We start from the raw sequence: 60,948 nt of genomic DNA on the forward strand, positions 1-60,948 counted from the left end.
ATACATAAATTGTATTTTGACTGTTTTATGCATGTTATACAGTATTCCTTTTATAATCCTTCAAACATTGTAAAGTTGTCATTATACACTACTTGATTGAAAGCATTAATCCCATTTTCTACCCAGATTTTAAAAGAAAAGTTTTCCAACCATTTAAAATAGGATTACTCCAGTGCATTAATTTTTCATGATAGCTGGAGTCAAATTTAATTTTCTATCCAATAGAACCCAGTGTGCCTAACACTTTTCATTTCCTGCTATAGCAAGAATGAAAAACTTGACAGAACTTTGTAGCACCAAATAATATTCTCTAATAAAGCGTGCAGAAAATCAATATCTTTTTCATGTCAAACATGTTTTAAAGTCCAGAAAATTGAAAGCATCTTCACATATGGCATCCACAGCTTTAAAAGAAAAATCCTAGCTATATTTTCCTTCCATAAAAAGTTCATCATTAACTTGTCATTGCATTGCATTTCACTGCCTTGCAAGGTATTAACATTGGAGGTACCCTCAAAATGTCAGCATGTCAAACTTTTTTCCCCAGTAAAAAATGAATGAGCAATGACCCTCTTTAGTCATTTCTACAGGGACATTCCAGCTTTGACTTTTTAAATTTATCTACCTTTTAAATCCAGTGGCTTTTGCCTAGTTGAATGGTTTTTATCCAGGGGTGTTATCTGAATTAGATCAAGCCATAAGTTCCAATAGCAACAACTAGTTCTTATCTTTGCTTAACCTTCACCTCCAGATTAGCTGGCCCACAGCTGGCCTCTTAGCCTGAACCTTGACTAGCAGTGAACTGTCCCAGACTTGTTCTGGAGCTGTACAAGATCACATTGATGTGCAGGGGTCATGGCTAAGGAGAAAGCAACCAGCAGGGTCACATACAGCAATTGTGTAAAGGTGACCTGTCCAATCCTTTTTACAAGTTTCAAAATGTTATTTCTATGTTGAACTCCCATTAAGAAGGAAGAAAAATACCTCCAAATTCTTTCCTTATCTCTGAAATAAGGAAGTATATATTTCAGATATAAATAATTAGTAAAAGAATTTTATTTTTGCAAAATATGTTCTCAATGTAAGGAAGGTGTGTGCAGCTGACCATTACAATTTTCAAAAATCAGCCATTTTATCATATAGTACCTAAATTTTATTCAAGCAGGTGACATTTTGGTAGAACTTTTGTTTAATGAAAATGCATCTATCTGCCTGCCTGTCTATCTATCTATCTTCTATCTATCATCTGTAATCTTTTTATTCTTTTTATTCTTGCCCATCTGTAACTTCCTCTTAAGAAAAACATGGCTATAATTTAAAAAAAAGTTTTAAAATGTGATAGCTGATTTGTTGGCATAGTTTCTTGAAATATTATCATTTTTTATTCTTCGGTTCTTCTTCAATATCAATTAAAAGACTATGGAACACTGCAACATTTGTACACTACATCCCCTTTCAATAATATTCATTTTCAAAACTTTCTGGAGTCGAAACAAACTCAGAAACTATGTATTTTGTTATAGTCACTGCTTAAGTATTTACTGCTGAGAATAAGGCTCAATTGGAGTTTAAAAGCAAGGAGAAAAGAAAAGGGAGTACGTTGTATATTTTGAACATGTTGTGGTTGGGCGAATATATAAAAGAATTCAAGGAACATAAAACTGCTTATTGTAGTATATGTAACTTGTTGTAAGTCTTGTCTGTGTTTGGCCCAGTTTACAAAAATATATTTATTGTGACCCTCTCCCTTCCCAGATTGGGCCTCAGTTCCTCAAGAAATAATGGAATCCCATCTAGACCTGGCATATCATTCAAATTTTGAATTCTGTCCTGTCCAAAATTCAGATCAAGCTTGCTTTTAAAATGTGTAATTCTGACTTGCAAGAAAAGAAAAGCATAACTGGGCATCACTTTGGTAACAAAATCCACCGAAAAAGAGGTTGCACATTCTCTTTTGAGAGAGGCCATCCATCAGACAACCAGTTGATCTATTATAAGATGTCTTCTTTGTGTGGGTGTATTGGAGCCTGATCTAACATTCAATGGGAATAGTATCAAAACAGTGATTCCTTAATGTGACTCTCAATAAATAGAAAAAAGCAGAAATAGCCACTATTATGGCTAACTGGCCCAGCCTCCTTATGCAGATTGGTCTGTTCCCATTTCACTCCGCTACTATATTAATTTCACTGTAAGATGCACAAAAATAGATATCAGACCACTGATGAAATCCTGTAGCAGTAGGAATAAGGGAATGAAATATATATTTAAAAATGTGATAGCTGGAAGGATTCTATCCTGCAGAATTGTAGAAAATGATAGGGAATGTCTGATAAAAGACTGCTCTTGCCTGCCATGGTAAGATTTTATGAACAAGCAAGACTCCCTAAGATCATAGTTTTGTGAGAATGCCAATATGATGTGGAAATTCTGAATGTGAGCCTCACTGTCTGCCCTTGCAACAGATAATACAGGACTTTAGTGCCCAATTGATAGCACATTTCCTAGATCAATGCATGCCAATAGTCCAGTAAAAATGTAATCATTATCTAAATATACTTTGTGCATAGCATTAAGAAACTTAAAAAAAACTGCATGCAAATTACTATGTCAGAGGTTTTCAGAAAATAGTTAGTTAAATGTTTTAAGTGCCCTTTCTCACATTTAATATAGTTTATGAAGATTTTTAAGAATCTTCTGTTCAATAAGATACCTGCCCCAGTAAGGCTCCCTCCACTCACTTTATAACATTTTGTTCTCAAATCCTTCAATTTCTAGCTAAAGTTCTCTCCTGGATTGGCTTGAAGCTGATCAATTTTAAATTAACTGCCTTTCAGCAGTTAGTTGTTGATTTGTTTTTGTTTCAATATTGCCACTAATCAAAATTATTTCTGTAGAAGAAATGTGGTTTTAAAGCTTATGTTCTGTCCATAATAAAAGCAAGGAGTTTCCAGGAAAGTGTTAACTGATGTGCTATTGTAGGGTGAGGGGAAGTTTAACAATGATGTTGACAGACTCTTCTGAACTATATAAAGCTATGAGATCAGACTTCACAAAACTCCACCTCACAATCTTGAGCCACAAGCACATCTTTTAGGAGGGAATCCTATCCTACAATGAACTGACCTCAAAAAGCTTTAGTTAATAGGAAGAAACACTGAAGCCTTCAAAACACATCAGAGAAACTAAATCTGAGGGGAGCTCTGAGAATCATTCAGTTGTTAGTCCTAGACACTGCTTCTGTACTGGGAATGATGCTAGTGTGGAGTTTTATGATCCTGAAAGAGAGGCAACTCCTCTGGGCAATCTTCTATGTTTTGTGCCTGTTGGGTGAGTATTTGAAAAGAAAGTACAACCTCTGAAACTCTTATGCACAAAAGTGAAAGAATGAAATTATGAGTCTGTTTGCCATAGTTTATGAAATATTATTAGAAGTATGTACTTTTAATGTAATGTCAGTCCCTTTGAGGTTCAAATGGCAGACAAAAGTAGCAAAAGATTGCAGTATGGAATCTTCCAAATTGGTGATTTATAGACAGAAATCATTACAGATGCGTAGCTTCCATTTGTGAGGAAATGCTATACCAAAGCATACAGACAATAGATGCAGGTGTTCATTGCTTTGCAACTGTATGATCTTTTCCACATGTCATCAAGAATGCTTAGTTATCCTAGTATGTATATTAATCATTTTTATCATTTATTCTTAACCCAAAGTACCTAACTAAAAAACAAAATACTGTTAAAAAGTTTTTAAAAAAATTCTTCGCTTGTAATCCTCAAATGTCTATGCTATATAGTGTATTGTTTTAATATCTTAGAGGAGTGTATTCATTTAAGCTTGCTCTTTAAAATGTATACTTCCTTACTGTCCAATGTTTAGTTTCAAAAACAGTTGTCAATTCCATTGCAAATACATTATCTTTCTGTAAATGCTTAAAAATACAGCAGGATAAAAAAATTTGGTGTGTGTGTGTGTGTGTTCGTGTGCACCCTTGTGTACACAAGGCTTTCAGTCAGTGTTCTTCCTGATGGCCACCTGGACAAGTCCCTGAAGTTTTAGTGGCAAACTTTTATTAGCTAAGAATGAGTGGCCCAAGATACTTAGTTGGTTTTGTGTCTGCAGTGAGACTAGAAAATGTTTTTTTTTTTATTTGAACATGTCATGTACTGCAAATATCCAGACTCTTTAAATAAATATTTTTAGTGAAAAGCATGCATTAATACAATCAAAACCAATACTAATACAATACTAAGTAGCAAAAGTAGCAAACAGAAAAACAGAGTTTATCAGATGAATATATTCACTAGTTAATACTGCATTTTACAATTTTGCCATTCAAAAAGTTCTTCCATTCTGAGCAATGGGAAGTTGGTGATGTGCCATTGCATTGTCTTTTTTAGTTTGTTTTTATAGTTAATAAAGCTCATCTGCAAGTGAACATGTTGTCATGATGATAATCACATAACTACTCTTAGTTAGATAAAAATGGCCCACAACTGATTGGTTCATAGACCAACTGAAATGTTCTGTCCAAAAAGAAAAGTAGTCAACTTATTTTATTTTTCTTTTAGCATATCATTAGATGCTACATCCTATTAAATGGTATACAATTCTTTTTCTGAATGTTTTATATCCATTGTACTGAGAAGCACTCCCCAAAGGATCCTCAATTGCTCTCAGTTGACATGTTTGATTCTGTTTGCTTCTCCAAATGCCTAGAAATATGTATTAGACACCTGCTGGGAACCTGCACATTGTCCACATTCCCTAATAACCAACCATCTGGAGACAAGTGCCTATTATTAGATATGATAAAATGCACTCTATATATATTGGTAGATGTTATCTATCATATAAAGAATTTACAAACTTATCCTGCAGTGGTAGACATACTGTATAAATGAAATTCTTTATAAAAAAAATTCCAGCTGTGCATTGCTATGTTAGTGGATGCAGATAATTAGCCTCTTAGTCAATATTCATAACATATTGGGGATGGTAAGGACAATATCTGGTCTGTAAATAACCTTGGAACAAGTAGACTGTATTATTTTGAGCCATCCAACTTTGTGCCCTGATTTGAAACTGTAAAAACCTGATCATGTTTGCAAAGAATGGGAAACCTGAATGTGACATTCAAATAATAGCTTGAATGCTTTTTTAGTATCACATATGAAAACTGCCTCATAATTAACTCTTAGATAATCACGGTAATCATGGTCTCTGTGCGTGTGTCTGTGTGTGATTCTATTTCTTTATTCTAAGCAGTATCTTCAAGTACTTTATTAGCAGTTTTGAAAGTTCTCATATTACTGGAAGAGCAACTTCCCAGCTGTCTAAGTCCAAGTTTCAATCCATAGAGAGGGCCTTAACCAGAAATTAGAAAAACATGGAATTGGTTTTGCAAATATGGAGCCAATATGCAGGAAAATGACTATATGGATGTATATTTTAATCTGTCTCATAATTTTTATTCATGTTCTACTAAAAGATTGGGATGCATCTTGAAAAATGTATCCAAGGTCATTGGCTATGTGTAACTGAGCATTGACTTGAGTCCAAGAGAGGAAAGGCTTTCAAAAAGTGGCAGTGACTGTTTACCATTTCAGAGATGCATGATGAGTTTTGGTTTTGGAATTTGTTTATACTTGGCAATCATTTTAAGGAGATTATTGTGCACTTGTGGATTCTTGAATTATTTCCCACTATCTTTATAATACTATTCTCTCTCTCCCTCCCTCCCTCCCCTCCTCTCTCTTTCTCTCTCTGTCACAGTAAATTCAGTACTTTACTAGTTTGGGGTAAACCAAATCTCATCAATGCATTCCAAGAATGTGGCAAAAAGCAAAATAAGTAATTGTCTAGAAGACTTCATTTAAATTGTCATGGTACTATTGCTTGGAGTTTACTACAAGCTTAAGATCCTTATTTCTTAAGAAAAAGCAGGAAAGAACGATCTCTAAGCAAAAGGAAAAATCCAGAGGGTAATTTCTCAGAAATATTTGGTTGTATCCATCTTTTCTTTTTCTTTTTTAAATAAATGTCTATTCATACTGAAAAAACCTGGATGATTTAAATACACAGATATACAAATAACAGATAGCACCTGGTATGTGGGAACGCATTTTATTTTGATAATCTTACAGAATCCATAATCAAGAAGAGTTAAACAGCTAAACAGTTAAAGAGACCTGACCTGCTGAAGCAACTTTAGATAGGAAACATGATTTAATTTACATGTGGCTGAAAAGATAAACATTTATTTGTACAACAGTCCCATTTAATGTTTCATTTCAACTTTCCCTTATCATCTTTCAGACTCAATTTTCTTGACCATGGTCACACTGACAATTTGCTGGGTTAAATCTAAAGGACAGAAGAGAATTGTGCACTTCTACATTTTGCACTGGGAACTGTTCCCCAAAATATTTAATAAAAAATTATTCTTTATTTATTTGCTTGTTTTGATCATCTAACAAGACAGATATTTATTACTGCATATTTTTCTTTTACCTTGTTTTCCACAGCAAACAGAAAAACCTTGATAATTTTTAAATGTTTCTTCATAGAAAGTAGATGACTTATATCTTGGGATTTATTTAGTCATTTGTTTCTCCTGCTCCCTTGCTTTTTTATCAAGTCATCAAATGATACTTTGCTTTGTATCTACAAAGATCTAGGAGACTACTACTGTAAAAAATTAAGATTATCACTTCACACTGGCGAAGTACATTGCTGAGAATCACATCTATATGAGTACATAGCCTCCCTTTTCATCAAGAGTGCATATACTGTGAAAGCAATTGAAGCTGTTATTGCAAACTGTGATGCTGTATATAACATATTGCTAAAAGATCAAATTGATATATGTATATTTCTTTAATAGTTACTTCACATATGATATGTTAACTTTCTATTTTTTTCCATTTGCATTGTAAAAATCTAAAGGAGGAAACCAAACATATGCATCCAATGTATTATCTTTTATTTTTGCCATGGAACTAAAAGTGCCTATAATCTATATAATCACTACCTAGAAATTAATACATTTGCCAAATATTGCATTCAATAAGTATTTTAATATAACAAACAAATCTTCTTACATGGTAATAATGGTAACAAAAAAGAAAAGAAAAGAAAACTGTGAGCATAGAATGTTGTAAAATAGTATCACAGACAAAAACACTAGTTTTTGAAGATTCAACTGAACTTCATAGTACAAATTGACAGTGCCAATTATTATGTTTGGGGAATGAAAATATTGCACTAAGAGCAAGTATTGTTAATTAAATTATTTGGAAAATGATATTATTGAAGGTGATTATTTATAGGGAGTTGTGATATTCTTATGAGATTATCTTGGGCCTCAAAAATAATACTTAACATAAATTACAAATAAAAAGGTATTTCACAAAGTTTTCAAGTGGACTAATAGAATGGGAATAATCTGAAATCTCCAGAGATTATACTATAGCAATGTTAAATTTAATTTTAGCACTTTTATGTTCATTTTGTTTCCAGTATATACAACCTGCATTGGTGTAAAAACTTGGAAAAGGCTATACCATTATAATAGGAATTATATCTAGTTTAATTCAAATCTTAATGACATTTTAAAATCAAATTACTTGAGCTGAACTAAAATAGAATATTAAGCAATAATATCCTAAAATTATATGATCAATTGTGGTGTGAGGTTTTTAAAATTGGTTTCTGAAGTTGGAAAAATGACAAAACTCAGATGTTCGTATCATATACAATCCATTAAAAAAAAACATTGATGTTGCAGGCACTTTAGCTATTGCATTTGGGTAGAATCGATGAGCAAGAAGTTGGCTTAACCAGGTGTTGTAATATTTTAAGTTGTCAACTTCTCTTCTCACATTGTCCTCAGTCTTTTCTTTGTGTCATTCATGAGTGTAAAGCCCACACCCATATCCCGTCTAGGGCCTTGTGGAAAAGGAAAAAGCATCTGGAGGAGGGAATGGGTAGAATTTTATCAGATACTTCCAGAGGGAAGGGGACTCCACCCTTCTGAATTCCTGCCACATGGCTGCAGAAGAGCAAAACTAAAGATTCATGACTAATGTTGCTCAGAATGTCCAAAGGTGGTACTTATTATAATTATTGGCAGAATAAATCACAAATACTAAAATCTTGGCTTATCCAGTTTGATTTTGCATGTCCTCCAGCAAATGAAATTCTGAACCTCATTTTTAGTCACATAGCAGAGTGATATTAATTTTGGCAGTCTGAGGCTAAGTGCTAACTTTTATGCTTCACATTTACCTTCAATCTGAACTATTTGAGCCTCGGTGGCTCAGTGGTTAAAGTGCAGTACTGCAAACTACTTCTGCTGCAATTTGGCAGATCGAATCCTACCATGCTCAAGCTTTACTCAGCCCTTCATCCTTCCGAGGTGGGTAAAATGAGGACCCAAATTATTGGGGGCAATATGCTGACTCTGTAAACAGCTTAGAGGGGGCTGTAAAGCACTATAATGCGGTATATAAATCTAAGTGCTATTGCTATTGCTAAGTGCTAAGAATCATTAGAATTCTCAGTTATAATCAGTTGGTCAAATAAGAGGATATACAGTTATAGAACATAATTTGTAGAACAAGGCTATCAAACTCCCAGCCAGTGGACCAGGTGCATTACGTGCTGGCCATACCCACACCCGGTTTAGCAAAGAGGAAAAAAGTCTCAATAGGTCACATGACACTGCCATGATGACGTAAGTTTGATGCCCCTGTTGTAGAGCATAAAGGATACAGAGGCCATTCTTACATTGCTTTAAAATTTTGCAAGAGCATTGCTTGGAAGGCATGAAAATGCATACTGAGGATTTCCATGCTAATGGAAATTTACAGAAAATCCAGCCATTGTTGTAGTGATGTATTACTAATAAAGACAGGTTTTAGATTGCTACAGCTCAGTGGTATTATAGATTGCTAGTATGGAAGATTTCACACTGAAATAATATAAGACTTGTATGTTGTAGACAATTGTTTTTGAGCAAACACCTATACACAACAAGATTTAACAATTGACTCCAGAGTTTTTGGACTTTCTCAAAGACAAACAGATATACAAACTTGTACACATGTACATGCATATAGAATTTCCTACATGTATATATTATCTTAGGTTTAATTCTATTTCCCAAGACTATATGGTTGCATTAGATAGTAAGCTGTAGTTAAGGTGAGCATATGGAGGCAAGGAGGATTTACAACTCTGCTTAACTCATTGGCTTGCTTGCACATAGTTTGAACATGCAAAACAAAAGCAAGGTTACAATGTAATTTATTCCATTTAACAGCTTTTACAATACAATAAACAATAGTGTATACTTATTCCTCTCTATTCCTAGGAAGATGTACATCTTGTAATTATTTCATCAAAGATATATCTATCACAGTCACAAAATGATTCACTAAGAAACGGGTATGGGTGGTTTAAAGAAACATAGATCTTCCTTAAAAAGAGAAAAGGATCATTTTGCAATTCATCATTTTTCTCTTTTACTTGCTTTTTCTTAAAATGCAGCTCTAACAAACATATGTAGTTTGATATAATTCTGTTAAGTGTTCCATTTTAAGAACAGAAAAAAGGCAAATGCACAACACAGCTTCCTCTGCATTTAATATAGCCAGTGTCTTCTGCATGTAATACAGATGACTGATTTGAAGCATTCACCTAAGCAAGGGCAAACAAATTTTCAGGTTCCAAAGCTAGGTATGAAGAAATCAGTCATAGTTCAAAAAGCCATGGCAAGTAAAGACAGATTTTTCATCTGATTTATTTCTTTCCTTCCTTAGAAGGAGTTTTATGTTGTAAATAAAAGGATGCAAAGGATCCAGACAAATGCTGCAGGTGTGATGATTCTATAGCCACACTCAAAAGAATAGAACCAAATTGAAATATAGTGGTTAATACACTAGATGCAGCAAACCCAAAGTTCATGGATTCAAATTCAGCCAGGCAAAGGAATGTTGCATCTGAAACTGATACTCTGGTGGAGTGGTTGAGGAACAATTACACAGAATGTTTCTGACTATTGTGGAATCTCCATCAAATTGAAAACTCTGATTGAGAATGAAGAAGACTTCTGAAGGCTTGATGTCTTTTGTCCTTTGTAAGGCAAATTCTACAATGACCAGAGCAGAGATTGGCTGCCCTAGATAAAATGAAAAAGAGGAGGGTGTAATTGTATTAGAGCAAGGATTTTGATGCTAAAATAGGATTTCTAAGTTGAGACTTGAATGTAAATACAATATTTTGCCTCATACATCCTGGACTTCCTCTTTAACTGACAACCTCTTCCTTTCCTCAATAATTATAATACCCCTATGGTTTCTCTTGCCCCTTTTAAGAAAAGCAGAGAAAAATCCTTCTTGACATATAGATTGATGAAAGATTAACATGTTTTTCACCCACCTTAGTTACTCTTCATAAGGTTGTCTTTAAAGGTAAAATGTTTATAGTAATCACATTTATTACAGTTATGGTTAAGGTTATAGGAAGCATTTTTATATTGCTTTTATATTTTTATAAGTAACTCAAGGTGGTGAACATAGTAATAATATTCCATTTTTCCTCACTACAACCATCTTGTGAGGTGGATTAGGCTAAGTAAGAAGATTGCCCAAAGTCATCCAACCAGCCTTCAAGCCTAAGGTGGGACAGAATTCAGTTTCCTGGTTTCTAGCCTAGTGCCTTAACCGGTTTATTTCTGTTTGTAGAAATTTGATATTAAATTAAATTAAGTTCATCTTATGGAGTAATTCAGATTCTCAAACAATAAGTTTTTCTTTTCAAGGATCCATGGAATTCTAACCATTAAGGAATTATTTGCAGTACAATATAGGTTCTAAGTTTTCATTTTGCCACATGTCTGTATATTTGAATAATGTATACTCCGTTGAATTCTGGCTACAAAGCTGATTTGTTCTTTCCATGATATCACCCATCTGAGAAGGTTTACAAAGAACCAGATCTTTAAGAGTTAGCAGATAGTTCATGCTCTCCCCTAGAGAACTATTCTTCATGTGTCTTCTCTGGAGTGGAAACATAAGCAGAATAGATGAGCAAGGAGCTGGCAAAGGAGTTGCTTCAAACAGTATTCTCCTGGGAGAGAGCCCTGCACAGGAAAGAGGGGGAAAAAAGCCCTCTGGAAGAATGGTTGACATCAGAACTTCCTGAAGTCTGCTATCTTGATGTCATTTGTTTTTTTTTAGGGAAGTGTGATGGATAGGTGAGACTGAATATGATCCAAAGTCTAGATACATTTCTAATATTTTTTTTATTTTTTAGGTGGAATAATTATAGACTTACTCAAGGATGTATTTTCATAGCTTTGGTGCCATAACAGAAAAGACTCTTTTTCACACTCTACCTCTAAAGGTTGTAGGGCATATAATCTATTGCCATCTATATTCAGTGATTCAGGCTCTTCACTTACAAGTGACTCAATGGAACTTGAGTAGATATTCTTTTAGATGAGTAGGCTTAATTTTCCCATCTATTTTGTTCAACAGCTTGGGTGCTGCTAATAGTGATGAACCTGATTTTTTTTTTTTTTTTGCATGAGTTTATGACTGTTGTGGGTGTGGAAATTCTTGTATTTGTGGTTGCTGTAATCTATATTCAGGGCTTTCCTGTGGGAGGCACAGGGACAGAATGTTTATTTGAGCATATTATATACATACAGTGAGAGAGCTTGCTCATGTTAATCTATTATTCTCCATTGTTTTGTCCATAGGAGCTTTATATAAACCAAAGTGTTTGTGGGAATCTGAAGTACTAAAATAACCATTAGTGTTATATTTTAACTGATTCATTTTGCTGCCTTGAAAGATATCGATCCATTATTTGAAATACTGAATTATACCCAAATGTGAGACCCAATATAATTGCTCCCATCCTATTGAAAAGGCATTGCTGTTCTCAATCTCCTCTGAAATAATAATCATACAATTGAGGAGGCCATTGAAGCATCTGAGCACTGTATTTCATACCACAATCACACATAAACTACATGTGGGTCATGTAATTCATAATTATCTGCCGCAGTTCTTCAAATATTCTTTTAAACTAAAGGGATATCATATGCTCTAGTGAATTCAGTTCAGCGGAATTATTGTTTGGTGCTCAAATAAGTCCCTACAATTATTTTATCCTTATAGAAAGAGTATAGACTATGTTTCTCAGGATTTTATTTCAAATCCCATTTTGTGTCTCAAATGTGATCATATATTATGAGAGTGGCATTAGTAAGACTGAATCCAATGCCTCAACACACATTTTTATATACTGTATACAACTCTTTCTTTTCTACTAGGCCTGGATCATTTCAATAAATTTGTTTCCTTTTGAGCCATGGTGATACTTTAAAAACTGGAAATTCTAGGTTTTTTATTAACTCAAATATACATGTAACCTTGAACAAATAGGAACAATCAGAGCAATGCCTCAAGGACAATGATATTCATTTCAAATAGACCTGATGTCCCTCTTTAAAGAAGTATAACCAGATAACTTAAGAGTTCTCAAACTAGGTAGGGCCTTAACCCTGGCTTGGTTCAACACACTTTCATTAATAGTCTTGGAAGGGAAACACAAAGGCATCCATTTAAATTACCCATGTGGAGTCGCCAAATGTATGCTGTGAGCTGCTATTCCTGGTTACCCTGAACAGTATTATCTAAAACTTTTGCTTTCAGATTCAACGGATTCCATTTTGTCAAGATTTTGACAACTTATATATAAGATATATAGCAATTTGTCTGACTGATCTGTTTAAATAACTGATTAATCAATATCAGTTTTATGTATATAAAGTGTTTTATGAATTGGTTATTGCAATAAAGATTCTCCTCTTCCTCATCCTGTAAACAAGTTTAACAGAAAATACTTTTCCTACTATGTAAGAAAAAATAGATAAGATACTAGCTCTTTGTTACATTAGATGTAAATGTATAGCCCTTGTTTTAGCTGCTCCTGAGTTTTCTCTGCAGCTAAAGTCTTGTGCTTCAAGCAAACTTATTTGCATTTGAATTACCAACAAAAACTATTTTAAAGACTTTTTTCTGATTAGTTTAGAATTATTTTATATTTAAGATAAACAGAATTTCCAAGATACTATTTTAAGTCTCAGCCTAAACATTATGTGGAGTTGCAGTTCAAGTCCCAATTTGACACCATTAAAAACTATGGCATTTTGATCATGCATTCACTTCCTGAATAATGATTTTTATTTTGAAATGTATCTTTTAAGTTTATCCTTCCATGTCACCTGTAAAGGGTTAAATGTAGTAGTGCAATTCCTATTTTCTTGGGTTCACAAACTATAAGATTTGACCCAAGGCTTTCATTTGCAGTTTACTAGCAAAAGTAGACTGAATGTTCAGTGAACTGAAGGATAATGTGCTCCTCTAGGTAAGATGCCCAATGTAGATTTAAGCTGATCTAGAGCCACAAGTATGCTAGCTTACTTCATGGCACAAACTGTCCATTTTCAGAGCCTTACTATCTCTAGATGAAGTCATTGTTTCCTAAAGAAACATGGCAATGGTTTTTGGATATTTTTGCTGGAAGAAAGCCTTCTGAGGAAGGATAACTACTCTTTTGAGTAAGTTTATTTGTTGTTAAACAAGTCACCATGTCTTGTATTATTTTAAAGGGTGCAACCAGATGAAATAGTATGTGATCCATGGCTGAATCACTCTGTTTTCGACAAATGCAGCTATGACTGAACCTGAGTCAGATTAGAGCACTATACATCAGAAGAGCTTTAGACTTTTCCTGTTGAGGCTTTCCCCAATTTTATTTCATTCTCACTGACAAGCACAAACTTATTTTGTCAAAAATAGAATGGAAACATTTGATTCTGTAAACAGAACACATAAAGAGAATAAGGTCCCTTTTTAAGTGCTATGTTCCTAATTTAACTAGAGGGCCCACAACTGTTTTTTAAACAAAGGAACTGAGATCTTGGAGTTCTTTCCTATCACCTCACAGATGTGCGAACACGCCACTAATGACACCTCTCAATTTTATTATAATATTGAACACAAAGCACTGCACTCTTGTTCCCTCTTATGTGACAGCATCACCTCAATGTTGCTGAATGGGTCAGAATGTTCTGCATTTTCACTCTCATGGTTGAAGCACTTCTAAACTTGTTTGATTTACAGCTATTACTAAACCTCAGCTTAAACATGTGAGGATCCAGCATTTAGGCTTCCCCCTCTAGAAAAAGACAAGTTCCCTTTTCCAAGATATTTCTTTTCTTGCCTTAAAAAATCAGGCAAGCATGCATACCCAGGAGGCAGACAAAAATGATCAAATTTATATACATTCCCAATTTAGCACCTTTATTTAAGCAGAGAAGGGGTCAGGAATATTTAAAGCAGTTTAAAATGAAATTTAACCACAAAATTTACTATTCAAAATTTAAGGGATTTACCTACTTAAATTCATTAGGAACCTTAAACTCACAGAACAATTCCTTTGATTTCTATAACGTATCTAATCATTAGTCATTTCCACACTCTTGAAAATGCAGGTTTCTAGTGGGTGGGAAGAAGGAAAATTCCATCACATGTATAATCTGATATCCTGTCTTCAAGGCAATTCCTACAATACTTGTTTTTCATAAGTGACAGAAAAATCCTGTGGGTTCATGCAGATTTGAGAATGCCTGAACACATTCTTTGTCTTCAGGTATAGTCTATCAAACAGAGAGGGGAGTCAGAATCTGCTCCAATGTGCTAGTTTCATTTTATCTGTTTCTTTCTAGTTTCTCTTTGTGACAGAGACAGAACAAATATTGTTACTGAAGAGTGAGAGAGGGATCATGATTACGAAGTAGTAAAACAATGGAAAAACATAGGTATTTTGTTTTGTTTATCACAAGTTATGATTATGTGCTGTTAGGTCATTTTTTACTCTTTTCATCCATGTAAATATATTTTCTCCATGACAATCTATCCCTAACTTGTTCTTTCAGATCTTCTAATGATGCACTCATCACCACTGTAACACAGTCCATCCACCTTGTTACTGGTCATCCTCTTTTCTTTCCTTCCACTTTCCCAATATTAGAGCCTTTTCTAGAGAGCTAGGTCTTTGCATAATGTGTCTAAAGTGTGTCTGAGCCTAGTCACTTGAACTCAAGGAAGAATTTTGTTGTGATTTCTTTGATTATTCACTGGTTTGTTTTCTTAGCTGTCCATGTATTCTCAGCAGTCTTTTCAACACTAAAGTTCAAAGGTGTCAATACTCTGCCTATCATGCTTTTTTCCAAATTTCATTTGCATAGGGTGTCATAGGGAATACCACGGTTTGCATAATTCTTATCTTTGTAGGTGTAGATACATACCTTTGAATGTTCTCTGAGGCCTTCATGGCTTCTCAATCAAGTGCTAGTCTTTGGCATATTTTTTGACTTTTTGTCCCTTTACCATAGATGATTGATCCTAAAAGGCAGAAGTTAACTAGTAGCATTTTAATTTTATTCATGTTATATTTTATAGTATACACTATCTTCGGAGGTGGGATGCTACCAGTTCTGCCTGGCTCTATAGAACCGGTAGCTCTGAAGAGCAGCAGACACAGAGCCAATTCTGTGTCTGCTGCTGTTTGACCCACCCGCCTGCCCGGGCTGTTGCCTGACCTTTATTTCCTGCTTTTTCAACCACAGCTGCTTTGCGTGACACAGCTGAAGTTGAAAAAGCAGTAAAAAAGCAGTTTTTCAAACACTGCACACCTGCGTGCAGCGCTTATCAGCTGTCCAGGCAGCACAGCTGAAGTTGTAGTACATGTGCACGCAAAACGTAATCACCGAAGCGGTTGTAACACCAATTGAATCCCACCCCTGGACTATCTTCTATTTTGTTTTAAGTTGCCATCAAGAAGCAGGATTATAAATTTAATACTAAATCAAATGAAGACTATAAATCTAATTTTTTTCCAGTATGTAAGTAGGTTATATTAAGAAGATTTATAATGTCTGTAAATTCAGCAGTTCAAATATAAATCAAACACTTAGTGAATGTGTATACAAATGAGCATGCAACTGTCACATGTCTACAATTTGGATACAAATACATGCATGTTAGTTCTTTTGCAAACTGGAATTTGTATACAAATAACCTTTCATGCAGTGAATACAAAATAATGTCTGGCTAACACTATGGTGAACTTGCATCGTTAATACACACATTCTGAGCTATGTTATATGAGACATCAATTACTCTGTTTCAGGCATTTGGCTCTAAACATTTGTTCTAGATTAATTTTAAGATAATCCAGAATTCTTGGCAATGGAAACATATCCTTTTGCACAACAGAATGTTCTTTTAATAAGGCTGGTGGATATAAATATACACCTTTCCCAAACACTGGAAAATAATTGATTTCTTGTTCTGCTTTTAGCTTTTTGACCTATAGGAAAAAAAATACTATGATTAAATTCCTCTAAAACATACTTTCAAACAATTTTAAAAGAAGTTAGAGAAGTATGGCTCATGGAAGGAGCACAGGACAAATTGTCTGCTTTCAGAAACAATAACAGTATCACATAAATTACATTAGGTATCTGCAATATTTTCACAAAAGGGAACAAACAAAGCTGTTGTGGAATGTGGGTTATAAAATGAAGATTTAAAACTTGTTCTCTTGTTATCTGAGTTTCAAGTCTGTTTTAACTTTTAAAGAAAAAAATATAACCACAATAGTTTGAAAGTCTGAAATTGTAGTATTTGTTGTTAGAATCAACTAAATAAAAAAAATTTTTTTTGAAAGATTGAATGCATTTAACCTAAAATGGCAAAATAATTAGGAATAAATATTTTAAGGTATCAGTGTTTTATTACTGGAATTATAAATGGAAATATTTTCTTAAATATTACTTAAAGAATTACAAAGAATTAGGTTAAAGATAGCTGCCCAGATGTTGATAAATTCCACTTTCTATGAGTTACTGCCAGCACAGCTTAAAGTAAAAAGGACTGTAAAGTTGCAATCCAGCACTACTGTGGATAATTCAGAACAATTTTCCAGACAAAAACAACATCAATTACTAAAAACATCTGTATACAAATGTATGTATTGTGATATGAAATACTTATTCTAATATAAAACTTTCTTGCAAAAAAAAATGGAAAGGGGGTGTGTGTGTGTGTGTGTGTGTGTGTGTGTGTGTGTGCATGCTAATTCAGTTACATCTTTATTCTTTATTTCTCTAATTTTCTTTGTGTCCTGCATCAAAAATTCCTTAAACTAGCTATCTTTCATTCTACTCGCATTTTTTGTTCAATCCTACCTTTAAAGCTTTCCCATCTGGTTTCTGCCACTATCATCCTCTGAGTGGCCCTTACAAAAAGTATTTTCAATGCCCCACTTCCCAATCCAACTGTCCTCACTCCTTCATCTCTATAAGATCTGTTCAGTCTTTGATATTGTTGGTTATTCTCTTCTGTTTGATTTCCCGTTTATCCAAAGTTGTCTTCATGATTTGGTTCCCAGTTGGTTCTCTTCAAGTTAAGCTCTATCTCATCAAACTCACTATTTTCAAGATGACATGTATTTTCTGTCTTTGATTTTTTTTCCCCCCCTCAGGTTTCTGTACTTGGCGTTTGATATGGTTTCTGTCTGTCTATATTAATTTTGTCACTGGTAGGACAACCTAAGATTTCAGATGTGTATTGATAGCATTTGATCATACACACACACACACACACACACACACACACACACACACACACACACACACACACACACATATATATATATATATATATATATATATATATATATATATATATATATATATATATATATATATGATCTGTACTGATTGCATTGTACTTGTATGTATGATCTGTACTGGTTGCATTCCAGATATAACTGGGGGAAAAAAGCGAGCAAGGATAGGATAAAACCATCTAATTTAATTTAACTTGAATTACTTACAATGAACACAATTACTACCCCAAGATGAAATAATTCACCTCTTCTTTCATATAAGGAATTGCATATAGGCAGCATACTCTATGGCTTGGGAAATCACAAAGAGACATAACATTTTACACCTTCATTAGCTGTGATACTGTAATTTTCAATGCAATGTGTCTTCAAGTCATTATTATCAAGCACTGCTTTCATTGTTGCTCTGGTGCCTAGGCAAGAAACTGTCTGCCTTCCCTTTCCTCTTGATCTTCCACAGAGAGGAAGGGGTCAAGCTATTTTCTTGTCTGTAGGCCAGACAAGGAATAATGGATGGAAACTGAACAAGGAGAGATTTAACCTGGAAATAAGGAGAAACTTTCTGACAGTGAGAACAATCAACCAATGGAACAGCTTGTCCTCAGAAATTGTGGGAGCATCATCACTTGAGATTTTCAAGAAGATATTAGACTGCTATTTGTCAGAAATGGTGTAGGGTCTCCTGCTTGGGTGGGGGGTTGGACTAGATGACCTATAAGGTCCCTTCCAATTCTGATTATCTGTTATCTTCCATTCCCAAATTGTTCGACTGCAATGGACAAAAATGTACATGTGATTAATTTTCTCATAATACCTTTCTATGTGTATATATTACATGCTTGTGGCTTTGAAATACATGATCTCTCCTGCTGAAATGTGGATATATTTGTTCTTTATAGTCTAGCAAGAGAAATATATCATATGTTGGAAAATATAATAGTGCTCCAATTGCAATCCCCACTTTTAAATCATTTTTTCTGCTCACTGTATGACCACATAGGTTCACTGCTGCAGAAGAAGATCTGCCAAGATAGAGGCTTTTTAGGTTTCAAGGGTTATACTTCAGGGGTACAGGAAACTGTTCCATGGAATATAGTTGCTTATCTGCTTTTCTATTCTGTCACATCCCTTCCTGTAAATTTTAATCATCCAAAGAGCTTCTGCTCCACCCTTTCATCTTTTGTATTCTAGAAGAAGCTGGCCTGGATTAGATACTCCTATAACTGCCTCCCTGAATGCCTTCTTGTGTTGATTCCATCCCTCAAATTCCCTCCCTGAAATTCACATTTTCTTCCTTTTTTTTTTCAGAATAAATTTAACCTAAGCCAACATACAAGCAATTGAACTAATAGCCTGTCTTTCCCAGATTGATCTCTCTCTCCCCTTCCTGTCCCCCAGCGCTTTCCTGTTTATTTTAAATTGTGAATTCCTACAGGGATCTGTTAACCTTCCACTTTGTAAATTCCATGTATTGGGATGGAATTCTATCTATATACCATTGTACTGAAATTCTCATTATCATGACCTTTAACTGGGTGCAACAGAACATGATAGGCAACAATTTTTGAACCAAAGTACCTTAAATAGACTAATTTACAGAATAATCTGGGACCCATTATTCTGGAAGGATTGAAACTGGAAAAGTTGTGGTTGCTTCAGTGCTAATGGATGCTGTTGTCCGCTTTGCTTCTGCTACATTCACGTGAACTTCCTTTTCAATGTTGCATGATAGTTTCCCAGGAAGGAGAGAGGAACAAAAAAAGAAGGAACCCACATATATCCTTCTCAATCCATTCCACCACCACTCACAAGCTCCCCTGATCTCTGCCACTTGTCCACAAACTTTTCCTGAATTGCACTGCCACCATATGCCTTTTCCAACCCATGTAGGACCTCTTGCACATCTCCAGACTCCATGAAGAAGGAGGGAAGGAAGGAAGGAAGATTTCTGAAACTCTCTGCCTGCTTTCCACAAGGAAACACAATGGGGAAACCACCAGGAAGTTAGAAGTTGCTTCAGCTCCCACTGTTTTTGTCTACAAAATGGTCATTCTGCTTCTCTGTTTAAGTAAGGAAATACCTCTGAAATGATGACCCAATGGGGCATAGGTTGTCCAGTAAATAATAATTAACAATGAATCTGCCTCAATTTCTGTTGTGTTGTTGTATAAAAGAAAAACAAGCAACATTAATTTGTTGAGAAGTGGTGACCATTCTTGCAAATATGCATTTTTTTATTTGCATCAAGTAAACTTTCTTCCATGAACAATAAAGAAAGGGACTCCATATTTTTGTTGTTGTTGCAGCATTTCTACTTTGAGCCTCATCAAAGAGTCTTCTACAATGTCAAATTGTACTGGATAACTATAAATATTTTACATTTCCTTTTTCCTTTTTAGAAAATCGAGTCTCTGGTGAGGAAACTAATTCAAGTAGTATTTCTGCAAATACTACCATTGCTGAGAAGTTGGCAGTAATCACTACTCCTAGTTCTGCTCCTAGTATTACCTCTTTAAGCTCCACTATAACATCACTAAAAGGTAAATTGGCTTCAACATTTCTATGGAATTAGTTTGACTCATTTAATCATTTATGATAAAAACATAACTTTCTCAAACTTTCTCAAATTTCTGTTTTCCCATCTTTTCTCATTCAGCTAATATTCTGACCTGGAAAAAAAGGAAATATTGAAATTAATTTTAATTGAATAATTATTAGTACAATTTCCCAATTTTTCAAGAAACTCTTCAGTTTTTAAATATATTTTATCAGGAATGGAATTTTATAAGTATAATTTTACCTCTAGACATCAATTTATCACTTCCCCTCCTCTACTTCCAGGCTATTACCATGTTTCTCACAAAATAAGGCCGGGCCTTTTTTTTTTTTTTTTTTGCCCCTGAAAAAATGGCTAGGCCGTCTTTTAGGGGGTGACTTAATTCCCTCCCTGCCCTGCTCAGGTGGGCAGGCGGCAACGGCTTGGATGTTGACCTCGGTGTTGGTGGGGCACTTCATATCAGGAGACCTTCCGCCACCGTTGCTTTCCTTTCTTCCCATGCTGCCACAGCATTTAGAGTAATGCCGCAGCATTTGGCACAGTCACGCACGGCCAGCCAGGGCTCCTCCCTGCAACTGGAGCCTGGCGGAGACACTCGGCTTCAGGTGCTCCTGTCACTGCCTTCCCTTCTCCTTCAAAGGCAAAGCCAATTCTCTTTAAAACGATGCCCTACTACTGGTACGACAAAGCCTCCCCTGCCTGAGAGGACAGCCCAACCCCACATGGGAAGACGAATCTCCCAGAGCGCAGGATCGGCCCACCCTGGGAGAAGTGTCCAGCTGCCATCCATGCTTGGCGCTGAGCAGAGCGCAAAGAGCTTTGCCTGGGCCACCCGGCACAGCTGACAGGCGGTCCCTCCTGCCCGGTGGCAGAACTCTCGCCAAGGCAGCAAGTGCCTCCCTGCCAGGCCCTCCGCTCCTCCTGCCAGGGCCACGCCGGAGCCAGGCAGGCTGGGCAGAGCTGGGAAAGCGAGCCATGGGTGCGCGTCCGCCTGCCAAGTGAAAGAGCCGGGCCAACCTGAGCTTGGCTTCCTTCCCAAGTCCCTCCAGCCCGAAGGGACCACTGGGAGAGGCCGCCCGAGGCAGTGATAGTGCCCACCCATCCATGGACAGGGAGGCAAGGCGACGGCCTGTGCTGCATCCTCCTCCTGCTGAGATAGCGCCTCTGCCTGATGCCCATGCCACTGCAGTGTTTGGAGCTGCCGGAGCATTTGGAGATGCGTGGGGATGGGGACGGGCTGGGCGAGGGGTGGAAAGGATGGGTGGCTTCAGGCTCTCTCCGCTGGACCCACTGGCCAGGGAAGCAGCATTGCCATTGCCTCGCCTCCCTGTCCACAGATGGGTGGGTGCTATCACTGCCTCAGGCAGCCTCTCCCGGTGGCCCCTTCAGGTTTGGGCTGGAGGGACTTGGGAAGGAAGCCAAGCTCGGGTCAGCCCGGCTCTTTTGCTTGGCAGGCAGGCACGCACCCATCGCTCGTTTTCTCGGCTCTGCCCAACACGCACGGCTCTGGCACAGCCCTGGTGAGATAAGCACTCGCTGCCTTGGCTCTGCCACCAGGCAGGAGCCCCCCCCCCCCCTGTCAGCTGTGCTGGGCACCCCAGGTGAAGCTCTTTGTACTCTGCCCGGCGCCAGGCAGGGATGGAAGCTGGGTGCTTTGCCCGGGATGGCCCGATCCTGCGCTACAGCCCCGGGAGATTTGCCTCCCCACATGGAGTTGGGCTGCTCTCTTGGGCAGGGGAGGCTTTGTCGTACCAGTAGTAGGGCATCATTTTTAAAAGAATTGGCTTTGCCTTCGAAGGCAAAGGGAAGGCGGCGACAGGAGCGCCTGAAGCCAAGTTTCTCCGCCGGGCTCCAGTTGCAGGGAGGAGCCCTGGCTGGCTGCACGTGGCTGTGCCAAACACCACGGCATTGCTCTAAATGCTGTGGCAGCATGGGGAGAAGGGAAAGCAACTGTGGCAGAAGGTTTCCCAATACTAAGTGCCCCACCAACGCCGAAGTCAACGCAGGCAGCACCATATCCGGGTATGCAACAAAAGTACTTTCTAACGGCAAGCCGCCCCCCCCCCCACCATTCCCCCCCATTTCGCATGCTTAATATAGGCCTTAATTTGGTGGGAGAGGCTTAATTTGATTTTATGCCTATAAAACATGTTGGGACTTCCTATTGGGGGAGGCCGTATTGTTGGAGAAACACGGTATTTTAAATCAAACTTTGAGCTGGTGTTAAAATACTTTGCTTATTATGCAAATGTATTGTTAAACATTTGAAATGTTCAGATCAGATTTTACTATCATAGATCAGTTCAAAATAAATTCAAAATTAAGATAAACAACTCCTAAATAGTGAGTTGTGAACAGCAGAATTCACAATTATGAAGGCTAAATGTGAGTAACAATTAAAAAATAGACTAAAACTAACAATAAACAATCATTTTTTCTGGAACAATAGATATTTACAATATGATTATTAATAGAGTATAGCTAATACTGCAGTTAACAGGACAATATTTAGCTATGTTCAGTAAGACAAAGTTCAACTGATCAGATAGCAAAAGGTAAAGAGAAAAGGAGAGATTAAGACATTAATCTAAAAATAGGGATAATAGCTCCTGACGTGAAATAACATAGTGAACAATACAATACTACGCAATACAACATGGCTCAATATCTGTATTGTTCCTGTGCCAGAGGGACATAGTCTTTACTCAAATGGAATGTCCTCATATGTCCCCTCAGTGAAAGCTATTGGGAAGGCATTAAATCTAGCCAAAGATAAACATCTCCTAAATATAGAGACTAGTATTTGATTAAGTGTTAAGATATTTAAAATTTAATAAGTGGAGCAACAAAGGATTGGACAATGAGTAAAAACACAGTTATAGCTAATTGGTTAAAGAGAGCTTAATTGGTTGCTGTGAGAGTAGAGGAGTTTCCTTATTTCCTGCTTTTTTTCTCTGTATGCTCTCTGTGGTTTATCTCATGATGTTCCTGCTGTGTTGATTTACCTAACAATGCCCCTGTTTGCCTATTTTATTTAATGTAAGTATATTTATTTATATAAAAATGCTTGTTAGTGTTAGCATCTCTGGCTCCATTTGGACACCAGGTGCACAATTCCCTAACATTAAGATATTGTGATAATTAGAATGGTTGAGAAAAATTACTCAAAATATATTTAGGTATGGCTGACTGATTCATCTGAAACTCCAGATCAAAATGTGCTATTTGAGATCATTAAGTGCATACTCATAGCCCATCAATTTACACAAAAATGTGAAAGCACAGCTGCCAGTTCTTTAGATGGTATGGGTCTTCATACGCATCAAGTTCTTTCCAAGAAGCTGGAATGTTGTCACATATCACCATAGTATATGTGCAGATCTAAGTAATGTGGCTTTTTGTAATTGATAGATGGAAATCTTGTATCTTTATCCATTTCTCCCTCATCTTTTGTAGAAATTGATCATGTAATCATTTGAAGAAATTGACCATGTATTCAGAAATTGATCATGAATTATTATTATTATTATTATTATTATTGTTAGTCAGCCAAATGTTTAGACTGGATTTGGCATTTTTATCTACCAATCAAGTCTTTTATTTCTTTCCAGAGACATTAAGCAATGGTACCAAGCCAGAGACATTTGCCAGCATACCCACAACAAACTTAACTTCACCAAATACAACAGCTAAGTCGTTTACTACACAGTGGAATGCAATATTGACTACTAACAATGAGACAACAACTCAAAGTTTAAGTTCAACACCACTTCTAACACATGAACCTACTAAGCCAACAACATATAATTCTACCATTTCTGTTATTACAGCCACAACTAATAACCGTGAGATGGTAAGATTGTGAAAATTTAGGAAAATAGGAAACATTAATTATATTTGTATTATAGTTATTAAAAAGAGGAAATATTAATCTCCTTTATTGGGACCATTATTTTAAATCAACGATTGGTGTATTAATCAGTCTCATCGACATGGTATTTCAGATACTTTTGCAAAGGTGCCAGCCTATATTCTTCAGCTTCCTGGATGATTACCATAGGTGCTCATTTATTTCTTTGAACTTCATCTAGGCTTTTTCTTATTTCATTTTATTGGGGAAGAGAATAGATGTGTTTACATAACCTTTTTCCTCAGCAAAGGAAGCTCCAACAGCAGGTTGGCAAACTGCCCAGAGCACAAATGTGAAGGGAAGAGAGAACATAAATTTGCAACTCCCAGCCTGTGGTCTTCTCTGATGCGCTTTCCCACATTCAGTTTTTTTTATAGCATTTGACATTCAGACACTGTAGTGTTCTACATGACCATTCTACTAACTACTGTTTTGCTACTGTTTTGTGTTCAGAAGATGTAAATTGTCACACAATCTCATTTTGCTATATGAAAATGTACCTGTGTACAAGTAAAAAATAATTCAATGCAATAAAAATTGTTATTGTATAAACTTTGGCCTTAGTCTGAATTTACATTGACTCTGTCCTCAGTATTGGAATTACAAAGCCAAATATTCCTAAAACAAAAGAAACTGATGCTAAAGTAACATATTCCTTGATACTGACCCTTCTTTCATATATCTGATATTTGATTGCCTTTTGAGGAAGTTTACTTATGATTTCAAGTCGATAACATTTACATTCAGCAGATTTGTTTGATTTGACACCTCCATTTCAGGTTACCCTGAATATCAGTTGTCTTTTCAGCCATGTAATGCTATTTGTCTGATGGAAGCATATAAGTTTTTGAATTATGTCTCCTTTCAGAAAATGGTTGAAAGTTTTCTACATTAGAACTATGAGAATATTTGTGCTTTATCAGGATGCAGCAGGACTTTCTTGTTTTTTCTTTGAAGACGTTTCACTTCTCATCCAAGAAGCTACTTCAGCTCTGACAGGGTAGTGGGAAATGGAAGGAAAAACAAGGAAGTCCATTCCCCACTATCCTGCCAGAGGTGAAGAAGCTTCAAGGATGAGAATCTTCAAAGGAAAAACAAGGAAATCCAGTTGCCTCCTGAAAAAGCACCTTTGGGACAACCATGACCTGGATGACTGAGAATCGCTACAGAATTTCCTAAGATAATTATCTCTTGCATATGTCTGCCAATCTGAAGTTTGTAATTATCTTCACAGGTATGGCTCAGTGTGTCCCCATCACATAAGGTGAACTAGTATTTCAGAAATAGCCTTCTTGGTGTTGGGGTCTCTATTATAGAATAGACTTCTCAGGGATAGTGGCCTAACACCTTCTTTGTGGTCATGTTTACACTAAGTTGCTGGTTTGCCTGCTTAATACAACTGTTTGTTTAAAATCACATGTAAGCATAAAAGTATCTTTTTAGTCATTTCTGTTATACTTGGGGATTTACTTTTTCCACAAGAAAAAATATTTGTGCTTTTTTCTGTCACATTTTAGCAATATTGTTTATTCTTTGTTCTTGAATTATTCAATAAGCGCATATCAATAAAGGAGAATATTTGTAGCTCAGGGTTGAAATTAGTGGTCCTTGGTGCTCTCTGAACTTAACTGTTTTCTTGCAGATGTTTCATTACCCAAACTAAGTAACATCATCAGACTAGTACTGATGATGCTACATAATTTGGGTGATAAATTACAATCAAGCTCAGAAAGCACCAAGGACCTTTCAAGCACATATTAATTAATTGGTGATTTCATGGAAATACAATTAGCAAACAAAATAGACAAATGACACCAGACAAAGGGAAATACAATGATACATTCTTTCATCCTTTCTTTTTTAGTTCAGCGTCTCATGTATGAAAATCAAGCAGCTGCCTCCTGCCACTGAAGTGGTATGCTTGGAACTCTATGAAGTCCAATCTTGTGTAAGTAGACAGGAAGGAGAAAATGGCAAGAGAGGCATTTGTTATAATGGAGGTTTTGCTTTGCTTTAAGATAAAAAATTGAGGGTGGGGGGATTTCTTGGTGCAGAAGATCCAACATTGAAAAGTAAAAAGTGATGGTTATCCTCCACCCATCTTTAAAACAATCGGTGTTATTTGTTTCTATTCAGTGCAAAACTGCATGTATTTCAAATGTTCATCGTGACCCATTTGGTTCTAGATTTTGACAATGCTTTGTCCCTAAAACTTCATGCATTCCATTTGTTAAGTTTATAAGTTGTCCAACGAACTCCACCCAGCATCATATTTACACACCAGGCACTTTTTCCACTACAGCATCGATAGTTGTAGGAACAGCATAAAGCTTCTCTATGTCTATAAGAGGGAAGGAGAAAGAGAGTAATGGCTCATTTGAGCCCAACAGATGAAAAGCATAGATATCTGGACAAAGGGAAAGGAGGGTAAGTGCTGAAATGAGCACTGTGAGATTGTGAAACAATCCATCCATTGCATACTTCTGTGTGGCATTGTGAAGCAAGTCTTTTTATTGCATGGTGATGTTAGGATGCCAATTTCTTAATTTTGACATCATTGTGGTTAGTTCTTAGCATCTATCCTAGAGGCTAGGCTGAGGTAAGAATTCATGGCATCCTGTTTTTATAGCAAGGAAAGTTAAGCTGAATTGGAGGGGAGATTGTAAAGATTTATGAAACTGATTAGACATTGACTAGAAAGTTTTAAATCCAGTTGGTTGAGAATAGTTTTGAGTTGAAGCAGCAGAATGGTGGGATAAAGCAAGAGTTCCAGAAATGGGAGAATGGCCTCTCTGCAAGTCCCACAAAATTTCTGTCTTGCAAATCTTGAAATGAAAGTTTTGCAATTTGGGCTGTACTATAGCTAAGCCAGTAAACAATTAGATTGAGCATTGCACTGCAGAGGCAGATATAATGCCAACATCCCATGTCGAAATGTCCAATAATGCCAGTTATTGAAAGTTTGTGCTAAAGTAATAGTTAGAAAGATCTGATATGTGCTAGAATGTATGAAAATTATTTAAGCTGAAAGCCTTTCAAAAATTATGTTTACCATCTGCTCACTTAAACTCCTATAGTAGTTCACTTTTGTAGCATAGGCGCCACCTAGTGGGGTGATATTTAAACAAACACATATGTGTGTTAATAATTTATTTAGAATTGTGATAGAAAAATGCAGGTTAGCTACCCTTTATTTCCATTCATTGATACACCATATTGGGGATCTTTATTAGGAAACTTTATCAGGTTGATCATGATTGTTATTTGAGTTACTATACATGATTGAGAACCACGATTACTTCTCTGCAGGATTGACATAATTTGTATGTTCCTGTAAATGTGTGAAATTAGGCATTTTATAGAATGCCCTAGGAAATCTTCAGAATGCCAAAAATGAGACGTCAAAGTATGAAATGCTTAATATGTCACACATTTCCTGGGACTTCTATGCAATGCCAAAAGGCAAAATGGCAAACTATAAAATACTCCCCCTAAAATACCATTCTTGGCTTCTTTGTTGCAACAAGTCTGGTCTTTTTAATCTTATTTTTTCCTGTACTTTATTTTGAATTTTTATTTTATTTTTCATATACTGTATGTTAGTCCTAATGCTAATCCTAACCCTTTTCATGATTCTCTTTTCATACTTTGCCTAAATAGCTTTTAGCATTCTGCATAATGCCTAGATATATATAATACCTAGAGAAAGTATATAGCATATTAAAATAACACAAACATTACATACTTTGCCTAAAAGGACGTGCATTCTATAGATTTCCTAAGCATTCTATACAATGCCGATTTTTCACACATTGCCACTAACGTATATATTGAAATCATTGATTGGAAAGCCTGGAAGCTGAAGTTCTGATACATCTACTGTATCAGAAAGCACCAAATTAAGAAAACTGCCTACAATGAATCAGGATGTGAATCTTGTACAGAAATAGCCATTTGACTGAAGCTCTGGCTTTGTCATCACAACTTTTGATAAAGGTTTATAAGCCTTGGAAATCATGTATTAGCATATCCCCAATGCATTACCCAATACATTTTAGTAATATTATTCAATAACAATTCTGATATTAGTAATGGCTTGTAGATTTTATTAAACTATTAATAACTGGCTAATAGTGCTGTACTGGGTAATATGACACTACACAGCATTCAAACAAAAACAGCTAATAAGCAAAAATTGTTATTAACTAACAAATTGTGAACATTAATTTGTCAATATGAAGCACTATAATATATTCTATAAAATGAAGCCACAATCAGTGTTTGATTTCCATCTGAAACATTGTTTTTATTCACTGGTATATGGACAAAGTATTTTTTTCATGAACAGAAATTTTTAATAGATGACTAAAAACCCAGGTCATATTTCCTTTAATTGTGATGACCATGCGTGTTATTGGAGGAAACATGGTTGGTGATGATATTATAATGGTATGATGAACAGGAAGCTATTATAAAATTAATCTTTGAATCATCTATTTTTATATCTTTTTGTAAAGAGAATGAAAGATGAAACAATTTCAAGCAAAATCAGTTGCATAAGTGAATATTCCAATTATAAACTTAAATGTCACTTTATAATTTATTGTTTTATAGTTATTATTACTCAATCCTACTTGCTAAAATCTTCCACCAGCCTCCATTCAATGGGAGACATTATAGTAGCTGATGCATCTAGGAGGCATCAATTTAAATCTCTAGGTTTATGTGCACTTATATTTCTTTGTTGTGATCTTTTTCACATACCACAGAAACTGAAAATGTACTGTAATGTATTATTGTCTTGAACATACACACCATTGGCAGATTTATCTCTTGGCTAATTTTTACTGGAAACTGGAATCAGGCCTTCTTTCTTTGTCTCATGCATTATTTTTAAGACTGATTACTGTGTCTGAGCCACAAATAAATAGAATGAACTCTTTCACTTGTTTGTCTTTCTGTCGGGCTTTTTCCAGTAAGCTGGTCCATTCACTAGAAAGGAAACTCTGGCATTCTCTCAACAATTATTTCCAAAAAAAAGAAAAAAAAACATAAGAGTGTTTTTCCTCACTATCCCAAACTAATATCTGTGGGAATAGTTCTTTATTTGCATTCTTCCATTTCCCTTGCATAATGCATTCTGTGATTGTTTACATTTTTTGCTTCTATTGTGTAGCTTTTGTTTATTCTATTGGGCCACATTAAATCACCATTTGACATTTTTCAGAAGCCAGTTAAGCCACCTGAAGATATGAATTGATATCCCAAATCCTAAATGGATCGATATGTAAAATCATACACTAAGTGCCTAACTATCTATGAATCCCCCAGCCAATAGAAAGTTATATACAAGAAATCTTCATTTAGTGACTGGCTCAGACTGTGAGTGCAGTTATGAAAATGATAAAAACATAACTTTGCATTTCCTTGTATTTAGGATTGTTGCAGGTCTGTAAATCAAAGCAAAGCTGAAGTAAGTCTTTAAGACATTTGCAGTTTCACTTACCAATTGCTTTGCTTAACAATTGGGCTACTTTGTTCAACTGTGATTGCTAAACAAGGACTATATGTAACCCAAAGTAGACTGGGTGAAAGATTTCTCCCTGATAAATATTTAGATAGACAGACAAACATTTATATTTTTGTTTTACTAAAGGGAAAGTTCTGATTATGCTTCCTGTATAATCGATTGTGACTAAAAGTAGGTTCTTTATCTATAGTAATGCTACCTCTGAATTAAATACTGCACATGGAAGTATTTATTTTTACTAGCCATGAAACTTACTCAGGTCCATTGTACGAGATTTAAGGAAGGGCAGAATTTCAGGAAGATTCCACATAGACACAGCATGAAAAAAATGGTCTTTTGCTCCCTTGCTGCCCATCAGTAAAATTTTGTGTGTATATGTTTGCTGTAAAACATGGATTTCATATATCCTGCTCTGAGGGGAGTAGAAAAGATCTCAGCAACTGCATAATTGCCTTTCCCATAAGGTGGCATAGGGGCAATTTACCAGGAGTATTTTTTCTCCACAGCTCCCAAGCAGATCCAACCCATTTTACAACTTTCTTTTACCTGCTTCTCTTTTTAGTGCAAATTTGGCATTCATTCAAGACAGTTTTTTATATAATTATTGTGCTGATGAACAAACAGATGGACAGAATCCCACCCTCTGTACATATTTTTCCAATTCCGCAATGTTAGAAAAAATTAAAGAAGAAAGTTCTATTAGTTGAATATATAGTGGACATGAAATATTCAACAACCATAGGAAGACTAAATCTTTTTCCAACTTATTGAACCAGCCTATATTTTTAAATTGCTTTAGATTTTTATTTTAGTTCTAGCTCTTCTGAGTCTGACCCTGACCTATGCCTCTCCTTTGATGTCCAAATTGACCAAATGGAGGGAGAAAAAATAACTACAGCCACACACTTTTCTTCCTGTCTCCTCCACAACTGTTTGGGAAAGGCGACATTTTATTTTAATCTTTATGTGGGAAGATTTTATCCTTGCAAAATGTGCCATGAGAGAACCATTTGAAATACTCAAGGCATTTCTGAAACAGGAAGGCCAAGTCTGTGCTTGTTATTTCCCTCACCTCCTGCCTGGTAACAGTGAAAAAGGAATGGTACTCATGATTTCAAAACATTAAGAGTGCCTTGGCTGGTTTAGGAGATAGTTGCAGAATGAACTGTGATAATGACATTACTTATTTAATAAGCAATCTAAGATTATACTTAATTAGTAATCAGTATCCACAGAAATGTGTTGACAAATATTTCAGTACATATTCTATTTATTTTGATTTATTATTATTTTTAATAACTGGACATCTAATCCTTTTTGTCCACTATACTTCAGTGAAGCAAATTAAGAATCCCAAGCATATAGCTAAAACATGCTCTAAACTCTGTCTTAACTTCAGTAGTTCAGCTTTCACATACTATAATTCACATAATCTGTCCCATTTTAGAGATGTGCCCATTAATATACGATAAAGAATATTCCTATGCATATATTTTTGATAGTCATAATAGAAAATAGGGATTCCATAAATGGAGTTGCTTCTTGGAAAATTGTTCTTAATGTTTGTGGTTTCTCTTAACCTTTGTAGATTTTGAGCCACGAAATCCACAAATAGATGCTATTGGGAGAATAAACTATAGCTCATGAGAATATAGTTATGTTTATAGAAGCCAGTGATAATTAATATGCCACTTGATGTTGGATAAATGTAAAGGAAACAAATGAGGAAAAATGTTCTACAACAGTAACTCTGTTTTTGTTTTGTTTTGTTTTTTTAGGAAAACTTTAAAAGAAACAAAGGGGAAGGATTGAGCAAATTGGTTTGTAAAAAACAACTTCCATGCTTTATTGAACTGGCTGACTCTGATGTGAATCAACACTGCATGTTGTTGCTTGCAGTTAACAATACAGGTTAGTTGAACTGATTTATTATAGCTTGTAATCAAGTTGGATAGAAGCCTTGAGTGACTTGCTAAAATTGACTAGATTTCACATGTCACATGAAACCATAATTTTATCTTTGGCTGATTCAACAAATCTTATATATAACACATTTAGCTCCAATCCAGCAATTATGGGTTTGCAAGGTAAGTAAACCCAATGTTTTTGCTATCTTCTTCATCCATAGATGAAGAATGGATGGAATGAAGAAAGTATTTGAAAAACCAACTATTTCAAAATGTATTAGGTGTCCTCAGTTAGGTGTTACTTCTATTCAATAGCAAATTAAGGTCAGGAAGTGGCTTAGTTTGTTTTTTTACTTCCCAGTTAGTTTACAGCCATGGGATTTCCTTATGGTCTCATATCTAGATGACAACCAAGCTATCCCAGCTTAACTTTTTCAACATCAGCTAAATGTTGTGGCCAGCAGCTAATAAAAAATTGTAACCTCTTTCCCCCATCTTTCTCTCATTACTAAATTCAGAACAATAAGTGGTATATATCACAACAACATTCAAATACTAATTGGAAATTCTGACTGGATTCACAGGTTGCATGGGCCATACTGTTATTTTAGCATTTTATTTTATAATGTATTCATTAAATTGAATGTGTAAACACATTCAGTTTGATTTGTAAACCATCACTTATAACTTATTTATGTATTTTTATTATGCTTGAATTCTGTCCATTTTCATGGGATCTAGGCAGCTAAACAGAGGTAAACAGATAAAATACCCCCCAAATCCTTAAATACATATAATTATTTTCCAGAAGCCACATACAGTGTATCCCATCTTTCAATAAAAAAAAATACTCTGTTCATGTGCAAGACAAAATGGGTTTGTTTTCAAAGTTTTTCTGGAGTCTAAGAGTGATGTGACATTTCCACTGGAAGGGAGTTTCAAAGAATGCCTGCCTCTAGGGCCACATCAGATATAATCTCGGAGAGATAGAATGTGGAAAAATTGGTTTTATTTATTTATTAGCTATGGTGGCACAGTGATTAGAATGCAGTATTTCCATGCTAACTCTGCCCACTGCCAGGAGTTTGATCCTTAAGGTTGATTCAGCCTGTTGTGGTCTGCCGGCGGCTGATGGAGCTGGCAGCAGAGTCGGACAGAGTCATAGCAAGGAGGTTGGGGAGGAACCTGGGCCAGTCCTGGAGGCTGAGGAAGGCTCGGATGAGGGCTCTGTGTCAGAAGCAGAGTCATCAGCTGCCTTCAGACTCAGACAGCAGTGAGGCAGGAGAGTTTCTGGAACCAGTTCCCAGCTTGTGCATGTGCAGAGCTGCCAAAAGGAAGGAACAATTAAGGCTTGACATGGGAGTAAGGCCACAGGTAGACAATGAATGGCCCCTTCCATAAGGATTAAAAGAGGAGAAAAAGGGGAGGGGGCTTTTGCAGGAAACAATTTGTTCATTCCAGCCTTGGGATGATCTGTCTGTGTAACGTAGAGACTCTGTGCCCAGCCTTTCCCTGTCAACGCTGCATGCGGAAATATTTACTGGGAAGCTTTCCCAGATAGATAAGGTCTGAGCTAATAATTATACCTTTGCAAGACTGTTTGCCAGGCCATTGGCTGACTGTGAATGCAATAAATTCACATTCATTTAATAAAAGAGATTTTTCAGGGACACAGGGTTTACTTAGTGTTTTGGGGGGTAAACTAGGACAGAACACAGCCTTTTATCCTTCCAAGATTAGTAAAATGAGGACCCAGATTATTGGGGGCAATATGCTTACACTAAACTGCCCAGAGAGTGCTGTAGAACACTATGGAGTGGTATATAAGTCTATTGTTATTAATATACTATTTGATTTGTTTGGACAGGCAAATGAATTAAGAAAAAGATGGCCAGGATCAGATGTATATAGGTTTTAAATGTGACAACCACCACCTTAAACCACACCCAGAATTCAATTGGAAACTAAGGCAACTCCCATTATTACTGCAACTACCTCATTCTGCAGCAGCTGCAGTTTCCACACATCCTTCGGGAATCATCCTATGTTGAGCATTTATTTAATGCAATAATTAATTTATGCAATAATTTAATACAGGTGACTAGAGCTTTAGTGACTATAAGCAAGTCCTCCAAAGCCAGAAAAAAAGTTGTCATTGTACAAAAAAGTTTATCTGACATCTGATCTTCAAACAGGAAAATTCTCAAGTTGAAAGCCATCTTTGAACAAAGAAATACAACCAGTTTAGAGTTTTTAAAAAGTGGATTTTCCCTGCAATTGTTAGATTTGCAGATCCAAAGCCACTCCTTATTGGACAGATTCAATTAAAGTGTGTTCCTCCTCATCCAGACCCAAACAATATCCAGGAAGTCAGTTAACACTTCTGCTGCACATCTACTCATGGCTATGGTATATATCAGTAGTGGCGAAGCTGCCAAGTGGGCATGCATGTGCTGGGAAATGAATTTTCAGTTTCCAAAGCGCACATGAGCACCGGCCAGCTTGTCTTCTGGTTACTGGTGCACATGCATATGCGACAATCAGCTGGCCAGCATGTATGCACACAATGGAAACTGGAAGACCAACTCTTCCGGTTTCTGACACTACCACACACGCAAAAACAGCTGATCGTCGAGCGCACATGCACACCAGAAATACAGAAGAGGAACAGGGGATGCCATGCGTACCAGCCGACATGGCTCCGTGTGCCACTTCAGACATGCCTGCCATAGGGTCACCATCACAGGTATATACTATGTATCAGTAGCATACGATGATGCTATGTTTTATCATTTTATCAATTGTGACTTATTTAATAAACCACAGTTATATAAGCCATATATTACTTTGAATAAAACCTGTACAAGTGATACTATAAATGTTATTAAAGCTTCTTTGCTTGATAAATAATTCCAATATTCTCTGAAAGTAAATTTCAATTTTCTCTGCTTTAGAAAATATAGGTGCAAATGCATTACGTGGCTTTCTGGATAACAAGCAACACGATTTGAACGCGGTAATTTATTCATGTTTTTATATATAGGAGTTGGGTGAGACAGAATTAAAAGAATTAAACCTAAAATATTACAAAATTTGAATAGTATGCTTTGTAAGTCAGGATCTTTTATAACTAAAATCATGTAAATGAACAATGATATATTTCACAAATAATGTGGAATTAAATGTCAATATTTTAATAATAATCAAATTACTATAACAAGCAACTAACTGTGAGAATTTCCCTAACAATTTCCAATTTACTATTTTTAGAAAACAGACTAAAATGTAACACTGCAATAAGCAATATGCATTTTCCTGGATTTGAAGTGTTATCAACTTAAAACATCAACCAACAGTTCCATTGGGCTGACAAGGTTTTGGGGCATCTATCCTGCCTGTAAGGAAACCACTTTTAGCTATCAGAATTGCCAGAGAATATTTCGGAGGACAAAGTGAAACTGTTTTAGTTATTTATTTTATTTGGTTTGGTTTGTCAGTTGCTTACAAGATAATAGATATAAGTAAAAACATAGTTATGAAGACATGGATACATATAAGAAGAATAAAAGAAACAATAGGACAGGGACGGTAGGCACGTTGGTGTGCTTATGCATGCCCCCTACAGACCTCTTAGGAAAGGGTTGAGGTCAATAGTAGAAAGTCTAAGGTTGAAGGTTTTGGGGTTTGGGGAAGAAACCACAGAGTCAGGTAGAGTATTCCAGACATCGATCACTCTGTTGCTGAAGTCGTATTTCCTGCAATCAAGTTTGGTGCAGTTAACCTTGAGTTTGTATCTATTGTTTGCTCTTGTACTGTTATGGTTAAAGCTGAAGTATTCATTGACAGGTAGGACATTGCAATGTATGATTTTATATACTATACTTAGATCGGACCGAAGGTGGTGTAGTTCTAGATTTTCTAGGTCTAGAATTTCAAGTCTGGTGACACAAGGTATTCTGCAATGAGTAGAGGAGTGGAGAACTCTTCTTGTGAAATATTTCTAGACTTTCTCAACTGTGTTAATATCAGATGCATAATGTGGGTTCCAGACTGATGAGCTGTATTCAAGTATTGGTCTAGCAAATGTTTTGTATGCTCTAGTTAGTAGTGTATTATTACCAGAGAAAAAGCTACGTAGGATTAGATTAACAACTCTTAATGCCTTTTTGGCTATGTAGTTACAATGGGCTCTAGCACTTTAGAGATGAGTACTCCAAGGTCCTTGATAGAGTTTGGATCATCAACAAGGTCTTGACTATTCAGCCTTTATTTCATTTTTTTATATTTTTTTTGCCAATATGTAAGACAGAGCATTTGTTTGTTGAGATTTGAAGTTGCCATTTGTTTGACATAGTCGAAGGTCTTTTTGAAGAGTAGCAGTATTGTCAGTGGCGTTGAATAGCTTTACATCATCAGCGAAGAGGACACAGTTGCTCTTAATATGATCACAGAGGTCATTTATGTAGAGTATGAAGAGAGTTGGTCCTAGAACACTGCCTTGGGGGACCCCTCTGTTGACAGGTACAGAATTTGATAGGATGCTCCCAATTTTGACCATTTGTTGTCTGTTTGACAGGAATGCTTCTATCCAGTTATGCGGGTGTCCAGAGATACCGTAAGATGTTAGTTTTAGGAGTAGTTTGTCGTGTACCACTGAATCAAAGGCTTTAGGAGTAGTTTGTCGTGTACCACTGAATCAAAGGCTTTAGAGAAGTCTATGTAGATTGCGCTATTGGTTTGCCCTGATCAAGTTGTGTAGTCCATATGTTTTTGCAATGTAAGAGTTGCAGATTGCAGGATAGTTTTTTTTCTGAAATCAAATTGTTTATTAGAGAGTAGGTTGTATGTCTCTAAGTGGAGGATAATGGATTGGTTAATAATTGATTCCATGACTTTACAGGTGAAGCAAGCAGCATAAAGAGATTAGTCTGTAATTTTCAACTAGGCTGGGGTCTCCCTTTTTGAAGATAGTTTTGGCAAAGAGCTGGTCCTGAAAGATTTTTCAAAGATTATGCTTAGAGGTTCGGCTATGGCAGTGGGTAGCTTTTTTAAGAATTAGGCACATATTCTTTCCGGTCCAATAGATAGAAATGGAATTCATCCAATAGTTTTCATTAAGTTGTTTCATTCATTGAAGACATAATTGGCTTTCAAGATGTGCAGTGTTCTAATACTTAGTGCAAAAGAAATTCCAAGCGTTTCCAGAAATTGCATCCTGAAAATTAGTTTCCTTTGTGTTGTAATTTAACATACAAAACATATGAAATACACAGGACTTCTCTCTTTCCAAACTATCTTCCCAAACATGCATAATATCCTAAAGCTGTGTCATTCAATTTCAAGGAGATTCAGCAAGTCACATTTTCACACTGAATTTTCAGACTGAATTCTTGAATCATTTGAAAGAATCACATTAAATCAGGTGCTTTAAATCACTTTGGATTAAGAGATCTGGTGGGGTTTTCTTTTGTGTTGCTCTGATTTTTCTTCCAAAATGGACAGTATTATTCCTCCTGCTATGTCTCACTTTTGAATTAGAATTTGTTTAGGTAGGTTTACATGGAGTGCAAAATTTGGGAGGTTGGTTGGTTGTTTACACTAGTTTGTTCTTTCTTATATAATTCTCTTCCTTTTCCTCAAGCCATATCCTTTTATTATTGCATTTCTTCTACTTCCAATGTACTTGTCTAGCCTAAAATATAGCCAAATACGATATGTGCCCAATCTGTCTGCGGTTGTTGCTGTTAGTCCTCCCCTTTTGTGCCTTTTCATTCTCTGCATTCCCTTCAAAGGTTTTTTTTTCCTATTTACCTATCACTGTCTTACTTTATACTCTGTAAGACTACCTCAGACCTAATGTCATACCATGATATAAAAAATTAGTCTGTATTATATGCGACAGGTTATTTCTTACACTAGCACATGTGAAATATGCAATAGCAATAAATAAACACAAATTTCTTGGGATGTTTTTAAGTTGTTGCCTAAGCATCACATAACCCATCATTCCCAGAAGAGGCTAATTCTGCCTCTTCCACTCTACTAGGAAGCTATCAGCTCAGAAAGATAAATGACCGATGAACAGAGAATCTTCAATCTTTAGTAAGAACTTACTTTTTCAAAACTGTTTTTGAAAGGCTTTGTTTTTAAGGTTTAATAGGGCATTTTGTCAGCCCTACTTCCCCATAAGATGGATATTTTAATTCCCTAAACAGTTTGGAGCTGTTATGTTGTCCTTTCCTCATTCCTGCTATGTCTTGTTTAAACAAGATGTTAGAGTACTTCAAAGTAAAAGTCTTCAAGCTACCTGACATTGTAGGAGGTTAGCTGTGTTAGACTAGGGTACAAAAAACTCCAGAGGAAGCACTTTTTCTATATAACAAATTTTATTAAAAGACATAAGCTGTATGGAATAAGACATGATGAATGACCCTTAAGGGTCTATAATCTCTGCTATTTGCATTCCTGACAGGTGTTTTCATGGTTCTTTGGTTCAATCCTATTTTGTTTTTTTCTTTTAGCTTGGGATAAAATTCCACAAGCAGGAACGCACTGAGATTCACCAAGTCCATTCTCGGGGGACCCTTATTGCCTTGGTCACCACCGGCTTGCTGTTTGCATTTTTGGGATTGACTGGATATTATCTTATGAAACGACGAAGCTGGAGCCCCATGGGAGAGAGGCTGGTTAGTGCTTATAGTTGGCAGAACAAGTAGAAAGTTCAAGGCATGTAACAGCAGTTGCAGAGAAAAATGACAGGATTGCTATTCTTACTATAACTGGTGTACTCATTTCCATAAGGTATTCTACAATTTCAAGTTATGCTTACTTTTTTTCAACAGTAAGATAAAACAATTTACAAACACCATCAAACAGGAATCATATTTTCCTCAATATCCTCATGCTTTAAATTCAGACTGGATTTTCTCCTCTTCTTTCTGTTGCACTAGAAACTTTCCTTATGACTTTATCACCAAATGATGAAATAAGAAGAAAAAGAAAATATTTTTCTTAATTCATTTGTTGCTTTCAATTTCTGTTCCTTCTATCTTTAGGCTTGCTGGCAATCTTTTGATTTTAGCTATGTCAGCTAAACGTAGAACTGCAACTGTAATTAATTTTTCTTTTTAATATATGGGGATGTGTAAATATTGTTCCCAAATTCAGAAGAAGGTAAAATTAAGTAGAGAAGTGGAACTCCGTACCTGCTACTTTTACTTCAATACTGTTTATAGGATTTCAGTCAGATATAAGTTGACTGTGCATATAATTTCCCAGGAATATTCCCAGGAATATCTTGTTGAGATATAGGAATGTTGGAATTTCTTCAGGTAATCTTCATTAGCCTGAAATGCAAACACAGAGTTCTGTAGAGTTTCATAGACAATTTTCAAAAAAGATTTTAGAATATTTGGGAGGAGCACCTGCAACACCTTACAGAAGTTGTGTTTTTTCTCAGACCTGAATCCAGACCTGTACCGTACCATACACCGGTAGTATAAAATCTTGACAAATTGAATGCCAGTGTTATCACAACAATAGCTAATGAATGACTGGTTATTCCATTTATTTACTTATTGAACTATACATTATGTAGACTACATTAGCTTTCGGAAACTAAACTACCACTCCATTACTGCAAATTAGTGGTATTATTGCCAGTCTCTACAATCAAGAAATATAGATGCAGGTGAGATTGTGCATGAATTATATAATAGGACAAAGAGTCAGAGCAAGACCTCTTACAATCCATGGGGATATTTCATAGCTTATTGCTAATACATCTGTTCTCTCAGCAAAAACTCCAGATTAATTTTCTGGTGCTTCCAGATTAAAAAAAAATCTGGAAGTAAGCTATGAATAATTTTTTGCTCCAAACCCTAGATACCAGGATAGACAAAAATATTAATGAAACTGCATACTGGATTATCAGTATTTGATCTCTTATTTTATTGACAAGTTTATATTCAAATTATTTGTATTATTATCATTGATTACATAGGCCACTGAAATACACTTCATACATGGACAAGGCCTCCCTTCACTCCATCATGAATATTATCTTAATATACTTTTCTAAATCCCTGACTGAAGTGCCTGACTGAAAGAACAGATATTTCTTTTCTTTTCTATATATAATCTAAATCATTTTGTTGACCTCTGAGCAGCTTTGTCTAATATTCTTATTGTTTATACCTCTAACCCCTTTAGGGTGAAGATCCTTATTACATCGAAAATGATAGCCATAGTAACCCTGAGATCCCTGTGGCCTCTCAAGAACAATCTGATCTGCAGGATAAACCAAATCTCAATGGAGGGGCTCGGGAAAATGGAACTGGCCAGCCGTCCTCAAAAAATGGACACCAAACAAAGCCCCAGGTTGTGGCTGACACAGAACTGTGAAAATGCTGTGACCTTCTTAATGCAGCTGGAAAAGCTCAACTGCACTTACAAAGAGGAGCTAGGAGTAAAAAATCATTAATGAAATTATAATACCTTTGTTTTAATTGTTAACATCTTAACATTAATTTTTCAGGGCCGATGCAGCAGCATTTGTGTATAGAAATTGTACAATTAGCAAACTGCTTCAATGGTATTGGGTATGTTCTTAATAAAAGGGAAGTTTGGAGGGTTTTTTATTTTATTTTTCTACTTTTAGATGTGATATCCTTCACAATAGTTTATCCAGGGAGACACAAGGCATGTTTCCTAGAAATTAAAATTTTTTTCACTTATTTGAGAGTTGTTTAATATCTATCTGATGCTGTTTGTAGTAAGAAAGGACATTTCACTTTTTTAAAACGTAATTTTAATTTTAATTTAAAATATAACAGAGATGTAACAACTATGGCTCCAGAGTAGTAGGCAGCTGAAAATCCCTAGATTTTAGTAATCACCACCCTTTCTCATACCCAACTTTCTGCCTTTCTGCATTTAGGCTATGGTGCAATTTGTACATAACATAAACTGATTTTAAGTCTGCAACTCATCAAAACCCTTTTGAAATATGGTTGAGGCAGTTCTTAAACAACACAAAATAAACTCTTCACCAGATTTGCTTATCTTGAAAAAACTGAGTATCTTTTCCATTTAAAAAAAAATAGGAAAAATTAGGAGACTTTTATAACATGAAAGTGCAGTATAATAGACAATAGACCTAAATCTGAAATGCTCTGTCTCTTTCAAAATTTGTTTTCATTGTCCATATACTGTACATAAGAACAAGCAAACAACTTTTTTTCCCTACATAGTACTTTCTAGATGCTTTGGGATTGTTACTATCAGAACTCATACAAAGTACATCCTTCGAATTCCAAAAATCGCTCATTTTTTTTAACATAAAGGAAATAAATCTGAAATGTTATTCTTAATCTGGATACAGTTAATTACATTGAAATCAAGAGTGGAATTAGTTGTAGTTACATTAAGTGGAGCCTAAAATCCTATTTGAACATCCTGGAGTTTAAATACAATGCAGTTTACTTCTAAATAGACATTTATATGATGTCAGGGCCTTTAAATCTAGTTTTCAAACAAAACATGTGAGAGTCTATTTGTAAATGTAAATAAAAATGCAAATATAGCTATATTTAAGTTGTATGTTTAAACATATCTAAGATCACAATAGTCATGCTTTAATTTAGCCTATATTTTAGGCTAAATTAAATATTCTAACCCCAAATATTTTTCTCCATTGCCTTCCTTCCCCTCAGTGCTCATCCCGAAATGTATTGATTATTTAAGTTAATTTGAAAATAGAATGTAGAACAAAAATGTGACTAGGCTCTGAAATGAATTGTCTTTTTCATATTAATTATCATATTTTTGTGTTAACTGGAAATAATTCAACAACACCTAACATGAATGATACTGCCTTATTTACACTTGTCATGGAAAGCATTCGCTAGGTATGGGATAATGACCATAACAATAAGTAGCACACTAGAGAAAGGAATATATTTCTTCTTTTTAATTCAAATTTCCCTAATCTGCTTTTGTTCAGATATGCTGGAACTAGAATTCCTTGCCAGGTATTGTCCAACTGCTGGTGCTAGAGAATGAATTAATTATTCAGTAGATTAGTATAGATAGTCTTAATGTTTACATTTTTGTGTTAACAAGCAAACATGATTGTTAATATGGTATAAAGAAAGCATGTATATTGGAATTGTCTCTAGTGTAAACTATACATATGTGTAGATAATTTTCATAATTTAAAAAGGCAGCATATGTATATTTTAATTGTTACTTAATATCTGATTTCCAAAATGCCATTTTGATTGTTTTGGGTTTGATGTACTTAATTGAAAAGATGTAATGGGCAAAAATGATTTGCTTTTAAATTTGTCTCTGAATGTTTGGCAAAAGTAAGTTTTCAGCTGAAATATTCCTTTACATACATACAGTAATTAAATAATAGTAGAGGCAAAACAGCATAATTAATGATAGAAAAATGAACAGCATAATTAATGATAACAAAAAAATAAAAATACACAGGAATGGCTCATGATTTGTGTTAGGCTTTGCACATTACAGCAAGCTTCTTCCCATGTTGTCCATTTTTAAGACGGACTTAATTAGAAGCTGTTCACTCCACTAGAATACCATTTATGGGGAGGTAGGGACTTCTTGGCAAGATAAAGGCCACAAACATCTCTCACATGAATCAGGCTTCTTGCTGAAATGTCATGGCATGTGAGAAAGACTGATATTGTAGCAGGCTAACTTGGTTCCTTAAACTGCTTAACGACTAATCCTTTGTTGAGAATGCATAGGACAAAGTGTTATATCCATTTCACTGTTTCTTTCTGTGGAAAAGTAGAGAAATGAATAAACGAATTTAATACCATGGTAAAGATAGGAAATACAGCTTTTATCCTTACTTGGAAAGAATACAGGCAATATATATTTTCATTGCTTTATGTTTATGTACAACAAAAAGCGTGTCAAATTCATAGGTGAGACGGAAGTTGGGATCTCTCTCTGTCTCTTTCTCCCTCTCTCAGTACAAATCAAAATCCTTTTTCATTTCTTAGTTTTTCTTTCCACCATCTTTTTTCCATGAATCCTTTATTGGCTGATTGCGAGCTATTTAGTTAGTATCAACTTTTAAGAACAAAACAGACTTTCTCCAGAATGATTTGTCCCAAGCCTGACACTTTAGGTTTCCTACTGTATACCCATTGCTGGTATAATCAAGTCTATCTTTCTTCTGATGACTGTCCTTTTCTTTTGCTTTCCAATTTTCCAGCATTGTAGACTTTCAGGTCATCATATAATATGTTAAAATGGTAGTCTGAGTCTGGTCTTGTGCCTCAAATGAGAATTCAAATGGATTTATTATATGGTCCATTTATTTGCTTGGATATCTATAGTATTTTCAAAAGTTTTTTCCAATACCAAAGTTCAAAAGCATCTTTTTTATCCTACTTCTTCAAAGCCCAACATTGCTTGCACAATTTTGATTTTGATAGTTTGTGGACACATCAGAGCATCTGAGTATTTTTTCCAAAGCCTTCATTGTAATTCTACCAAATATCTGTGGTATATTTCTTTACTACTGATTCCTTTACTATTGATACTGTAGTCAAAACCTAAAATGGTTGCTTGCAAGGACTAACATTATTCAAGTTATTGACTACCTTGTACCCCTATATCTTTCATGACTATGAAACCACACTGTTCATTGTTTTTATTCCTTAGTAGGAATAAAAATTACTACAATTATATAATTCTTGACCAAACATGCTCAGTTTCAATCCATTCCACTTTACCAATGCCTAAGAAGCCCAGTTGTAGTTGATTTATTTGTTTTTCACTTTGTTGAACTTTCTTATAATCATGCTTTTTATGTTCCATTTTCTCACTGTAATTCTGCCTTTGCAGCTTTTCCCGTACAACAACATCAGCAACTATATGCCCCAAAGACTTTAATTTAGCTGTATCATAAACACCATTATATTTCAAAAGATCCTCAGCAATTCTGCAATAGCATATTGAATGGCAACCCATCTGACACTATCTTATTGCTCAGTTTATGACCATATGATAAGGAATATCTAGTTTGGGGGCACAGAACAAGTGAGCCTATTTGAACATTTGAGAGCATATTGTGGGCATTCCTAGCTGGTTTTCTTGGGGAGTATGAGCAGTTTGAAAGCAACTGTTTATCAGGCAGCAACTTATCCAAACTGAGCACGTGGTTCTAGCTCAAGGATATAGAACATTTTCAAAGAAATGCTTTCCAGAACAAAACATTATTCAGCATCCATACAAGCTACATGGGCTAAGTCATGCTGAAATGTTTTGAGAACTTTCCATGGCTTCTTCTCTTCATATATACACATATATGCAGAAGATACATATCTTCTGCAAATCAGCCAGACAAAATAGTAGAGTCATGATTAATATCTCTCTCTCTCTCTCTCTCTCTTTTAGTTAAGGCATTGGTTTAAATTAATGGATCTGCAAAATGAAGCAGAACCATTTCACACATTATGCTTAGAGAGATATTCATGGCACCATTCTGGAGACTGAATACTGGTGAAATAAGCATTACCATAATATAATATGGGTGGAGAAAGAAAAAGAAGATAAGACAACACTATACTCTGGAAATGGTGAGGTAGAGCTGAGGAATCTTTCAATCCCCAGAATTGAAAATAATCCTTCAAAATAAGGCATAGAAAGACATGAGTTCAAGAAACCGAGCAAGTGTTAGCCTGGATATAACTACCTTATTTCTAAATATGTGAAACTGAAAGTCTCTCGTGTTATTGGAAACTCATTGTGGTCTATACTATGCCCTGTTCTTCCAGCTTTGGGACATGATTTCAAAACATGAAGCCATTTCCCCACTCTATCTAAAGGGCATTTTGAGATTTATGATTATGTCCAATATAATTAGACATATACAAACATACTACTCCCTTCACTCTAATTTTATGTGATATGGAGATGAGATGCCTACAAAAATGCTACATTTTCCTGTAAATTCTATGCCTCAAGGGTCTTGAAAGGCTGCTATTCCTGTTTTTTCCCTTCCCTAACTGTTCATGCCCAGCTTATCTGCATATTACTAGCCAGCTTTACTAATGCAGCAGCAATATAAATTTATAATGCTTTAAATTTTCCCTATTCTTACTACTGTAGAGATCCTTAGAAGTTGATAATTAAAGAAACTAGCACAATCCATACATTGTGTTTGAAATAAAGGCTTGTTTGCAAAAACAAATGTAACTTCTACAGCTTAATTGTTCACTCAGATGTTAAATAAATCTTTTAATATCAAACATCCTATCTCTAACAAATTTCTCTTCTCAGAAAAACTGTCTTGATTTATACAGGGTAAGAAAACAAAAGCTGTTCCCAAACTGTCTGAAGCCAAAGGAAATGAAAGGCACGACACCAATAGAGGTGCAGAATATGAGAGAATGCCAATCCGGAAAAGGCTGTGGCCAAGCTACAGGAAGTTTTCTCCAAGTGTATAAACATACTCAGCTTTGGCTTGAGCACGGCTGTAGGTGTTATTACTTTTTCCTTATCAACCCACATGCATTTTTCCTTGCAAAAATTCCTTCTTAATCTTTTGTTTTGGAAAGCATGCTACTGATAAAATGCTCAGTTTCCTCCTGCTCAGTTTCTGTACAGCTGATGAGAAAAGTACAGTCAATATTTATCTCCTTTGCATTCATAAGTCTCCCCTAATTAAAAGGAAAAGTGCCTGCTGCCTCGTTCTTCATTTAATTTGTGGAAGAAATCATGGTCTGTTATTTATAGCAATATGCAAGAAAAAATAATGGGTAAAGAACTCCTTCCATCAAATGATTCACATTTTTTTCCATTGCATTTTGCTGTAGAAGTATCCAAATCAACTTTCAGTTTTATGCATCTCTAATTAATTGAACTTAAGCAAAAGGGCTGGAAGACTTTTGCCTGTATCCAGGCAATGAAGTTGGTGTTTAGTTAAATGGACTCATACTCTGAGTCATTGTAAATTGGACTCTCATATCTTACGTTTATGCATTGCAAACAACATTTAGAAGGATAAATAATTAGCTACCAATAAATTTTTACAAGAACTTAAATAATTTTTTCTTGGATGTTTTACTGAATAATATACATTCAGCTAAAGTGAGAATTGGCCAAATAACAAGTGGTTGCATCCACAAACTTGGGGAAAGATTTGAAAGTAACTAGAGAGGTTTTAGTCATATAACTAATTAAAATAGCATAAATCAAAATCTTTGGAAACAAAGAAATAACAACCTTTCTATTAGTGGAATTGAAAGCTATTAGAGTTGCCCCTGCTGAGTGTTTCTAAGAGCCTGTTAATAACAGTGTCTAAAGAACAATTTCCAGTAATTAATAAGCTATGGTTTCTGGCAGTCTGCAAACACTCCACCCCTTGCTGATGTGAAGAGGAAGTCTGAGATACTTATATATATGTATATAAAAAAACACAAGCTGACTGCCAGTGTTTCTGAAATATGGGCTCATGTAACTACAAATTCTAGGTTTTGCATTTTTGTTTTATTAGTTTTATTCCAAGAACATAAATACACAATCTGGTACATCTTTGCAAAAAATAAGCTCTTATAGTTATGCTTAGGAATGTAGATTGAGTTTCTTAAAGCAAGAAGAAAATCCACTGTGACTCTTCAGATGCTACTAAAGTACAGTATGACCAATCCTGATCGATACTGATCGATATCGTTTAGCCACACCTATACAATTTAGAAGCAGAGATAAGCACCGCCCCTAAAGCCAGAAACATGTGCAGAGGAACCTTTACCTTTCTCTTTACACAACGACAGATTTCTAGCCTGCCTCTCCCAGCATTCTTAGAAGAAATATTTATAGTTTATTAGATCTGTAATAAACATATTTAATTAAAGATCCTAGAGCACAGGGGGACTGGAAAAGAGCTGATGTATTTCCCATCTTCAAAAAAAAAAAAAATAGATCCAGGAAACTACAGACCTATCAGCCTGACCTCAATACCAGAGAAGATTCTGGAAAGAATAATCAAGCAATGAATCAGTGAACACTTAGAAGCAAACAAAGTAATAACCAAAAGCCAACATGTGTTTGTCAAAAACAGATCATGCAAGACTAATCTTATTGAATTATTTGACAAAGTGACAAAATTAGTGGACCAGAAGAATGCTGTCGATATAATTTACTTGGACTTCAGTAAGGCATTTGATAAAGTAGACCATAACCTACTACTTAATAAAATAGAAAAATATGGGTTAGACAGCATCACCACCATATGGATTCGTAACTGGTTGACCAACTGCACTCAACGAGTAGTCCTCAATGGAACCACATCTACATGGAGTGGGGTATGCAGTGGGGTACCTCAAGGCTCTGTTTTAGGTCCAGTACTCTTCAACATCTTCAACAATGATTTGGACAAAGGAACAGATGGGGAACTCATCAAATTTGCAGATGACACCAAGCTAGCAGGAATAGCCAACACTTCAGAAGATAGGCTTAAGATACAGACTTGAAAATTGCCTCCAGAAGTTGTGAATGTTCCAACACTGGAAGTTTTTAAAAAGAGATTGGATAACCATTTGTCTGAAGTGGTGTAGGGTTTCCTGCCTAAGCAGGGGGTTGGACTAGAAGACCTCCAAGGTCCCTTCCAACTCTGTTATTCTATTCTATTAAATAAGAAGATATATCTCATGAGTAATAGAGAAATATAGCAGCATAAGTTCATTGCGAGTAATTATGTGCTCTGCGCAGGAATTCAGTTTAATACATCCACAGAATATTGGTCTATTCAAAATCACTACTGTTGGTTCTATATAAGTATGCATGTATGCATGTGTGTGTGTATGTATATGTTTTACACATGTTTTATATATGTGTTGTTTTATATACATACACATATACACACACATACACATACACATGTATATAGATACATATACACACACACACATACACACAGAAGATATGTATTTAAAAGTCAGCAATAATGTTTACTTTGTTTTGTTTTTAAATTATGATCTTTTAAGTGCAGGTAGTTTTTTCACTCTGCCTTTAAATTAAGCCCACTTTTCAGTCATCTGCAGTTTATAGATTTAGTAGTCTTTTATGTAGAAGATCACTAGAGTGGTCCAAATGACAGATCGTAGATAGGAATGAGGGACTGCATCAAGTAGTAGCACTGAAAGAACTCTCTACCATTTCATATCTTATCCATATACCTCTCCAAATGCCACTAGTAGCTTGCAAATTGACAGGCAGTTAAACCTGCTAATGCAGGCATCAAAACGATATCAAAACTCGCCTCACAACTGTCTAGGGAGAGTGATTTGTGTTTGCTTCTAGAACTGACAAGTAACATTTGATGGGAGGGGGAAAAGGCAGAGGAATCAACCAATCACTTTCCTTAATTTGTCTCACATTAAATCAGTAAGGACAACACTATTCATCAGTCCTGTTACTGTGGGAAAATAGAGACCAGCAATGGAGATAACACAATTTATTGTGCAGCCATACTTTTCTGCTGGATCAAAGAGCTGTAGGTTTCACTTTAACTTGGCTGTAGGGAAGAGCCCTATAATAGTCACTCATAAGCAGTAGCATTTATTCCAGAGGGATGCACAATTTGCTTAACATGATTATTTATTGCAATAAAAAGATGTTTATTTAAATGCATCTGATGCATGGTGCAATGCTACCCTCTACTGTCTGCTTTTGGAAAACACATGTGCATTATATTTTAAAAACAGGACAAATTAAGAGAGCCATTTTAAATAGATCGTGGAGAATGTTCAGAACTGTGCATTTGCTTTACCCGAAGACCAACTATCATTCTAGGTAGGGCAAAAGATGGTAAAAGTGTTCCTCAGTGTTCTTTAACAGAAAAAAAACCAGAATTGTTCAAACATTAATGGGTAAGGAGGATTGCCTAGATGCTTACTTCTCTTGAACATTTATATTTATCTAGGAAAATCCTGAACCTAAGTAAACTGTTATAATTTTATTTGATTAAAAATAAAAAATGGATTAAACTCCAAATCAGTTATTTGTATTCGACTCTTATGTGAATGTACTGCCTAGTTAAGGCCACCAGCACACAGATTAAGTATTTTGAAAATATGGCTTATGTCTTAGGAGGCATTGTACCTCCCTTTGTCATAGATGTTTGAACAAAGGTTGGGTACCAAGATGCTGAGGTAGTATATTTCTGCACTAAACAGAGGTTTACATTAGACGATCTCCAGGGTACCTTCAAACACATTCTATAATTCTATGATAAACTGCATTTTATTTCTTTAATATTAAAGGAATATGTCACACAGTAGGCATGATTTACCCAGTGAATTAGGGTTTGGATGCAACAGTTTTATTGGTTAGATGAAAGACTGTAGATCACTGATTTCTCTGAAATGTTACTTTGATTTCCTTTTAAAAATAATTTTAATTAAACATTTTCAAACTTCAATGGTCAATTCCATTCTATTTATTATAATCTTATCCAGCAAATGAAAGAGAAGAGAGTCAAAATAGATTGCAGCACAGACAGCAATGAGCTTTAAAAGTTATATTAATTTCCTATGGAATAAGCAATTCATCATTTTTGTAGCAGAAGTTTTGATAATGTAAATGGTAATTTAATTTATATATGTCATTCTTTTATTTCATATTAATGTAAGCAATTTTTTTCAAATTATACTTGTCTGTTAATTAGCTAGGGAAAATGCTTTTGAATGAAATTTTTAAAAGATTTGCTCAATTCATCATAAATCTCTTATATACATGCTTAACAAATAGGCCTCTGCCAACAAGGATATTTTCAATGAGAAGACTACTATAAATTTAAATTACTTAATAGGTTTGTAAAAAGAAAAGTGGTCCTTTAGATTTCTCAGCCTTAAGCTGTTTAAAGGATTGCAGCTAGTCCCAAGAATAAATTCAGCTTGTCTAATAATTTGAAGAATATATGATTTAATGTATAGATATTCATGAGCTATATAATGACATACGTATTTTCGAAGGCAGTTTTTCTAAAGGAAAAAAAAAAAAACCACAATAATGTCATCCTGAATATTTAAGTAAATTATATATTATTCCTACTTGAAGGTTAAATTGATTCCAAAAATTTTCTACAGCAGAGATGATATTCATCCGGTTCTGACCAGTTTTGGAGAACCGGTAGCAGAAATTTTGAATAGTTCAGAGAACTGCCTCCATCTATTCTCTGCCTCCAGGTCCCAGGTGATCAGAAAGCAGGTTAGTGGGGTAGGGAGGGAATCGGATTTTGCAGTAACCTTCCCCCAGGAGTGGGGAGGGAATGGGGATTTTGCAGTAACCTTCCCATCACGCCCACCAAGCTATGCTCACAGAGCCAGTCGTAAAATTTTTGGAATCCCACCACTGTTCTACAGGTATTCTATATTAAAATGTGTTTTCTTTTGATTCTATTAGAAATGGGAAAGAACACATTCAAATATAAGTGATTATATAACATTTGTCATACATGTGAATATTTTATTTTTATACTCATAACAATCTTTTTAGAACATCATTAAGCTTTTAGAAACTCACAATCATTTAGGAACAAAGGACCTTTAATTATTTTTATTATATTTTTATCTCCCTTTTTCATATATACCTTAAGGTGGTGAACGTATCTTACTCATGCCTATTTTCCCTACAACAACCCTGTGAGGTGGGTTGAGTTGAGAGAGAATGACTGGGTCAGAGATTCCTGCTTTCTAGGCTAGCACATTAACCACTAATAGACTATCATAGTATTCATGGTTTCCTGAGAGATTGATTCTTATCATAAATGCAATTTACAACATCCTAGTCTAGAAGAATACAAAGAACCTTAACATTATCATTTGTTTCAAGGCTATTTCAATCACAGTTCATTTGGATTGAGTAGAATGAAACCCAAATAGCTATCTCAGTTCTTTTTCTAGTTATTGTTTGCTTCATGCACTTATTGGGTTATATAGTTCACATACGGGATGTTTATAAAAAAGATGGCAAGAGGGCAATCTATTAAAAAAAACTAACTTAAGTCCTTTATGAAAGCAAAAGGGCATCAAGTTTGGGGAAAATCTTTTTAATATTCTTACAGAGATATCTTGGTATCTTATTGGTCATGTCAAAAAAAACATACTTTGTTTGCTGCTCTTTTTTCTGGATATCTGTACTGCTATTCTCCCCATTCTTATATTTGCTTAATAAAAGCCAGTCCAAAAGAGCCTATGTTCTAAAAGCATATGATCGCTAAAGTCCTGAACATTGGCAAAGTCTCATTAACCCTGTACTTGAGATATAGGCTGATTCCCATGGCATGTTAACCATAGCATGAAAACACCTCAATAAGCATTGCCTAATTCTCAACCTATCATAAAGGCAGCCTAAATTTATCCTCAGCTATTCCAGTTTTAAAACTAGTATTTTCTCTCCTCTTCTAACAGATGTCTTGGTGTACAATTTACCACACTTCATTCCTGATCTTGGTAAAGATGCACTCAAGGCTGACATCTGCCAGACTCCAATTGTTCAGTTGAGGTGCAAGTGGGTTCCCCTCTGTCAATAGGCACTGTATCATATTGAGATTTCTACTGATATAGAACGAAGTAGTTTGGTTACCAATAGTATTATCACAAGTTTTATTTCAAAATATTTTACTTGGTTCAATTTTCTTTTCAGGATGCTGATTTGACTCTGAATGTCCTAATGCCACTAAAGCTCTGTTAACATTTCTTCTGAAAAACAAAAGAATCTAAAATCAGCTTCCTGGATCAATAATAATAAAGACATATTAAAATCATTATTAGGAGTTTTACTGTTAAATATTTATAGAGATAGAAATCATTTTGTTGTATTTTAAGAAAAGTGTTAACTTACTAAGACTGTTTGTACTTATGATTAAGGGAAAGTCATTTTTATGCATTCCTTTTTTTACATTACTTTTTCCTCTTTTTTCTTTTTTTCCCTTTTTTGTGCCTTCTATCTTTTCTTTTCTAATTTATGTTAGTTTTTATTCTGCAGTCCTAGATGCAAGATCAATTCTTGCATATGAACAACCATCCAGCTTGAAGCAGAGTCTTACAAGGAACAAAAGCCAACATGAATAATGACACTAATGTAGAAGCCAAAACCTAAATGTCTACTTGGCTCCTACACTTACACCAAAAGCACCATCTAAGCCCCACCAACTTCACACATAAAAAGAGACGCATCTCCCATGCTCTTCCTCTAATATGATATATATGCAATCACCTGTCAGCATTGTCCCTTGGAGTTCTATATAATTGTGTTGTGTTTCACATTGAACACAATAAATTAACAGATTATATGTCAATTATGAAGCAAACCTGGCTGGGGGCATTTTGGAGGCTTCAGGGTTGCCACAGTGTGAAGAAGGGATAGGGAGGGAGAACATAGGTAGATGGGGGTTTGTAGCCAAAAGAAAATAGTTTTCTGTGGGAACTAAGGTCATTCCAATAGGTGGCTGCACCTGGACAATGTGACTGGTTTTTTGAGGAAAGGGGGAACTTTCCATTTTTAATCAGGTGACAACCGCTGAAACTTTCAGAGTCGGTTTTCACCAGCTTGTGCCAATATGATAACTCCAATAAAATTGTTCTTTGAGGAACTTGTCTGCCTCAGAGTTCTTCTTTCTATGGAGTTATTACTTGGAACCTTGACACTACAAGTGTTAAATGATAAGGTGGCTAGTGGATCACCTACAATTTTGAAGAAAGCATGAATAGGTGCATCATGTTTATTAAATAGGGTAAATACAATTATCATTGTTGTGACTGGTGATTTGCCCTTTCTATCAATAAAAAATTATCTGACCACTTTGAATTGATTCTAAAGGCTGTACCAAAGTCTTATGTGGCTAAATATGTGCAAATTGTGCATCTGTGTCCGGAGTTCATCCATAACCATTTACAGCTGTAGCTATGTTTTCATTGTACTATATCGCTTATATTAATTTTGAATTTGGTGTTGCTTATTTTCTACTTAACAAAATTAACTGTTAAGATATTACTTTTTTCAGTTTGAACATCCTATTTCCTTGTGTTACAAACCAGGCCTCAAATACAAAATGTCTATTGATCCTATACACATAAACATTACATGTATGGCTTTTCTATGATGCTGCCTCTGGAGGAAAAATGCTTTCCAAAACTTTAAATACTTTGTCATATTTTTTATTAAAGCTTCAGTTTGTTTTTGAATTATATAAAAAGATACAGTTGGATATGTAATAGATATATAATGATTGAGCACAAATCTGAAATTTGTTTCTTCTGGACTATCTGAAAGGTTTAACGTAAGAAATAATAACATAAGAAATAATCATCTGAGAGGGAGAAAATCTTTAACAACACTTTACATCAAAGGTTTCAACATTTACAATTGATTTGCTTTTCTCAAATAACCTTCACTACTTTTAGTTAATGCTGGATTATTTGCTTACAAGATGTATAACATGCAGTATGTATTTCATTACATTGTCATTACCTTTCCTTACCTTCCTCTTTCAGTTTTTTTAAACATTCCTTTGTTGTCTGTTTACATATTGTATCATTTTCGATTCACAACTTGGCCTACAGTCAGTTTTTCTTTAGCAACATACTATCTTGTGGAAAGATAATAAGGTGCCTCATTAGTAGATTAATTAGTTGTACAACATTTTAATAGCTTGTTACATGAAAAATTATTCAAAACCATTTCCCATTGTTGTGCAATATAATTTATGATTGGGTCATAAAATAGTTTATTAACACTTATTTATGATAAAAGGATGCTGTCAGTTTGATTCCCCCCCCCCATTAATATGAACAATGTCTTGTAAAACTTAAAAAAAATTGTAACATCATCTATGTTAGGTAAGAGCACCTTTCCCCAAACTTGATGCTTTTCAAATATAAGGGACAACTTATAAAATTAAGCCAGAATTTGATAGGCAAATCATCATTCCTGTTGATTGACAAGGGGCCTGATTCCCAGGCTTCAATACATCCCTGGCTGTTTTTGTGCCTGCTCACCCAACAATCTTAAAGGCTGCAAAACTGATGGGAGTTATGTCCAATGTAATCTACTGAATCCCCTGCGTGGATTGCCCCTGTGACTATGTAAGACAGATGGGAAAGAAGCTAACTAATAGACTGCAAGAACACAAATGACCTGTCAAATTCATTGGTAACCTCACACTAAAACAAACGAGGACACACATTCAATTTTGCAGCTATTAGGATTGTTGGACGGGTAGGCACAAAAAAGCCATAGAAGTGATTGAAGCCTGGAAAACAGCCCCCCACCCCCACCCCCGCATCAGTCAACAAGAGTGCTGATTTATCACCAGTGTATCAAGTTAATAGAAGGCAAGGGCTGGGTAGCGCAAGCAAACAACAACCAACAATTTAAAAGGCAGTCATCAGCTTATCCCAATCAACATCTAAAAAGCCACATACAACAGGCACTATAAATACCAAACACAGAACAGCACATACTCTGCTAAAGAGAAATTCTCTGAAAATGGGCTCCAGCACTAGCCCGAAAGCTCAGAAGATAAAACCACTGGTCCCAGTGATCGACCCAGATTGGATCCTACAACATTATCCTGAGACACATAGTCACTTTCATTCGTGACTATTACTACAGTTCTTTCCCTAGCTCTCTCTTTTAAAGGCGTAATGTCCTTTTACTTTATTCTTAGTTTTATTTCATCATCTACTCTCCAGCTTTTATATATTATTAGTCCTGTTTGATGTTGAAGTAGCCTGGAAATGTTCTCTTTTACTGAGTTGCTTCTCTATCATTCAATCCTTATTGGTTTAATAGGAGGGAAAAAGCAATTACTTGTTGATTGGCTGTAGCTGGCCCTCATGTTTGCAAGACTTGTGATGATGTAAAACCTGCTACTCTTTATTAACTGGTAATTTCACAACCTCCATGCTTACTTCACCAACCTGTTTTCATTTCACCTCCTCCACGCACATCTGTTCTCCATCCAAATGTCCTTTGCAGTGACCCCCCCTCACCCTATGCAGGCCTTCAGCATTTCTCTTCTATCTCTTTGAACTACAGGTATGTGTTTTGCTGTCTTCAAGTCCCAAACACACAAAACGACAACAAAACTCACATCAGCAGCCTTGAGTATTTCTTTCCACAGTGATGCAGAGAACTTTGCATAATATTGACAAATCAATTTTTAGTTGGGGACAAAAAAGTCTAAAAAATGCTCTACAATTTCTGGTGCAGCTTTAGTAAAATGACCTGGGCCAATCTCTCTCTCTCAACTCATCCTACGTGAAGAGTTGTTCCTTTGAGGGTGGGAAACCAATATATAATTGCCTTTGTGCTTAAAAAAAAGAAAAGAAATATATTAAAGCAATAATGTTTGTTTTTTTAAATTGAGAAAGGATGATCGAACCTTCATTTATAGTTCTTGCTTATGAACAGCCTCATTTAGCAGTTGCTTGAAGGTATAAAAAATAGCTTTGAGGAAGTCCTTGGTGCTCTCTGAGCTTGGTTGTTTTCTTGCAGACATTTCATTACCCAAACTAAGTAGCATCATCAGGTCTAGTAGTCAAAAATAGCTTTGGATACAATCTTCACATTTACCACGATCACATCATGCCATGGTCATGTGATTGCCATTTGTGAGCTTCAGAACTGACTTGCAACACACGCAGAGTTAATAGAAAAGACGGAAGTAAAATCGTAAATCACAGGCATGTTCCCCTTAATTAACCAAAGCGGGGAGATTATAAACCCATGGTGATGATGTGATTTTTTCACTGTGACATTCAGCGATGAAGTTGCCAGACCCAAATGTAGTCATTAATCAAGGGCTACCTTTCACTGTTTCCAACCCAGATAACTTGTGAGGGAAGTTTCACAGAAAAAAAAGCATCAGAAAGTGCATTCCCTCAAGAACGGGGCTGTGAAACTCCTAGCCCATGGGCCAGATGCGTCATCTGCTGGCCATGCCCACGCCCAGTTTAGCAAAGGGGGGAAATGTCCCTATACATCATGTGATGCCGCCGTGACCATGGAGTTTGACAACCCTGCTCAAGGAAAAACAAGGCTTGAGGAAACTTTCAGTTTTTATCACTTGAGTTTGAAAATACAGCCAGGAAATCTTCCCAGGCAAATCTGTTCTATTTTTAGTCCTAGGTAAGAAATCCTATAATTTATATTGAACTTCAAAACATCTCTAAATTGCAACTAATTTTCCCTTGCAAATCTTTCAAAATGTTCAAATCCTCTTGACATCAACACAAGATTTTCCAGCAGTGGTTAAGGCTAAAATCCCATCTATATTTATTTTGTCAGTGAACCATTACATCATGTCAGTTTTACTGTTTTGGATGGGAGGCACCTTATAGAACTGAATGCCACTCCACTAAATAATAAATATTGAGAATGTTTATGGAAAACTAGATGTCAGAGAAAAGGGTTTAGCCTAATACCAAAGCTCTCTGTCATATGCCGGTTTTGGGTGTGTATGTATAAACCTAAACTTACATAATGTAACACTCAACTCCTAACTTCAAGTCTTGAACGTATTTAAAAGTGTCTTAGTAACGTCTTACCCTTAAATTGTTAAGTCACGATTAAAATATCTGGAACAAAAGCCAAACAAATCAACAGTGAACAAGTTTAATGACTCAAATACTGTGTGATGAACTGAGTGAGAAGCTGAACAGTGTAGGGCGAGCTGGGGATAAACATCTTTTTCTTCTTATTATATCTGTAAACATTCCAGAAGCTGCGCGAGTATAAAACCACGTACTTTTAGGCATGCATACAAATGGCAGCATGTTCTTTTTTTCCTCCTTTTCCCTTCAGCCAATAAAAACGCGGAGGTATATCAGGCAAAGCCAATAGCAAAGCTGAGAGACCTCTTCAAGACTCACTTGTTCATTCTCGAAATAAACGTAGAGAATGGTGGGAGGCAGGAAGTCCTTGTGCTTTTTAAGGGTCGGACTGTACTTTTGCTGGAGAGATGTCTCCACGTCTGGACATGCTTAGAGGGAATGGGTGGGGGAAATGAATGCAGTTAGTAGGCGGGATACAGAAAAGGTGTTCTCGATTTCCACCAGCTGACTCAGTCGGCTTTCTGAGGTTGAGAAGGGTGCCAGTTAAAAGACATGGCAAAGGGAAATAAACAAAAGTATTTTTGTGTGTCATTTGAAGGAGTGACCAACGGCGCTTTTCATGCAATACGCTAGTACCACAGAATTACAAAGGAGGAGTTTGACCACCACACTGGAAAACAATATCTGTAACTTGAAACTCAATACAGCGGACGAACTGCATAGGAATGGCAGTCCGAGAAACTGAAGTGCGTCAGAAGAAGAGAGGAAATATATAGGTAGTTAAAGATGGGATATAAATGAACGCTGCTAGGAAGGTAAGCTCAGCAATCGAATGATTAGCGTGGTTATTTTTGAATCTCTCCCATAAAGATCTGAGACTTCTGCGTGTCTTTGTTTTGATTGTCGGAGAGGAAAAATAATAATTACAAAGAGTCCGATTTGGGTTCCTTGCCCACGGCGAGCAAAAGCGATAGTTTCTCTGCTCCTCTAATCTGACCGCTTCCTGATCCTGGGTTTGGAATGCGTTGGGGTAGCGTAGCTGACTGCAGAGCGATTGGGATTATTTTGCGTTGTTTTCGTTTTTGGCAAGCTGTCACGAGTGCGCGGCCCAGTTAAGATGGGCAGCCACGTGGTGGAGCCGGTCGGAAGAAGAACAGCTCGAACTCGCCTAAATGCAGAGGGGGGTGGGGGGAGGTGGAGAAAAGAACGCCGAGCTTCCCGGGGGAGGGAAATGTTCTGTTCTGTACCGCTCGCTCCTGCAGTTGCCGAGGCGATGAGAGGCTACGCCGATGATGCAAATGTACAAACCGGTTCAAGAAGGCCCTAAGCGCCGCCCAGATCCTAAATTCAGCCGATGCTTCTGAGCCATCCCGCAGCCGCAGGTGCAGCCGTTTTTTGTTTGCTTCTTCCTCGTGGTAGTCGAAGTTATAGAGGACCATCTTGGAAAAAAAAAAGAGAAAAGCGATTGTAAAGCTGCACTATAATAAAAACCCTCGTTTAGATATATAGGAATAGGAAATCAAGGGCCGTGCTAGTGCATAACCTTAGAGTTGGAAATTACAAGATCCGAATTACAAGATCCGCAGTGCTGGCTCCTGCGTCTGCTTCCTTAATAATAAACTCTGTTCGGGAAGATTAGACCCTGATCAAAGAGGTAGACCGCATCCATTTGTTTTAAATTTGACGAATCAGTTTGTAATTATATATCTATATCTCAACTTCCGGATTATAGGAAGAAAAACTATAGGCAATGTGTATTTGTAGTGGCGGAAATATTTATATGTACAATATACATAAGCCTCTCAATTGAAATACTGTGAATGTCAGTGATTGAGGGGGGGAGGGTCGAGCAGGACATTTTAAAACTTTCACACTTCTACCAGGAATAAAAAGGACATTTTAATCGTGATTCTGCATTTCAAAGGAATAGGCCGCTAACTTTGCAAAACGGACTATACTTTCCACTAACCAAAAGTGTGTTTCTAAGAGCCCCTTTTGAGTAGCATTTTTTTTTTTTTTTGCTTTGGGGATGGATTATTTGCTAAGCATTCTGTTAATTATGAGGATGACTAAAAGAAACACTGGAAAAAATGAAATTACAGAGTTTTCATAGAACTAGTAAGCCACTGTGTGTCACTATATAGTCTTTATTTTCAAAATGCTCTGCTTCTGTTTATGGTTGCAGTAAGTTGTATTTCTCAAACCTATTTTTTTTTAAATATTCTAACCAGTGTGTTACTTTAAAATAAGTGCTGTGGAAGTAATCCATATCTAATGGTTTTAAATCTGTGACCAAGATATATGTTTTGTTTTTTATCTGTGGATTTCCCCCAATAAATTTATGATTGTTTCCTATAATGACTAACACTGCATTTTAACTGTCTTAAAATTACAAAATTGCTTGCATATTATCTGCTTACTCTTAAGCACTGTTGACATGATATTAAAAAGCAGCAGCAATTCTTCCCCTACATTATTTTCTTTTTCGGGCCAGCAGTCTCTCCTGTATATAAGCAAAAAGACATAACAGAGAACTAAACAAATTCCGTACTTTTGCTGGGCCTAAACCTGGCAGTATGTTTACAAAAAGAAACACAAAATCTGTAACCTCAATTACTTGGGAAGATCAAGTATCATCAATCCCTATAGAAAAATTGACTAAAGAACTTATTAATGTTTTGAAAAATATCTTCATAAGAAAACTACAGTTTAATTTGATACTTTCAATGCCTTTGAGTCAGATATGCTAGCAAAAACAATTTTTAAAATATTAGTTTGGTTCAAGAATCTGGGAAAGAAATGGAAAACACTTATTTTCTGTTGTGAAAAGAGTGTCACTTGCTGATACCTGTTTAGATTAAAATATTTTTTCCAGTGGTTAAGAGCAGAAATGTATTTCACAGTTTCCCATAGGATTTATTTATTGTTTTCAAAGACGTTTGAAAAAATGCTCTCCTTGGACAATTTTTTTACTATTTTGTTTGTTTGACTGATGATCACATCACCTAATATATATGGTATGTATGTATGTATGTATGTATGTATGTATGTATGTATGTATGTATCTCTATCTATCTATCTATCTATATCTATCTATCTATCTGTACAACAGAATTGGAAGGGATCTTGGAGGTCTATCCCTCTGCTCAAACAGGAGACCCCATATCATTCAGGACAAATGGCTGTCCAAAGTCTTCTTAGAAACCTCCAGTGATAGAACAACCACAACTTCTGGAAACAAGCTGTTCCACTAGTTAATTGTTCTTACAGCCAGGAAATTTCTCCTTCGTTCTAGATTGGATTTCTCTTCAATAAGGCTTCAACTGTTACTTCTTGTCCTGCTTTCAAGTGAAAATTGATATGGCTGCCCACTCTCAGTGATTCAGTATCACTTTTAAAGATAAAACCCAATCTAAAAATAAGAAAAAGCAATAAGCCCCTGCCCCTGGCAAATTTTATGACCTTAAGAAACAAATAATAGGAACAACAGTTCTGAGTTCCAATTGTTTTCTGTGACCGCAATACTTGAAACATTCCAAGCACAGCAATAACATTCTGGTAGAACCTTTTAATAAGGATTGTTTTATTCCAGATCCAGAACAAAGCATTTTAAAATTTTGTTTTGTACATACCCTTATGATTTATGCTTCCAGCTTTCTTGCTTTCAATATAATTGACTTTTTAGTATAAAATAGTATGATTTTATTAAGAAATAATCTGACTTACTTCCTTATTTTCTAAATAATAATAGTTTATTCAACTTATATGCCACCCATCTCTCAAAAGTACAGGTGCAATCAATGGAGAGATCTTATTCTATTACCAAAGACCTGGATAAATGAGGCTTTTAGTGCTATGTACACATTACTGTGGGTATTTAAATGGTCTCATAATGCTCAACAAATAAGTTGGCTTATGATAGAATCAATTGAAGATAAACATTCCTAATGGTATAAAATTATATTATAGAATAAAGCATCCAATGAAGTTTCTGTGTAATATATATAAAAAGCAGAAAAGCTATAGTAAATGAATAATTCCATTTTAAAATATATCATTTAAATGTGGTAAGATGTATGATTTCCTCACCATAATGATTCTTTATAATGGGGGAGGGAGGCTTGCTTACAACTAATTCCTTGAGACTGAAGTAAATGCTTGGTCAGTTTCTTCTGTTCCACTGTAATCTATTTTGTTTGAGGACAAATAAAAGTCAGGTATAAAAGAACAATTGAAATTATCCGTCTCCCTCTCTTCCTCTTCCTCTCCTTCTCTATCTCTCTAGTTTCTGCATCAGTACTGCCTGCAAAAGACCAGTCCAAAAGTGAAGGATATGAACAATTGGATGCATCACTTATATTGGGAGATAATGACTTCTATTCCTAAACAATACATTGTTTTTTTGTAGTATTTTTAGGTGCTGTGCTTTCATAAATAAAATTTAAATGATGAATATGAACAAGAATTATATAAAATTGATACAAATCTTTTTTTTCTCCCACTGTTTTGATACTTTGCCTCATTAATTATTTCACAGGAGTTGTTTCAGCTATTTCAGCCAAAGGGACCATAGCAATCATAACAAATGCCAAAAGTACACAGGTTGCTTTCTCTGTTCAGGCATGCTTTAAATGTATCCAAGTAAACAAATAGTTGGTTGAAC

At 35.7% G+C, this 60,948-nt stretch overlaps 1 protein-coding gene and 1 long non-coding RNA gene across 2 annotated transcripts; both read left to right on the forward strand.

Annotated features, from left to right (window-relative positions):
• The first annotated feature begins 2,188 nt into the window (after positions 1-2,188).
• CD34 (CD34 molecule) lies at positions 2,189-41,268 on the forward strand. The gene is made up of 8 exons (XM_026713003.2): positions 2,189-3,330; positions 20,179-20,319; positions 23,948-24,189; positions 26,111-26,194; positions 31,555-31,687; positions 34,638-34,699; positions 38,205-38,369; positions 39,895-41,268. The coding sequence occupies exons 1-8, from the start codon at positions 3,252-3,254 to the stop codon at positions 40,084-40,086; spliced, it is 1,098 nt and encodes a 365-aa protein (XP_026568788.1). The 5' UTR covers positions 2,189-3,251; the 3' UTR covers positions 40,087-41,268.
• A 16,256-nt stretch (positions 41,269-57,524) lies between these two features.
• Positions 57,525-60,703, forward strand: LOC148126083 (uncharacterized). Its single transcript, XR_015742806.1, has 2 exons — positions 57,525-57,667; positions 60,571-60,703. It is a non-coding gene; the product is annotated as an uncharacterized LOC148126083 (long non-coding RNA).
• The last annotated feature ends 245 nt before the right edge of the window (positions 60,704-60,948 follow it).

Source organism: Pseudonaja textilis, chromosome 3 (genome assembly GCF_049901715.1).
Source record: "Pseudonaja textilis isolate UNSWEBS1 chromosome 3, rPseTex1.2, whole genome shotgun sequence".
NCBI classification, from domain to species: domain Eukaryota; kingdom Metazoa; phylum Chordata; class Lepidosauria; order Squamata; family Elapidae; genus Pseudonaja; species Pseudonaja textilis.

Bases quoted from the DNA above. Each gene is read 5' to 3' on its own strand.
- CD34 (XM_026713003.2), top strand. From the start codon at position 3,252: ATGATGCTAGTGTGGAGTTTTATGATCCTGAAAGAGAGGCAACTCCTC. The intron at 3,331-20,178 runs GTGAGTATTTGA...TTTCCTTTTTAG, and splicing joins CTATGTTTTGTGCCTGTTGG to AAAATCGAGTCTCTGGTGAG. The intron at 24,190-26,110 runs GTAAGATTGTGA...TTTCTTTTTTAG, and splicing joins CAACTAATAACCGTGAGATG to TTCAGCGTCTCATGTATGAA.